Source organism: Phyllostomus discolor, chromosome 13, assembly GCF_004126475.2.
Source record: "Phyllostomus discolor isolate MPI-MPIP mPhyDis1 chromosome 13, mPhyDis1.pri.v3, whole genome shotgun sequence".
NCBI classification, from domain to species: domain Eukaryota; kingdom Metazoa; phylum Chordata; class Mammalia; order Chiroptera; family Phyllostomidae; genus Phyllostomus; species Phyllostomus discolor.
Genome location: NC_040915.2, coordinates 39916289 through 39983182, shown reverse-complemented (window position 1 = coordinate 39983182; position 66894 = coordinate 39916289). Strand labels below are relative to the sequence as shown.

The following is a 66894-nucleotide window of genomic DNA, read 5'->3' as shown; positions in this document are numbered from 1 at the left end:
ACACCTGCTCCGCCGTCCCAACCACGCAGCTTTCACGCTGGTTTTCACCGCACCCATCGCTCAGGACCCGAGATGTGCCCGAGGCTGCGGCCGGTGACTGGCCGAGGGTGCCTCGAGGTGTCCGGGGTGGGGGGTGGGGGCTGGAGATGGAGCTGTGAGAACAAGCCGGGTCCCTCCCGGGTCCCTCTGGTGAGACCCGGGCTCCTCGGTGCCGCAGGCACCCGCACCTCTGGTGTTGCTGGCTCGTCCGACTCGGGGTCAGGCACCAGCGGAGCCTGGGACGGCGTCACCATGCACATGAGGAACGCCACTCCCCGGGGGGCAGAGCGGACTCTCGGGGGTCACTGTCCTCGGGGCATCGCACCCTCTTCTCGGCCTCGGCCGCGCCCGCCGCGCCCCACGTGCTCACTCACCGTTGCTGGCCGAACGCCGGAGGTTCGACCGCTTCGCTCTCAGCGCCTCCGTCAGGGGGTCGGGGGCGCTGCCCGGGGGGTGGGCCCAGGGGCGCTCCAGGGTGAGGCCGGGCTTCGGGGGCTGGGCCGCGCTGCCTGCGGGGGACGCGCACGGGCTCAGGCACACGCGACGATGAGGGTGAGGCTTTGCCTCGATAACCGGCTTCCTGGTGTGACGCGAGCCGCGGAGCAGCGGGCGGCGGGGTCGGCGAGCCTGTACGCGCGTGGCCGCCGGCCCTCAGGCACGGGGACACCCGAGGGGCGGCCTCTGCCACACCCACGGGAAGTGCCCCCCCCCCCCACCCCGAGACCAACTCCAAGCTGCCCGTGCGCTACCGGCCCGAGTGCTCGCGGGGCCCCTGGCCGCCCAGCAGCCCCACACCAGCCGTGCTGACGGCGCAGACCCCAGAGGACGGCGTCGTACCCATGAACCACGCTCACGAGCTACGGAAAAGCTGGGAGGCTCGATGTCACGCAGAAGATTCATAAAACTCACCCAAAGAAGTCGCTTCAAAAGCTCTCTCTGGGATCCCTGCCGCAGGGTCCACAGCCCCCCCCTTCCCCCCCGCCCCAGCCAGAAGGCCCCCGCGGGAGACCCACGCACCTGGCTTTGCACTCCCTGGCCACAGCTGCTGCGGGGTGAAGGTCGTCCTGCGGCTGAAGGGCAAGCTGGCGGCCGTCCTCAGGGGCCTCCAGGACGGCACCGCCCTCGGCTGGCAGGAGTATGGCGACTCTGAAACCCAACGGGTGCTTCAGGGGCGGGAGACCTCTCCCTGGGGCGCGGCCCTCGGCTCCGGGGAGGCAGGGTGGCCCAGGGAGTCCCGAGGAGAGCGGCAGTTACGGCGGGGGCGCACGCCCACACTTGTTCACACTTGGTCTCCAGGAAGCAACGTGACGGGAGACTGATTTTAAAGTGGGAATCCGCAACTCGACCAATGTTACGACGTTTAATTTCCCATCCAGCTTCTTCAGGCGACGTATTTTGCACAGCTGTCGTCGTGGTAACCGTGACTTTGCGTGCTTTATGCTCAGCAATAACGTGAACACTTCTTACGTTTCTACGTAGTTCTAACGTAGTAAGTAACACTTAGAACCTAGCACGTAAACTATCCAGAGGAGATAAAAGTGATTGTATCTTTCTGGGCTCCTGATGAGTTTGTCATCCAAATAAAGGAAATGTTTTAAAAATATTTCTCAGTCTGGGGTTTCATCTCTTTAATTTTGTAAAATATGACAAATCTATGCAAAAGCTACATCATTTATAAAACATGCTTATATTTCTTAACTAGAAATATAAGTCTAATACATTTTTTTAATTCCTACATTTTTTTCCCATGGCTTTAAAATTTGTGGAAAATTTCCTGCTGTGACTCAGCACGAGGGACTAAAGACACATCAGGCCCAGCTGGTGTGGCTCAGTGGGCTAAGTGCCGGCCTGAGAAGCAGAGGGTCGCTGGTTCGATTCCCAGTCAGGGCACGTGCCTGGGTTGCGGGCCAGGTCCCCGGTAGGGGGCGCACAAGAGGCAACCCCACACTAATGTTTCTCTCCCTCTTACTCCTTCCCTACCCTCTCTCTAAAAAATACATAAATAAAATCTAAAAAAAAAAAAAAAAAAAGGACACATCCGATCTTGACCAGACACAGGGCACTTGCACCGGACCACACGCACCTCGGGATGCTCTGAAGGAGCCCCCAGAACCGAACACCCACACGAGCGCTGCCTGCGAGAGTCTGTTGGTCACCCGAAGGAGCCCCGCCACAGTGTGCGACCAGCCGAGGAGGCCTCCGCGGACAGAGCCAGAGTGGGGGGGGGCTGCCGCTGCCTCTCCCCCAGCCTGGGGGCCGCGCCTGCACAGCACTGCGCCCCGATGGGCAGCTCTGGCCTCAGGAAACGAGTCCTGAGGCTGAGCACGGCCTCCAGGGCTGCACTGGAGGAGCTGAGCTCCTGGAGCCCCAGGAGGAACCCGGCACAAAGGCCCGAGCAGCCCTGTGTCCGTGGGAGGCTCTGGGACGGGCTGGCTCCCAGCCGGGCCTCCTCCCGCTGCGACCAGGGCAGGCAGCGGCCGGACTGCACACTCCCCAGACCCAACCTGGAAAACCGAGCGGCTGGAGTGTCTGTGTGTCGAGTCTCAGCGGCCCAAGTCCTCAAAGACCAAACACCCCGGTCTCTCCCCCAGGACGGGGGGCAGGGGCAGCCGCGTACTCACTCGGAGACGTGGGTGGAGGCCTGTAGACGTTTCTTCTCTTTGTTGTCTGGGGGGAAGGAGAGGAAAAGCGCTGGAACCTTCCGGGCCGCCCCCGTTGCCCTGGTCCGCTGCACTGGCCCGCTGAGGGGGTTGGGGGTGCACGGACTGCAAGGGAGGACCCCGGCTCGGTGGGGACAGCGAGGTGCCACAAGCACACGCTGCCCCCGAGTGCCCCAGGCTGGCAGCTCCCCGGCGTCCCCGTGGCCCCAGTCACACCGCGTGTGCACAGGGTGCGGGACCTCAGGTTCAGACTGAGGACCCCGCACTAACGGGAACCTGCCCACCCCCACTGTCCTCAGGCTGCAGCGCCTGGTGTGACTGTACCCGAGGGTGGCCAGGCCACCCTGCTGCCTGGGCTTCCCTGGGCCAGCGCCCGTGCAGGCCGGACTGCCCGGACACCGCTGTGCAGCTGCAGAGTGCGCCCCTTCTCCTGGAGCCCTGCTTCCCCTCCCCCCTTATGTGCCGGGTTTGGGGGGCAGGGCAGGGCCCACACCAGGTGCAGGAAGGACCTCCCACTTGCCTCACATGCACTCCCCTCAGGACGAACTTCTGGATAAAAGCTTTAGAATTATAATCACGGTTACTCAACTCCAGCCAAAGACTCTCACTCTACCAAAGCCGAGTAGCACCTGGGCTTTGTACTCCAGGCCGAAACACAGCCATGGTGGGGGCCCACCCGTGACTGAGTCGTGTCAGGGAGCCGCCAGGCCAGCCCGGGGACACGCGGCGGCCTCCCGAGCACACTCACCGTCTCGCAGTCGGAGTCCAAGGTGATCGCAGACAGACTGTCGTCCCCCTGCAGGAGGAGATGCCCCGCTGAGACTCCCCGGTGCCCGCCGGGCTCCCGACGGCCACAGTCCCCGGGGAACGGACGCCCGAGCCACGGAGGCAGAAGCCCCGGCGGAGCCAGAGTGAACTCAGAGCACCGGGAGCCAGCAGCGGGCTACTCGGTGGCATCGGGAGAGGGGAGGGTGGGGACAAAAAGCAAGGACTCCCCTCCAGGGGCCGCTCCGGCCTGGCAGCCCAGCGGTGCATCTGCAGAGTTTCGGGGGACGGTGTGCCGCAGGGACGCCACCTCTCCCGTCGCTGAGGTGCTCTCCTACCCGTCTTTGCCCCGAGGCACCGGGGACCTGTGGCCCTGGGCTGCTGGGAACAGCCACAGGCACGAAAAAGCCACGCTCGGGGCCGCCTGCGCTGTTCGGGCCAGCAGAGGCCCTGGAGCCCGGTTCCAGCGCCTGCCCCGGCCCGGCGAGTGACGTGGGTCCTCCGAGCCCCTGGGCGAGCGCGTGCAGTGGCAGAGGGTAAAAATTGGACTGGCCCAGGGCCTTAAACACAGCCTCTGACCAACAAGTGCCTTCCAGTGACCCCAGGGTGACCCCTGGGAGGTCAAGCTGAAACGCTCACGTCCTTTTGCAGGCGTTGGCTCTGGGATCACTGCTGACCAGGCCCGGGCTCCACGGCCCCGTGGGGTCCCGCACTGTGGGGCCTGTCGCAGCCTCAGCAGGGTGAGTGCCATGCCCCGCCCCCACTCCCCACAGCCGCATTGTGGTCAGTACTCTGTGAGGTTCACCAGGAAGCCCGGGGGCAGCGCTATGCCAAGGGGCGGGGGCACTGGACGGACTGGACAGCGCCCGCACTGCAGTGGCTCCCGCCGGTGAAACAGACCGGGCCCTGCAGAGACGCCACAGGGAGCCTGGGCCGCGGGCCGAGTCCCCGAAGCACCCGGAGAGCTCGGTGCAGCCTCCCCATGGACTGACTCCTGTCCCCTCGGGGGCGGGGGCAGGGCCTGGCTGTGGGAGGGGCCTGGCAGGCACAGGAGCAAGGACGTTTCCAGCCGCAGAAGACAGGGAAGCGCACTCGCAGGGAAATGGATCAGGAAGGCGGGGGGGTCCTCAGGTTGGAATTTTCAAAACCGCATTCTTGAAAACGTGTGAATATGGGGAAAACGCTCGTGATAAATTAAATGGCAACGGTTACAAAACAATATAAATATCTCACTTTTTAAAACCGTATGAGAAAAAGATGCCTTGGAAAAAACTGGAAGGAAACACCCCAAACATTAACTGATTTTCCGCAGGGAGTGAGGTTACGGTTCCTTAGCTCTCCAGACTTGCTCTAATGGGCGTGGATTATTTTTATCGCCGCACCTAAGAAGCTACCTTTCAGAGGCGAAGGGGCCGTAACCGGTGGCCTGCGGACAGCTGGGCAGGCCTTCCAGATGGGGCAGGACCCTGGCCTGGAGGGACAGGCAGGCAGCTCCAGCTCCCAGGAGCCAGCAGCACTGGGCCCCGCGCTGGGTGCCGCTGCACACTGCCACAGGGACCAAGGTTCCCTTTGCTGGGTCCTGAATGAATTCACACTCCCTGCAGGGTCTGTGAGGCTCTGAGAGGCCAGGCCAGGTGTGCGCCCCCACCCACGCCCTCTCCCCACAACAGGGGGCCCCACAAGCTTTCTTTTGGGCCCTGGAGCACCAGGCTGCCTCCCACCTCAGTGCCTTTGCATTGGCCGGCCCCTCCAGGGCAGACGTCCGAGCACATGGGCGCTCAGAGCAACTGTTGCTGACACCCCCTCCAAAGCAGCCTTCCCAGCCCGCCTGCGGTTTCCTGCGCGCACAGTCTGGTGCAGTTTCCGCTTTCTGACCGTCCCCTCCACCTGCTGGCTGCCTTGCTCTCCCGCTGCTAGAATGCTCGTCCCCAACTCCCACAGGGGGTCTCTGGGCCACAGACACCGGCTAAAGGGAGGCTGAGAGCCTGCTTGCCCTGACCCAAGGGACGGAAGCTGGGCGGAGTCTCCTCTGGGAAGCCTTCCCTGGGCGGTGGTGGGCAGGGCCCTGTTCTCCAGCCGGGGGTCCCTCCTTCACTCCCAGGATGGCTCGGCTGCTCGCCAGGTCCGCTGCCCGGCGCTGGAGGCACAGGGTGGGCGGGCACTCACACAGTGAGCTCCGTCCCCACGCGGGCCCCGATCGATCGCGGGCGCCTAGGCGAGGACGCTGCGTCCAGGAGGGCTTCCTGGACGCGGCGGCCTGTGCAAGGGCAGGCGGGAGCCAGAGGCGCTGGAGGCTGGGCGAGGGGCAGCGAAGCCCGGCGGGCCGCACGCGGGCTGGGCGGGCGGTCCGCTCTCAGGCGGTAGCAATCAGGGCAGCTGTCACCGGCGGCCGCCGCCTCCGGCCTGGACACCGACCGGCCGACCCGGGGAGCTGGAGGGAGCAAGGAGGCCCGCCCGCCGGCCCGCCCGCGCTTACCGTTTCCGAACCAGGATCCCCGGTGCCCAGAGACATGGCGACGGCGCTGCCCGGCCGTCCGGCTCCTGGGCTCCGCGGGCCGCCAGCAGCCTGGACCGGTCCGCGCGCGGGCCGCGACCCCGCTGCCATGGCAACCGCGCGGGCCCGCCGAGCCCCGGATGTGCAGCCCAGCGCCCGCGGCCAACCGTGCGCATGCGCCCCAGCCACCGCGGGCCGGCAGGCGGCGCTCCCGGAGCCTCCCCTGCCGCAGGGCTCCTCGGCCTTCCGCGCGCCGTTTCGCCTGCGGCTCGAGTCGCCGCTCCCGGTCCTGGGGCTGCGCGGACTCCCTGCGCTGCCGGCGTCTGCGGCCTCGCTCACTTTCTCGCATTCCGCACACGTCTACAGTGTTTTATCTGCCGGTCTTCATGCTAAACCCTTTGGAAAACTTGCATGACCCCGCGCTGGCTCAATCAGCCCTGACCTCAACTCATTGGTCCGCACGCATCTGCGCTGAGCCTGTCGAGTGTTTATTCCACGTGAAGTGCGTACTCGCGTGTTTCCTGGCGGAACGAGAAATGCTTCGGGTTGCAGGGGTGTCCGACCTGTGCCCGCTGGCGGCATGCAGCCCTGGATGGCTGTGAATGCGGCCCAATTTATTTCAAACAATACGAGGTTTTTTGTGTGTGTGTGTGTGTGATTACATGTAACAATGCATTTTATGTAGGGTCCTTAGAAGACAACTCTTCTAGTGTGGCGCAGAGAAACCAAAAGGTTGGACACCCCTGGATGGAGTGTGGCATCAGCTCCCCCCACCCCACCCCGGGATTTTAATGTCATCCACAGCCCAAGCGAACCATCCCTAGAATCTGAACAACTCTGACCCATTTGTCCCCAGGTTTCTGGTAAGAAATTGGGGGCCTTGCCCTGGCTGGCATAGCTCAGTGGATTGAGCTCCGGCTGGGAACCAAAGTGTCCCAGGTTCGATTCCCAGTCAGGGCACATGCCTGGGTTGCAGGCCATAACCCCCAGCAACCGCACATTGATGTCTCTCTCTCTCTCTCTCTCCCTTCCCTCCCTAAAAATAAATAAATAAAATCTTTAAAAAAAAAGTGTGTAAGAAATTGGGGGCCTCGTAAGTGCAGAGCCAGACTGCCTGGGTCCAGACCCAAGCTGCGCCAACCCACTCGCTGTGAGATCGTGAGAGTGAGCCTCCCCGTGCCTCAGTTTCCTCGTCTGGAGGGACGGCTGTAGCACCCACCCTTCCGGGCTTGCTGCCGAGTCACCCGAGTGTGTGTGGAGAGAAGCACTTAGCACAGTGCTGGGAGGTTCCCCCACGACCACTGCCTCGGCGAGGACGCGCATCCCCTCTTTCCGTTAGGGGGGGTCTCAGTTCAGGGCAGGCACCCATGCAGGTCAAACCTTTGCACCCACGTCGTTCTAGGGCAGGAGGGCGAGGGTCGGGAAGGACGCTCGTCTGAAGTCGTCCCCCATCAACGTTAATGTGTTTAAAGCTCCCTTTTTCCTTAATGCCCACAGGAACTCTGCTTTTTAGTTCCTTAACCCCGCGTTCCCCCCAAAACGTTGCTGAAACACTCGCAGTGAAGACGAGCCTTGTTTTTATATTTCTATCCACTGGCCTTGACAACCTCTGGCACGTGGCTACGGGCACCAGATGGCCCAGTTTTCAGGCCAAATGACCAAGGACCTTGCCTCAAGGACGACGACGCCCCTTTCTGGCACGTGCAGCCCTCTGGAGCCGGAGGTACCCCCGGGCTGGGCAGGCCACGCCCCTTCCTGTAAATAGCCACACCCCTTCCGAAGAAGCCCCGCCTTCCAGGCGCAAGGCCGGTCGGTCGCTCCGGCACGTACCACTGGGCGTCCCGGGGCGGGGGGAGGTTCCGGGTCGGAGCGGCCGGTGTGGCGCCGGCTGGCCTCCAACGCCTTTCAGACTGAGCTCCTGCCCCCAGCCCGGACCCCTGGGCCCCCAGAGTGGTCTACGGGGAGCTTCTACGGCTTCCCAGGGCCGCGGTCCCCGTCCTCGTCCCCTCCAGATCCGGCGGGTGGCGCGGCCCGGGGCGGGGCCTGCGGGGCGGGGGCGGAGCCGCGGCGGCCGAGGACCGCGGAGCTGGTGAGGCGCGTGCCGGGGGTCGCGGGCTCCGTGGTGGGGTTGGATGGGAATCCCGCGCGAGGGCGGGGGCGCACTCCGGACCGGCGTGCGCGGGGGTCCCAGCGCCACCGCGGCTGGCGGCCCCTGCCCCCGGTGGGCCTTCTGCGCTGCCCGGGCCGGGCGCCCGCGGCGGGGTCCACGGGCCTAAAACTGACGACCCCGAACGGCAGGGAGGGCTCTGTAGCAGGGGTCTGGGCTCGTCCGGGTGGAGAGACGGACACCCCAGCCCAGGCAGACCCCCCGATCCCGGCAGAACCGCTGGCCACCTCCCCAACCCCCCCCCCCCCGACCCCAGGCGGTTTTTAAGTTGCTTGCTGCACTTGGGGTGCACGTTAATGCATGTACCCGGGGAGACCCCCGCCCAGGCCCCACACGCCCGTGCACACCCCGGTCCTGGCCTTCCTGTCGCGCGCTCCGCTGGCGTGTGCACGGTTGCCGAGTGCAGCCGCGCTGACTCCGGACTGACCTCCCAACCCGGGCAGAGACGCGCCGGCCCTGTCTGTACACGTGGCTGCCCCAGAACGTACCCACAGCCCCGGCTGGCCTACCCGCATCCTCGGTGAGCGTCATGCTCTCGTCCTTCCCCCGGAGTCCGAGGTCGGCAGCTTGGAGCGCCCAAGGCCTCGTGATTGACACCAGACGGCGGACTCCCTCCCAGCCCCGAGGCCAGGACGCAGGGCCCTGCCCGCCCTCGACCTCCTCCTTCCAGCCCCACTGAGGCCGAGGCTGGGCGCCCACCTCGTCCGGCAGTCCTGGCGGCACCTGGCCCTGACATTTCCTTCGCAGGAGCCCCGGCCTCGCCATGGACCCAGAGTGCTCCCAGCTCCTCCCGGCCCTCTGTGCTGCCCTGGCAGACCCCAGGCAGCCCGTGGCAGATGATACCTGTTTGGAGAAGCTGCTGGACTGGTTTAAAACCGTAACTGAAGCCGGTAAGGGTGGGGGTGCTGCTGCTGTTTTTGCCCCCGGGCCAGAGGGTGCAGAGGGCTCCCCCATCCTGGGGAAGGGGTGCCCATCTGGGTGGAGTCCTTCCTTCACACTGTAAAGACCCCTCCCCCCCCGCCAGTTACTGGGGGACACCCAAGGGAGCCCTCAGGGGAGCGGGAGCTGGGGCTGACGTCCTAGCCCCGGGGCGGCTGCAGGGGGCAGGGGGCGTGGACAGGCTTACTTTTGTTATCAGTGCTTTTGTTTTTGCTGCTTTATCAGGAAACTGGTTTTGCTTTCTCTTCCTTTACAAAAGTATTACCCATTCTTTACACCACCGTCCGCTCTCTATTTCCCGTCAGGCTTCTTCCCTGACTCGTCGTAAAGCTGTGTTTTTCCTATAAAAGCGACGCCCCGAGGCCCTTCGGCGTCCTCCTTGCCTCCCTCACCCTCACCCTCACGGCGGGTGTTTTCCGCATGGAGCACGCGGGGTGACGGGCTGTCGCTCGTTGCGTCGGTCACGTCGCTGTCGCCAGGTGACGCATGCGTCTCCGGCTTCCTTGCTGCCGGCAGCGCCACGATGACCCCAGTCGCTGGTGTCCCTCCTTCGATGCTGGTTTGGGTCTCCTTTCCCTCTTGCTCTCTCTTGGGGTGGCCGTCTCAGTCTTCTCGTTCCCCGCGGGCCCGAGAGGCCGCACCCCCCTGGGGGGTCGTCCCGCGGTGTCGCCGTGCAGTATGTCTGCTGTGATTGGGTTCCAGGTATTTTGGACTTTGTGTTGTGACTTTTTCCTTTGCCCACAAAATACTTCACAGGGAGTCTTTCAGATGCAAAATGTGGTTTTCTCTCCGTCTTTCTAACGGGTTTTGTCGGAGCGAGGAAACACCGGTGCTGCCGTCTGCGGGGCGTCGGTCGAGCCGTGCCGCACGGGCCGGGTCCGCACGCGCTGTGGGCGTCATGCGTGAGGGTGCTGCTCTTCGGTGTTTGCAGAGTCCTCAGTCGGGTGAAAGGAGAGTATTTTTGAGCGCCTCTGTTGAGCTATGATTTGCATTCCACCCAGCTGACCCGTTGAAAACACACAATTCAGTGGCTGTTCGTAAACGTGCAGGGTTGGGCAGCCGTCGCCACGGTCTGGTTCTGCGACATTTTTACCCGGAAGAGAAGCCTGGTACCGGAGCAGCCCCCCTGCCCCGCCCCGTGTCCCGTGTCCTAGCCCAGAGCTCCACACGGGTCCTCTGGTTCAAGTCCCCGTCGTTCTTGCTGGTCCGTCTGCCTCCATGTTTCTTCGAGGGGTAAAACGTCACTCTGGGCCTGCGGGCCGGGCGGTGTTTCTCTGGGCGTCTTTTCTCCCCTTCACAGACCTGGACGGGCGCTGGGGGCGGGTCGGAGCCGGCGGAGACCGCCGCGCCTTCCAGGGCCTGTCTGTCTCTCTGAGCGCGACCCTGGGCCGCAGCGCGGAGGGGCTTTCTGCCCCGGGGTCCGTTCTGTCCGGCCCGACCCTGGCCGCACCAGCTTCTTCAAATCCCGGAGTCGCCCGCTGCCTCTCTCCACCGCCTGCCCTGGGCGGGTCCCCGAGCGGGAGGCGGAGGCGTCTCACACGGACGGGCCGGAGCTGGGTGGCCCTCGGCTCCCAGTCTAATCCCCGGAGCTCTCACCGGAGTTCAGTCGGTGCCGTCTGGCGTTTGCTGTTCTCGTTGGACCTGTGCTCGCCACGGTCCTGTGTGCTTCTCCCACGTCTCTCTCCCTGCCCTCCGCCAGGCCGTCCACGCTTCTGGTTTTTCCGCTCTTCCTTCTGGCTTTGAAGTTGTGCGTCCCATCCACGCGAGTTCTTTGGTGGCCCCCGGCAGGCACCGGCTGGATAGCAGTCTCGAGGGAAGGAGAATCTGTGTCCCCTGTTCCGAGGGTCCCGGGGTACCCGGGCCCCGGTGCTCCAGGCCGGCACGCTCTTCTGCGTCATCGTCTGCTGCTGTCTGAGTCCGCCTTGTCTCAGAGCCCTTCAGAAGTCAACCCCGACGGGGGGAGCCGGTGCCTTTCAGACTTGCCCGCGTGTCCACTGTGGGCCTCTTGCTCCTTCGTCTCCCTCGCTCCCGAGGGCCGCTCCGCATTGGGAGGCCTCTCCCAGCCTCCCCGTGGGTGCAGCGTGGGTGGGGCAGGCCCTCGGGGGCCGGGTCTGGGCACGAGCAGCCACCTCTGTGCTTCCTTGCAGCGGGTACTCGCGGTTTGAGGAGGAAGTGTCCATCTCAGAGGGGAAATGGTCTCCTGCTTGGACCTGCACTTCTTTTCCGTGGTCAGCAGGGCGGTGCGTCTTTTCAGGGCTTTTGGCCATTGGTGCTTCCCGTCTCTGCCCCCTCCCTACCCCGGCGAGGTGCTGGCTTTCTAGGTTGTTCCCCACGTCGAACTGAGACGTGAGTCCCTTGTTGCAATGGCCGCGGAGGTGTGCTCCCCGCCAGACCCCCCGACTCTGAAGGCCTGAGAGAAGGGGACCCGGGAGCGCCGGGGGAGCGGCCCCCAGCGCCGTGCCCCCGGTGACGCGCTCCCTGGTGGGCCTGTGTCCAGGGTCCAGCCTGCTGCTGTTGGAGGGCAGCCCCTGCCTGGTGGAGCTGCTGTGCCAGGTGCCGAGAGCCCCGGGCCTGAGCCCCGGCGTCCTCGCCTTCTCCCTCCGCCTGGCGGGCCTGCTGGCGGCCCAGGAGGACTGCTTCCAGTACCTGCAGGTGAGCCCGGCCGCGGAGGCTGCGTGGCCTTCTTCCCCGCGGGCTCTCCCAGCAGGGACGGCTGTCACCACCCCCGAGTCTCCGAAATGGGACTCCCCCGACCCCGTGGCTTGTAAAGAGCGTGAACCGGGGTGGGGACGGGCCTGCCACACGGGCTGTGCTGGGGCGTCAGGGTGGGGGTATGAGGAGGGTGGTGTCCTGCAGGGGGGCGTGTCTGCAGTGAACGGTGGTACAACTGAGGGACCTTGGTGTAAAACGTGGCAAGGGGGGTGCTGCCACCAGCCACCTCCCGGGGGCACAGTGGCCCCAGGGCACGCCCTCAGCGTGCAAGAAGCTTCCCCCGCGAGCACCCACAGTGGGAGGGCGTCTCCGGGCTGCCTGTCCCCAGGAGCCCGGCCCGGTCACCGTCCCTTCTCCACTCCAGCAGGGGCAGCTGCTGCCGGGGCTCTTCGGGGAGGCGGGGCCCCTGGGCGGAGCAGCCTGGACGGCGCCCACGGTGCGCAGCGGCTGGATCCAGGGCCTGCGTGCGATGGCACAGCACCCCAGCGCCCTGCGCTTCCTGGACGACTTCGGTGAGTGACTCGGCGGCCCCGGCGGGTGTAAAGCCGTGGTAGAAAACGGTGCCGATCGCCCCACCACACTCCGGCTCTGCTCCCTTTTCCTTTAAACTGTTTGATTTGGTTTTAGAGAGGGGAAGGGAGGGGGAAAAGAGAGAGAGAGAGAAACATCAATTGGTTGCCTCTTGTGCGCCCCCTACTGGGGACTTGGCCTGCAACCCAGGCGTGTGCCCTGACTGGGGATTGAACCGGCGAACTTTTGGTTCCTAGGACGAGGCCCACCCCACTGAGCCCCAGCAGCCGGGGCCCAGCTCCAGGTCCCCGGTATCCAAGCAGAGGACGGCCGGGCCCCTGGCGGCCCCTCTGGCAGCTGGCCATGCTCAGGCGCCTCCCTGAGGGGCTGGGCTCTGCTGTCGGACGCCGCCCCGTGCCGCGGCCTCCAGCACGCCCTGTCCACACTGACCCCACTGTCTTCTCCGCTCCCCAGGCGCCCTGGACACCGTCTTCTCCCTGCAGGGGGACTCCAGCCTGTTCGTGGCCTCGGCGGCTGGGCAGCTCCTGGCCCACGTCCTGGCCCTGTGCATGGGGGGCCCAGCCGGGGCCCAGCCCGGCCTGCAGGCCCGTGACTGGCCGGCGTGCGCCCAGAGGATCGTGGGCCACATCGAAGAGGCCCTGTGCTCCGCAGCCGCCCCGCGGGTCACGCAGGCCCTGCACGTCCTGAGCACCACCTTCGGGCGCTGCCACGGCCCTTGGGGGCAGGTCCTCTGGGAGCGGCTGAGCCCCCCCGTGGCCCGTCTGCTGGAGAAGGACCCCGTCCTGGCCGCACACGCACTGGTGGATCTCTTGCTCAGCGTGGCCCGGTCAGGCCCCTGCCCCCCCCCCAGGGCGTAGTGGGGGGCGGGGAAGGGGGGCGGGTGCTGGCTGTCCTCGGGATGCCTCAGGGCAGCACTGGGCCGCGTCTCACTGGCTCCCCGAGCACGCCGCCTTGAGTGGGGGGTGTGCTGCCTTGAGTGGGGGGAGCGGCGGAGGGTCTGGAAGCCGGCCCCTGGGGAGGACCCTCCGCCTGCTGGGCAGGCCCAGCTGCGGGCGGTGGTCTCCCGGTACCGCGTGGGCAGTGGGGGCAGGGCAGGAGTGACGTCCTCTCTCTGGGCCCTTCCCCGCAGGTCCCCTGCGCTGAGCTCCGACAGCGGCCTGTGGGAGACGCTGGCGCAGACCCTGGGCCACCTGAGCCCCACCCAGGCGGGGCCTCTGGCTCTGGGGGTCCTGAAGCTGCAGGACTGGTGAGTGTGGGGCCCGCGGTGTGGGGGCGGGGGGCTCCAGGGAGCGCTGGAGGCTGAGGACCGGCAGAGGCTGCCCCCAGGGCCTGCTGGGCCATGTGTGGCCAGCGGTGCGAGGGCCATCGCCTCGGCATCAGTGCGAGCCGCAGCTCTGCACCGTCTCTGCAGACAGAGGGACCTTTTCCGACAGCAGCTCCCCGGGCTCCCCGGGCTGAGACAGGCTCGCAGAGCACCTGCACCCGGGGCTGGGCCTGTGTCCACGACCCACTGGCACCACTGCCTCTGCGCCTCCCAGTGACCTCGGGTGGAGACCCTGGGCCAGCACTGTTGCAACCCCGAGTTGGGTGCCAGTGCCCAGAAGCTGGGCCCGCACCCCCCACATCCCACACACCCGGCACCAGCCGAGGCTGTGGGGAGGGGCCGGTTTGCCTTGGGGTCGGGGGGTGGCACTCACCGCGTCCCCTGTCCCCAGTCCCCAGGCTCTGAGGACACAGGCCTTCGACGTGCTCCTGCAGCCCCTGGCCTGCGTCCTGAAGGCCGCTGCTGAGGCCCCCGGACCCCCAGGTGCGCCTCTTGGGAGGGCAGGTGGGCCTGGGGGCGCGGGACTCTGGGGCCAGGGCAGCTGCGGGGCAGCGGGGCGCTCGCCGCCCCGACTTGCAGAGCGGCCGGCCTGCCTTCCGCGACCCCGGACCCGCCCGGGCTCTGACTTGTCGTGTCAGCCGCAGGGCAGCTCGAGGATTAGACGTGGGTGTGTGGTGGGGGGACACCCAGCTGTGCCGTGGGGCCCGTGCCAAGCACGGGGAGGGGCCTCCTGGGCCTCAGGAGCCGGCCCGTGGGGCGGCGGGGACTCGGGTGCCCAGGCCCAGCCCAGGTTGGCTGGCCGTCACCCTGGGCCAGCCGCCTGCTCGGACCCTCCAGGCCCAGTCTCTGCTGGTGGGTGGACGAGGGGTCGACGACCTCTGGCAAGGCCCGTGGCGGCCATGCCCGCTGACTGGGAGCCATTTCTGGTCCGCCCGCAGGCCTGCCGGCCGCGCCCGCAGAGGACTCGGCCGTGGTGGACGTCCTCCTGTCCTCCAGGTCGGCCTGCGTGGGCCTCCTGTGCCAGACCCTGGCCCACCTGGAGCTGCTGCTGCCGACGGTAGGTGTGGCCCTGGCCCACGGTGCCCCCCCACCCCGAGGCAGACCCTCGGCCGCACTGACCCTCCCTCCCCCCCCCCAGCCCCAGCGCCCCTCGCCCTGGCCCCAGGCTGCCCTGCTCGGCGCCGCGGTGACCGTCCTGCAGTTCTGCCGCGGCTCGGCGGTGCCGGCCTCCGGCGTGGGGAGCCGCCTCTGCGTGACCCTGGCCGGCTGCGTCCGGGTGCAGCGAGCGGCCCTGGACTTCCTGGGGGCGCTGTCGCAGGACACAGGTGCGTCTGCGTGCACCTCGCGCTCGACGTGGGTTTGGAGCGAGCCCCCCCTCCCCCTCTCCTTGTTGCTCGGGGGCACCGCCCCCTGCCCGTGGTCTCCGGGGCGGACTGTCCCTGCTCCCCGGGGTGGACGCACTCCCTCCTCCGCTGGGGACCCCCGCTGGAGGCTGCGGCCTCACCCCCTCGTCTCTCTCAGGGCCGCGAGAGCTGCTGCCGCGGGTGTTCGCCGTCCTCCTAGACTACCTCGCGAGCCCCGACTCCAGCCCCACGGTACAGGCCTGCGGGGGCGGGGGCGGGGCCAGCTCGGAGTGAGCTGGCGGGGCCTGGCAGGGCTGAGTGCCGGGTACCAGGGCGCACTGGGCTGTGGGCAGCGGGACAGGTCAGGGCTCCTCTTGGGGTCTCCACAGGAGACGTGACCTGGGGCCACGGGCCCCTGTGCTGGGTGCCCGGTGTTCGCTGCAGTCGGGCCCCGTGGGTGCGGAGCGAGCGGCACACGGGCTGCTGAGCGGCGGTGGGGAGCGCTGGATGCAGGGGCCCCCCCCCCCCAGCAACTCAGGGCTTTCAGGCAAAGGCGCGAGGGCCATCTCCAGGGTCTGGGGGCAGGAACACATGTCCCCAGGAGTGAGGTTCCCCACGGGGCCCCCTCACTCTCCCTCGTCTGGGGGTCAGTTCTGCTGCTTCCTGAAGCCTCGGCCTCATGGAAGGAAGCCCCGTGCTCCCTCCCCCAGGGTGGCCGGTCTCACATCCGGGGCAGGGGCACGGGGTGGGGGTGCGGGTGGGGCCGGCGGGCATCCCCGCTGCCGGCCCTGCAGCCCGCTCTGCCGCCCCAGGTCCTGAGGAAGGCCTTCCAGGCCACGCTCAGGTGGCTGCTGAGCTCCCCCCAGCCCCCTGGCTCCTGCGACCTGGACCCCCACACCCAGCGCTTCCTTGGAGGTAACCGGCCCCTCCCAGGGCACAGTGTGGCCGAGGGGTGGGGCCGGCGGGGGCGGGGCCGGGGGCGGCGGCCGGGCCACTCTGAACCGCCCTCCCGCCCCAGAGCTTCTCCCTGTGCTGCAGAAGCGCCTGTGCAGCCCCTGCTGGGAGGTGAGGGACTCGGGCCTCGAGTTCCTGGCCCAGGTGACCCGGTCCTGGGCAGGTGAGTGCAGGCGGGGGCATCTGGGGGGTGCTGGCGGCCTGGGTGTCGCGACCCCCTTGCTGGCCTGGGTCCCCTCGGCCGCCCTCTCGGCGTGCGGGGGAGCCGTGAGCTCGACCCGCGGTCCCAGCTGGCTGTGGCGACCCCGTCCCCAGGACAGGCCGGCTTCAGAGACGCGCTCCTGGCCTCGGAGGTGCCTGAGCTCGCCGAGCAGCTCCTGCAGGACCCCGAGAGCTACGTCCGCGCGAGTGCGGTGACCGCCGTGGGGCTGCTCTCCGGCCGGGGGCTGCACGCCGCCCGAGGCAGCCCTGAGCGCCCGGGAGGCCCGCAGGTGAGAGTCGGCGGGACCCGGGGCCCTGGAGCCCACCCCGAGACCCGTCCCGATGCCGGCGAGGGCACGCCCCCTCAGTCTCCCTCCCGGTGTCAGCGCCACGTCCCTCAGACACGGTCACCCCAGGCGGCCTGGCCCCAGGCCCGCACAGCCCGTCCACGCGGGGCTCCCCCTGGCCTGCCGCCCGGGTCAGCGGGTGCCCGCCCCCCTCTGTCCCCCAGAAGAGCCTGCTGCTGGACCTGCTGCACGTGCTCTCCACGGACTCGGAGGGCTTCCCCCGGAGGGCCGCCATGCAGGTCTTCACGGAGTGGCTGAGGGACGGCCACGCCGAGGTGGCCGCGGACCCGGAGCGCTTCGTGGCCAGGGTGCTGCAGGCGGCGAGCCAGGACCTGGACTGGGAGGTGCGGGCCCAGGGCCTGGAGCTGGCCCGGGTGTTCCTGGCCCAGATGCTGGGCCAGCCGGGCCCCGACTGTCCCTACGCGGTGGCCCCGCCCGCGGCCCCTGCCCCCGGCCGGCTGGCGCAGGCCCTGCGGGCGCTCTGCCGCGTGCGGCTCTTCGAGTTCGCCTTCCGGGCCCTGTTCGACTGCGACCGGGCCGTGGCCCAGAAGTCCTGCGACCTCCTCCTCTTCCTGCGGGACAGGGCCGCCCCCTGCGACGGCCCGCAGGGCATGGGGGGCGGCCCCGACGCCGCCTCCGCGGAGGCCACGCTGCAGAGGTGGCGGGCCGGCGAGCAGGGCCAGCCGCTGGGGCCCCTGGAGCCCGAGGCCGCGGTGGCCGTGCTGAGGGCCCTGGACCTGGAGGGCCTGCGGGGGGCGCTGGCGGAGAGCAGCGACCACGTGGAGCGGAGCCCCCAGTCGCTGCTGCAGGACATGCTGGCCACCGTGGGCGTCCTGGGGGACCACGAGGCCGACTGCTACTGAGGCCGGCCACCCCGAGGCCTCCCTGTCCCTGCCGCTGGGACTCCCCCCTCCCTCGGCCCGGCCCGGCCACGCACAGGACCCTCAGGGAAGCCGGGGCCGGCGAGGTCGGCGCCGTGCGTTCTGCTGTCTTGGGGAAGCCGCGCTTTTTCTACTGGAAATAAAGGGCGTTTGACAGGGCCCCGGAGTCAGCGTTGTCCCACGGGAGCCTGGAGGCGCGACCGTGGAGGGTCCCTCCTGCGGCCCAGCCACCTGCTGGGGTCTCCTCGAGGAGGCACACAGATGGAGGCGAGCTCGCCCGAGGGCGGGGCGGGGGGGGGGGCCGGACGGCTGCAGGTCCGTGTGGCCCCAGGGTTGGGAGGGCAGTGCAGAGCCCGCCCCGTCTGGCGTCCGCCCGCGTCTCTGCGTCAGGATCCCCTCCGGCCCCTGAAGAGCCTGGCTCTCTGGGGGAGGTGTGCCTTTCAGAGCTGTGCCCCCAGGCGGCCCCCGGGCAGGGGGAGGGGACGTCGGGTGGGGGTGGGGCCCGGGCCAGATGGGGGAGCGGGAGACACCTTGTCTGCGCAGTGGGGTCCCGGGGTGCAGAGCCCCGGGTGGAGGGAAGGACCCGCACTGGGCCCAGCTCCCTGGGGTCCTGCTGCTCCACCCTGGGGCCCGGTGCAGGCACACTGGGGGGGGGGAGGGGGCACGGGCCTGGCTGTCCGTCTGTCAACAAGAGCCGGATTCACCACTGCTGCTCAGGCCGGGCCTGGACCTGGGTCCATGGCCTCACCGGGGCTCTGGCATCATGAAGAGGCCACCCCCGCGCTGCAGCGACGGCCTGGTGTCCCCTGCAGGCTCACTGCCCCCCGGGGTGGGGCGGGGAGGCCGAGCCGGCCCGGGCAGGACCCTCGGGCGGCCCTCCTGTCCTTCCAGCCTGTGTGGCCGTGCTGCCCTCTGCTGGCAGCCCGCGGCACCGCAGGGAGATCGTGCTCCCTGGGAAGGTTTGTTGAAAACCTCGGCAACTTGACTCCGAGTTCAGAGTTCAAAGGTGGACGGTGTTTATTTTTTCTTTAAGCCCACCTCTGGATGGAAACACAGTTTAAAAAGTTTTCATTTGAATAAAGGCAAAGCTCATCAACCAAATGACTTCGGATTCATTTTAAGACCCAATGTTTGAAGCCCAAAGCATCACGTGGCTCTCCCTGTGTCTGAGGTTCCGGAAGGCCCCTCCCCTCTGGGAGGCGGGCGGGTGGCAGGGCCTCAGAGCCTCACCTGCGGGCGACTCAGGGCTGTCGTCGTGCAGGTGGAATGGGGCCGTCCTCGGCGTCCCCCCCCTCCGAGCTGGCGGCGGTCACGTGCAGGGCCGCGGGGACACGGCTCAGGACCTGCTGGGTGTGCATTCGAGGAGGGAGGCCAGCTCCGGGCTGCAAGGAGGCTGGGTTCTCAGTCCTTCCTCGGGCCTCTCCCCACCCCCGCCTGGCTGGGGTGCCTGCCTCCCCTGCCCCCAACCTGGGAAGGTCCCTGGACCCTCCTTCCAATCCTGAGAACCCCCTGCAGTGTTGGGCCCTCTCTCCTCGGGGTGCCACCCCGTGACTGTGGGGGGTCCACGGAGGAGGCGGGGCTCCAGCGCAGAGTGGGGAGAGGGTGGCCACACAGAGAAAGCCGCCTGTGTCGCCCCTGCCCCGAGAGACTCCCTGCCTGGACCCGAGCCGTGGCGAGGATGTGGCTGGCCGGCGGCCGGGAGGCAGGGGTGGGAGGACACCTGCTCTGTGGTGCTCCCTCAGGCTTGTGCTGCGAGAGCACCTGGGAGCTCAGCGCCGGCCTGTCGGAGCCCCCTACCCCCGACGCGTGGACCCTGCCCTCGCGGCACAGCCGAGCCTGGGGACAGGCCGGGCTCTCTGGTGGTGCCGGCGGGCCTGCCACAGCTTGGACCTGCACGGAGCCCAGGCCCTGGGGAGGGGGAGGACACGGGGGGAGCTGGTGCTGGTGGGCGCCGCTGTGGATGCTGCCCTGGTGCCGTGGGAGCCCTGTTTGCGGGGAGGCTCCCGGCCCGTGAGACCCTCGACCTACCTGGGCCTGACCCCCAGTTTCCGGGGGTTACCAGGACATCTGAGTAAGGGTGGTTCCTTTTCTCATTTAAAGCTCGGTTTAGGATTTCCATGTGGCCGCTCTGAGCCAGAGGTGTGTCCCCAGGAGCCAGAGCTGAGGGCCGCAGGGCGCCCCAGCGCGGACAGGGCAAGGGCAGGGAGTGGGCCCTCCTCACGCCGGTCCCCCCCCCCCCCCCCAAAGAGGTCTGGACGCTGTCGGACCGGCTTAACGACAACTATGTTTACAGCCGAAATCCTTCGCTTTCCCATCCAGAATGTCGCCGCACTCTTAAATGACCTGGTTGTGTCTCGGGGAGCTGAGGGAGGGAGCGCGGGTCACGGGCGGGGGCTGGGGGCGGTGAGGGCCACGTTCTCAGCACGCCTGTCCGTGCCGTGGCCTTTGGCTCCCGGCTGTGACGAGCGTCCCAAAGAAGCATTCTCAAGTGGGCAGGGACAAGCCCCCGACCGCAGAGCCTCCTCCTCGGCCGCCCCCCGCCCCATCGTCCCCCCCTGCAGACGCTGGGGGGAGGGACCTTCTGGAAAGGACAGTTCAGGGCCGGAGACTCCGTAAACGGACCAAGACGGCCGCTCCCAGCCCCTTCTCCCTCCCGAGTCCTGGAGTCACAGCGCAGCTCGGAGAGCGGGCCGGCACAGGGGCCTGGGCGGAGCTAGGAATACTCCACGGCCGGCACTCCCATGGCTGCTCCCGTGTCGGGGGGGTGTCCGGGGGCCAGACGCCCAGCGCGCCCCGAGAGCCCACCCCCCGCCCCCCGGAACAACGTCTGGGCCGAGGGGGATGGGCAGCTCAGCTCTGACCCCAGGGGCGACGGACACGCATCCTCCCTGGCAGCCCTGACTTCCCGCTTCCTGGCCCCTGGGTCCGCCCTCTTCCTCCCTGCGGCACCGGCAAACGGCAGACGAGGGATGGAGCCATCCCGTACCCTCCCGCTGGCCCCGGCCCCAGTGGCCTTGTGGGACAGGACGGCCTTTCAGCCTTGTGCTGGCCCCGTGGGGCGGGGAGCAGGGACGGGTCCCACTGACGCCGCCCCAGGGGCCGACCCGGGGCCATCCGGACCTTTCTGGGAGGAGACCAGTGTCCAGAAGGGCTGAGAGGGGGAATCAGCATGCCCTGGCTGAGCCAGGCCACGGAGGGCGCGGCCGCGGTCCGAGTTTAGACCCGCTGAGGTCGGAGGAGAGGCTGCAGCGCCCAGGGACTGGCGCACACAGCAGGTCCATGCGGAGCTGCCGCTCTGCGGGCGGACAGGCCCGGGTGGCCTGGCCCTGCGGGAGGCCAGGCGACTTTTCCGCAAGCGCCCTCCAGCCCGAGCGGGCCCGCTGTGCGTCCCGGGGGGGGCCCCTGACCTCCGCTGGCCTCCGTGTTCAGAGCCACCCTGCCAGGCAGGCGCCCTCCTCTGGTGGCCGAGTGGGCCCGGCTGGGGCTGGGGCTCTGCCTGGGGCGGCGAAGCCGTGGGTCCGACGGCCAGGCCTCGCCGCCTCCGCCTGGCCCTGCGTTCTGGGTCTTTCTTGGGGAAGCACCCGGGCAACCCTTTGGCCCGGCCCGGTCCTGACCTGACCCGCAGGCTGGGCTGCCGCTGCCCCTGCCATCGGGCTCCCCGGAGGTCCCCGTGGCCAGGTAGGTGGCAGCGCTCGGGCCCAGGAGCCAATGTCAACAGCCCCAGCCACCGGGGCTTCTCGGCCTTGTTTGTGCAGAGGGCGAGTCCCGGGGGGGAGTGTCTTCACCCTGGAGGGTGGGGGTGGGGGGGAGCCCGCACGGGCCTGCCCCACCGGCCGCCCCTGAGCCCCCGAGCATTCTCATCCACACACTTGGTCCCGGGGAGGGGGCAGGCCCCTCTGTCCCCAGGGGCTCCACCCCCCTTGCAGGCCCCGCCAGGCACTCGGGCTGCCTCTCCACACAGCTCCCCCCATGGGCCGACCCCCTGCCCAGAGCACGGCCTCCACGGCGCCCCTGCAGGTGGCACGCGGGGCCTGCATGGGGCTGGGGCGCACACCCTCTCCTGGGCAGTCAGCCTTTCCGCAGGCCCCTGCGTCTGCTCTAATCAGAGTCCAGTTTCCAACCAGGGTCTCCGCAGGCTTGGCCTGCCGTCCAGGGGAGTGGGGGGCCAGGGGGCAGCTGGGCCAGCACGCGGCAGGCCTCTCGGCTGAGTTAGACAGGAGCCGCAGGACCCGGGGGATGGCGCTGGGGTCCGAGGGGTCCTGAAAGCGGGGGCGAGGGCTCGGAGCTGCAGACAGGAGCCGGGTGTGGAAGGCAGGAGCGGCCGGGAGCCCCGCCTGCCCGCCCTCCTGAGGGTGCAGCAGGAGCGGGCACGGGGTTGGGGAAGGGGAAGGGGCCTCGGGCCCGGTGCCTCCACCCTCGCCCCTCAGGAACGGCCTACGGCTGCTCCCTCCAGGCCCCCACCCTGGAGAAGCCCCTCTCAGTGGACGGCGGGGCCCCAGCCCTGCTGGGGGCTGGTCTGCGGGGGTCTGTGTGGGCGGTGGAGGACAACACAGCCTGTCACCTCCTCCGTCCCTGGGCCGGCCCTTCCCTTGTCCCCTCTGTCCCCGAAGCAGCCCCCGGTGCGCAGCTCTGGTTGCCGCAACCCAGCCCCTCGTGGCCCCGAGTGGGAGCCTGAGGATGAGGGACGTCCAGGGGCCCTGTGCCCCCCCCCCCCGCCCCCTGTCCCCTGCCATCAGCCCCCAGCGGGCCCCTCGGCAGCCCTGCTCATGTGTGCGAGTGTAGGACCCCGTGGAAATGCGCCCACCTCCGAGCCGGGCCGAGCTCACTGTCGCAGCCCCGTGGACCCTCTGACCCAGTGACGTTCCAAGCCGGTGGGGGGCCGGAGGAGGACCGCGCTCCCGCAGGTCAAGGCCTGACTAAGAGCGATTCCCGCCTGTTCCCAGCCATTCTGTCCCCGACAGCCGGGAGGCCGAGCCCTGCTGCCGCCCGGGGACCGGAGATCGTCCCCTTCCGGGCAGGACCCTTGCTCCCTCCCCTCACCGCCCCCCCAGGCCCCAGGGTTACCGCCCGCCAGGACGTCGGAGCACTCACCGTTTCTGGAAACGCCCCGCTTCCTCCTGCTGCCATCCGTCCGGGGTGAGCACCTTGGAGAAGCTCGGCTCTCCTGGGCCTGGTGTGGGGGGCCCTTGAGGTCCAGCCCGAGGTCCCCAGGCCCCGGGGACGCGGCAGGCCCGCTTCCCGCCCTGAGAGCTGCTCTGGGTGCCAGGCGTCACCCAGGGCGGGGGCTTCTGGAGTCTGTCACCTGCTTGTGGTAGGAAGCTCTCACCTGAAGAGACGCTAGCAGCGTCGTGGAAGTCACAGCTACCTGTGACAACAAGGCCACCCTGGACCCTAAATAACCAGCCCCCACGTTCTGGAGAGTTCTGAGGGAGAGACCTGGTGGGAAGAGTCAGGACCCAGGTGGGCAGGCCCTAGTGACGTGGAGACACCGAGGGGGCGACAGGAGCAGGCAGGAGGGCGTCCCACACCCCACAGCCGCAAGCCCCCGTGTCAGCCTCCCTGAGCCCTGCAGACAGTGTGTCCTGTGTCCCCAGGGCCCTTACCACACCACGGCAGCTTCTGACCCATCTCGCCCACACGAGGACCCGCGCCTGCTCTTCAGGGCCCAGCACGGCACCCCCGCCTGCAGCCGGAGGAGGAGGGCAGGGTGGCGAGCCAGCCCTGGCCCAGCACGGACCTGCGCCCAGGTCGGTGCCCCCGGATTCGCAGAGCAGAGCTTCATACACACCCGGGGGCCACGTCAGAGTGGGGCGTCAGCACATGAGACGCCCCCGCCGGGGAGAGAGGTGGCCCGACCCGTGTGGCGGCAGATGGAGAGCGACGCCCCTCCTTAAGTCGCAGAAGCAGACCCACCGCGGCTCCTCGTGAGGGTGGCTGCTGGGCAACAGGGCTCTTGCCCCTAAACCCAGAATCCCCCCGGCCCAGCAGGCTGGGGGTCCTGGAGGACCCAGGGCTCAGCCCCCAAGGTGCCAAGCCCCCCAGGGACCCAACTGCAGCGCCAGAGCTGACGCTGTTCTGTCCGGCTTGTGTGGGTGGAGGGACTGGAACCCGAAGAGCCCGCCCTGCCGCTGGGAGCCGGGGGCGCAGCGAGCTTGTTGGTGGTCTCTGCCCGTCTCACCGGTGGTCTGGCTAAGCCCCATGGGTGAACGCACACCACGGCACCCCTCTCAGGCGACACCACTGAATGAACCACACACACTCCTGTTTCCAGAGCACCCAGAGCACTTTGTAAACCGTGCCGGCCACTGGGGAGTGTGACACTTCTGCGTCCTGCGGCTGAGACCATCACCCCGGGGGGCGGGTGACAGGACGCCACCCCCCTTCCCCGGCCTTCCTCTGGCCTCCCGACACATCCCCCGGCAGTGGCCGCTGCCACAACCGCCGGTGCGGAAACCGGGCTCGGAGCCCCCCGTTCAGAGCGGTCCCCGTGACGCCGAGTGCGTAAACACGTGGAGGTGCAGACTGTGAAGATCAGACAGGGAGCCCTCCAGCGGAAGGAGGGTTGCTGCTCTGAATTTCTGGGTCTGAAACGTTAACTTCACGTGGGCTTCGAATGCCGAGTGGCATTTTCTATTGAGCAGAGACAGACTATAAGGGTCGGTTTCAATAAACACCCAGAGGCCGAAGGGGGGGAGCCGCACACCATCTCCCGCAGCAGGGCTGTCCAGCGGACACCCCGCCTGCTCGGTGGGGCCTCCACCCCACACCCCACGTTGCGGGGTGTCTGTCCCGGGGCCTCCGTCACAACTACCCACCCCGTTTCCAGATTAGCTTCTGGTCTTGGAGTGACCATAACGCAACTCACTTGTTTTTCACCCGAGGAATGAAACGACACCAGGATAAGGGTGCCAGGGACCTCTGTAAGCCACAAAACCCCACACCATCTTCGCAACGACTGCTCCGCCAACGGGACAGTTCAAACCCGCTCAGCAGAGGGCCCCGCGTGTCCTTCCTGCAGGCAGCACGACTCAGAGACCGGCGTCTTGTTTCGAGGAAGTTTATTGTTACATTTTTGCAATAATAGATGAGGCACAGCTATCTCCTGCTTCTCCAATATCTCAATAAAAAAGACAAAAATCAAGGATAACAGTGGGATTAGGATAAAAAATTACAAAGCCGAGGTTTTAGAGACAAAGATGACTACAGCCTAGGTGTAGCAGAGTTGTGAACGGGTTAGTTTCGCCTTGCAAACAGTTCTCTTCTGTGGTCACGACGAATCCCAGAACTCAGAGCCGACGCCTTCGACTCCTTCCTCCCGGGGCCCAGGGACGCCCAGGCTCGGCGGAAAGGCCACGGGGTCGGGGGCTGAGCCGGTGGGGGTCCCGGCCCCTCGCACGCGCGTGGAAGTGAATGAGCAGACGTGGTGGGCCGGTTCGAGGCAAAGGCACTCAGACGGGGCTGCTGGCAGGTGCGCGGGCAGCCAGGGTGGAGAGGAATAGCGGAACCCTGCGATGAGCACACCGACGCGACCGGGCACAGTGACAGGCGGGGCCGCCCCACTGTCATCGAAAGCGAACCTGATCTCAGAGCCGCCTGAGCTGCCAGGGCTCCCTCCCTCTGAGCCGTGCGGGCGGCCCCGATCCCGGCACAGCCTCTCGGCCTGTGAAGAGCCACGGGAAGGAGCACGGAACAAGCAACGTCTTTCTGGCCAAAAATCAAAAGCAGCTGAAACCCTCCAAACGCCGCCACTCAGCCTCGAGCACCAGAGAGAAAGGATCTCGTGTTGTCTCCTCATCAAGCACACGGGGGAACAAGGCGGCCTCACAGGCAGGCTGCCCCCCTCTTCTTCTGGGCCGGCCCTGCCGCGAGATTCAAGCGTATGTGGCCTGCTGACTCGGAGCCAGGAGGGGTGCCAGGGGACACAGGAGGGGGGCAGTGGCTGCAGGGCAAGGGCCCCAGGAGGTGTGAGTCAACCACAGTGACATCCCGGGGCCAGCCACAGAGGAAGACTTTTCTCTTTTCCTTTAGTGCCGGGGAAGTCCCAGGGCCAAGGCAGGCTCCGCAGCAGAGCAGCAACCAGTGGCGACAGTGGAATGCAGTGTCCTTGTGCACGGTGTGGTGCCTGGCAGGAAAGTGGGCCCGCTCCCGCCCCCAGCTCCCGCTGGCCCAGCTGAGAGCCGAGGCCCGTGCTGTGTAGGCGCTGAAGAGGCGGGGACCCTGGGCCGGAGCCGGGCCGGCAAGGAGGGCCGAGATGGGGACGGGCTGCAGAAACTCGGGTGCTGCGGCCGCCGGCTTCCTGCAGGGCAGTGTCAGCGGTGCCCCCGCAGGGGCATGAAGGCAGGCTGTGCTGGTAACCCTGCAGCTGCCGGCCGAAAGGGCAGCCAACAGCAGGGATCATCAGGAGGGCACTCCTGAGGTGGGACAGTCACCCGCAAGGCCGGTTGGGTGTCTTTGCCAGTGGGCAGGGGAGGGCAGGGCGGATCCAGAGTAGTAAGCACCGCTGTGCGCCTAGAGGGGAGAGGGACGCGGCACGTCCACAGACCCGGGGAAGGTGACAGGCAGGAGGGGCAGCGCACACTGGGACAGTAAGGCAAGACCGCACCCGTGGGGTCCCACCCCACCCTCCGAGGCGGGCCCCGGGCTTCACCCGAGGGCCTGCGCGGGGGCCTCTCAGGAACTGGGCACGGGAGCTTCCAAAGGCAACTCGCTCACTTTGGGAGGTGGCGCCGGGACCCCTGGCGGGCGGGGCGGGACTGCGTTAGCAGCATCAGTGTGCACACGGCCTCCTACGGGCTACGGCGGCAGAGCTTGGGGTTAGACCTGCAGGTTAGGGAGAGCGCCGTGGGCGAGGCCGGCCGGTCAGTGTTTCGTCATTAGAGAGAGCGCGCACGCTCGGTGACGCTGCGTCCGACGGCGCGGCGCTGCTGTGCGGGAGAGCGCGCTGTGCACGCGCGCGCGCGCGGCCGCCACGGGAGCGGGCGGCGCGCGGAGTCTCAGTAGTGTGCACCCCCGGGATCCAGTAGCTCGCGGAGGCCCGCGCCGCGGCCGGGCCGCCTCACTGCAGCATGATGTCCTTCAGGTTCTCCTGCAGGATCGTGTCCTTCACCGCGTGGAACACGAAGCGGATGTTCTCCGTGTCGATGGCCGTGGTGAAGTGGTGGAAGAGCGGCTTGCTGCGGCTGCGGCGCCGGCGGTCGAAGCTCTGCACCAGGAAGCGCTGCACGTCCTCCAGGCGGTGCGGGTCGCCCTGGAAGTCGGGGAAGTGCTTGCGGATGCTGACGCCCTTCACCTTCTCCACCAGCAGGTCCGTCTTGTTGAGGAAGAGGATGATGGACACGTTGAAGAAGAGCTTGTTGTTGGCGATGGTCTCGAAGATGTTCATGGACTCCACCAGCCGGTTGGTGCGCCGGTCCTCCATGAGCACCTGGTCGTACTCGCTGGAGGACACCATGAACAGGATGGAGGTGATGCCGTCGAAGCACTGGAACCACTTCTGGCGCTGCGACCGCTGGCCGCCCACGTCCACCATCTTGAAGGGGATCTTCTTGATGACGAAGTCGTGCTCCACGATGCCCTTGGTGGCCTTCCGCGCCAGCAGGATGTCCTGCTTGCTGGGCATGTAGTTCTGGAAGACACGCGGGAGAGCGTTAGGGCGGAGAGCGCGCGGGGGCGGGGCGGGGGGCGGAGGCTCAGGCTGGTTCTGCGAGGAGCGCGGCCAGACCCCGGCCGCGCTGCTGCGTCGTCACGCTGGAAGTGCGCCCGGGGCGGGGAGCGGAGGGACCCGGGAGCCCCCTTCCAAGCGCGGGCAGGCCCTCCAGCGTGAGTGAGGGCGCTGTCGGCACCGCACCCATGGGTCTCCACGGGAAACCGCGCGCACCGTCTCCTCCACAGGCTGCTAGCCGCCTTTCTCCGCTTCTGCCCACAGCTACCGTCTAGTCCCCCAGCTTCTGGAGCGAATGCGCTCTGAAACCTCGCTGCGGAATAAGTTTGCTCAGGCCTGCAGCACCCATGATGCCACTCGTGGGGAGTGCTGAACGCCTTCAGTGGTGCGCAGGCAGGCAGGCTGGCGCGGGAAACCCAGGACCCGCTGGTCCCGCGCGCCTGACCCCCATGCCCACCGCACGCCACCCGGGCCGCAGTCTCCCCAGACTGCACAGGGCCACAGCGCCCCAGGGCCGGCCCCACTTCGTAGGGCAGATGGGGGCCGGACAGAGGAGACAGCGTGGCTACTCGAACACGCGAAAGGAAAGGAAAGGAAAGGAAAGGAAAGGAAAGGAAAGGAAAGGAAAGGAAAGGAAAGGACAGACGGGAGAGAGAACCCCCGACTGGAGGCCACAGAAAGGGGGCGAGCACCAGCGGCCGCCTGTGGGCTCGAGGAGGGTGTTGGTTCGAGCTGCCGGGGTGAAGCAGTGTCCCCAGGGACGCGTCACTGACTCCCGGGGAGTCCCCAGACTGGCTGGGAGGGGGTGCCGCTGTTAGGGAACCGCTGCCACGTCCTGGGAGCGATGCGGTGTCCTGGGTGGCACTTCTGGAGCCTCACCTCTCAGAAACGGCTCTGAAATACAGGGTCCGGCGGGAGTCACGCCTGCTCGAGTGTGGTTGGTAGGGTAATAATATGGATGTAATAGTTTATGGATTTAAAAAAATTTTTTTTTGATTTACTTAATTTCACAGAGAGGGGGAGAAACATCAACATGTGGTTGCCTCTCATGCGCCCCCGACTGGGGACCCGGCCCGCAACCCAGGGCTGTGGCCTGACTGGGAACTGAACCAGCAACGCTTCAGTCTGCAGACCGGCACTTAGTACACTGGGCCACACCAGTCGGGGCTCATTTACAGTTTTCATTTGAACATTGCACTTAAAATGTCCTATGGTGTGCTTGCGTGTGAAAGTGTTGTTACGGAGCGACATGCTTATGATTTTGTCACAAAAGCTTCTGTCGTAAAACAGGGGGTGTTACCTGTGCTGGGCCCTGTACTGTTGACGAGATCGCACAATGACAGACGTGCCCTGGGCAGCGGGCGTGGGGCCGACGGGACCAGTCGGACCACAGCGGTGACTGTCCTACCTGGGGTTCAGGACACCCTCCGTATCTGTCCACGTCTGAGCCTTCCAAGTGGATGGTCAGAGTGCCCGGCCCCGGGGTGGGCACTGGGTTCGAGGACTCCCCGGGACGCCCCCTCACTGCTGATCTGCAGCGACTGCGGGTCTGCGACCGAGGACGGAGTGTCCCCCCCAGATGCAAGGAGACCCTCGCCCCAGCACGCACTCCCCGCCGCCCAGCCCCAGCGAGAGCGTGACGCGGCCACCCTTCAGGTCACCTGGCGCGCCCACACGCCCGCGTGCAGCGGCGCCGACGCTGCTCTGGCGTGCTCACTGACGCCACGGCCCGGGGGCGGAGCCTGGACGGGCGGCGCTCACTCACCAGCTGGCCGATCCGGTCCAGGTTGTCCAGGAAGTACTTCACCGACTCCCCCTGCCGGGAAGAGAGAACACCCACGACTCAGTCCCTGCGCGGGCCCAGGCCCCCAGACAGGAGCACTCGCGTGTCCTTGGGCCTCCGCGTGAGCAGGGAGGCCAAGGGACGGGTCTAGGACTGCACGGAGACATTAAGAATAACACACTTCTAAGTTAAAGAATGCAGTTTCTCCAGTCGTGACCCAGGATTCACGCTCAGGCCGGTTCCAGAGCACGCTGCTGCACGCCGGTGGTGCTGGGGCGGGCTGGTGTCCCTCTGAGGTTGGGCCCGGCCTGCTCCAGGCGGAGACCACGGGCCACCCTCCGGTGAGGGTCCTGCCTGCTGCAGGCGGCCCGCATGCCGCAGGGGCTCTGGTCTCCCCTCGTGCGTCAGGAGGGCGGACCTGCTGCCTCCGGTGGGGACCTCCGTGGCGGAGTGATGCGTTCTGCTCCATCCCTACACACTCGGGTCGGACACCCGCGGGCCACCCCCTGGCTGGGAGCGCAGGTCAGGTCAGCCGTGGGGCACAGGGGGCACCCACGGGGCATCCCAGTGCCGGCCCCTGCAGAGCTGACCAAACAGGTGGCCGGTGAAAACGCCCAGTGCCCCCGCCCCCGGGGCACCCCTCCCCGGGACGTCGCCGGGGCAGGGAGCTGCTGGGGACCAGGGTCCGAGGTGCTGCAAGCCCCAGCCTCCCAGGCTCCGTGGGTGGCGGCTGCAGAGTACGCACCCCAGCACGCGTCTCAGAAAAACCGAGGCGGTGAGGCCACACGGGGCGCACAGGCTGATAGCCCGGCCCCCGCCGGGGGACAGCGTGGGGAGGCACGAGTGACAGCCCCAGCCTGCGAGTTCGTGGGAGAGGAGGCGGCAGCTGCGGACCCACCGTTCCCCACGTGCCCCAGACGGGGTGCACAGGAAGAGAGCAAGGAGCACGTTCCCTCTGGCGAAGCAGCAGACCCCCCATTTCAGAGCGAGGGCCCTCAGGATGATTTCAGGGGACAGGCGCACTCATGCCCCCCGCCCCCCCCCGCCCCCTCCGGCAGAGCACAGAGGACAACGAGAAAACTCGGTGTCCCTGTGACACCGGGGACGCTGCGCGGCACCCTCGGCTGCGGGGAGAAAGAGGCCGCCTGCCCCGAACCCAGCTCCTACCCCCAGCAGCCCCCCACCCCCTGGATGTGGGGAAGCGCGCACCCCCCGCCGGCCGCTCCACTCCCGGGTTGCTTGTTGGCACATCCAGCCCCCCCGCCCCCCAGGGCGGAGAGGAAACAGGCGGTGAGGGGCAGCTGCGCGGTGACCTGACTCCTGCCCCGCTGTAATGCCCTGCTCTCTCCCCGCCCCCGCTGCTGCTCGTGTACGGGGGCTGTGGGAGGGCCCCTGGGGCGGCCCCCGTGGGTGCCCTCAGGGCTGCCACGCCCACGCCAGCACAGCAGATCCGGCCCTCGGCCTCGCCATGTTAACTGCCCGCCGGAGTGAAGATGCCGACGTCAGCTGGAGGATAAAGGGACACTCGTGAGATCCAGGGCACAATCCACAGCACCCGCCGTGGGAGAGCCGGGAAAAGGGCTCCGCCCCTCGAGGGGAGCAGGGTCGGGCGCCAGCCGGGACAGCCCAGACGGGGAATCACTAGACCAAGACGTTCAGGCGGCCACTATAACGGAGCCCCGTCAGGTGGCAACGCGCTCACAGCGAGGGAAGACGCGGCGCGTCTCAGCAGAGGAGCAGGGAGCGCAGGGAGCGCCGATGGAGAGGGCGGCTTTGGCACTCGAGCATCTGCAGCGAGAGGCCTGGTGGGTGGGCTGGGGGCAGACTCCAGACGACACAGGCAAGAGCCGTGAGCCCCGGACTCGGGTGCCAGAGCCGGCCCGGCCCCAGGAGGGGAAGAAGACCGGTAATAGATGAAGACGGCCCCGGTGGGGCGACCTCGCAGGGTCACCGGACGCCCTCACGGAAACCGACAGCAGAGCACAGGGAGACCCAGACAGGAGGAGTGCTTTTTTAAAAAGGCAGAGAACTTTCCAAATTGGGTTAAAGACATAGATTTACAGATTCCCGGAAGCTCCGCCACCCCAAACAACAAGTGCGGAGGAATCGCACTCGGGACCCTGGGCGGCAGGCTTCCAGATGACCCGCAGGCCGGAGAGGGAACGCCCTGGTCTGGCCCGACAGGGGCTCTCGTGCTCACGTCGCCGGGCCCCGGGCCTGCCCCTCACGCCGCCCCCACTGGCGGGCCAGGCGCATGCGGGGAACCACAGCTTGTCAGGAGCGAAAGCGGTGGCTGGAGCCCGCAGCTGACACACCGTGCCCAGCCTTGGGCAGAAAACCACGAGACGTGCTGCAGGGCGACGGCCACGGTGTGAAGAGACCACGCGAGCACCAGGACCGGGCTCAGATACAGCAGAGGTGTGGGGACTGACAGGTCGGACACGTGAAAGGGCTGCGACGGCTCTGCTAAGGGCAGGGCCACCCCAGAGGACTCCGGTAGCACGGTGGTCACAGCCGAGGCCGGAGACCACCGCTGCCCCGGGGGCCGGGCCCGCGGATGGCAGTGCAGCGGGACAGCAGAACGCGGGCGGGGGGTGTGTGTGTGTGTGCAGGGGGCGCACGGGGGCGGGGCGCACCCCAGGAACCAGCGCCGTGCGGCCCTCTCCGGGTCGGAGCGCTGTCCCTGCAGCCTCCTCCTCAACACGGAGTCCCTGCTCTGAGGGCCGGTCCCGGGTTGGCTCGGTCGGCCTCTAAAGGGAAAGTGTCCTCTCTCCGCCTCTCCACCCTCCTGCCACCAGGCCGCTCCGGCGCGAAGCAACCTGGGGCTTTGTCGTGTGACCACAGACACGAGCAGTGGCAGAGACGCTGCATCTTGAAAGTATGAAACACAGAAAACCTCCTGGTGCCTTGAGGCCGAGGACCCAGAGCCCACGGGGAGAGCCCCGAGTGCCAGGCGGGACCCCGGTGCGGCCAGGTCTGCGCGTGCTCGCCCGGGGCTGCTCCTCCCCGTGACCCGAGTCTCGGCCCGGGGAGGGAGGGAGGTGCTGCAGGGTGACAGGAAAGCCGTCCACTGTGGCTTTCCCAGGCCAACGTCCGAGCACTGCCGCCCTTGGTGGGCCACACGGCCACCCTGTTCTGCGCACACCCCGCCTCGGCCCGAGCGCCGGCCGGCCAACTGGGGACTTGCCTGCCCCACGGCCTTCCCAGACACCACACACACGGAGATCCAAGCCCACACGGAGCTCGCCTGTGCTTTATCCCAAAGACGTGCCTGGGACACGATGGGGAGCCCCGAGGACGCCAGGCCACAGGCTCTGAGGGTCCAGGCAGTGCTCACACGCCCCACGAGGACCAGCAGGCCGGTCTCGTAAAGCCTGTCGCTGCCCCTTTAAGTCTTCCCAACCCCCAGCTCCCGCCCGGCTCACTTCCTTGCACAGGCAGCTTATCCGGGAGCTAAGTTTAGCCGCCACCATTCCCGATCCTCCCTCCAGGGACGTCCCCAGGCCTCGGCCCTGGGGCTGCCCCCGCGACCCACCAGGCCCTTGCTTGCAGGACAGGAGGGACACAGCGAGAGGCCGTCAGCCCCCCGGGGGACAGGGTCCCTCCTCACTAGTTGTGGGGGTCACTCTCCTGCGGGACCCCTTCCTCCCCGCAGCTCCTCCCGTCCTTCCTGGTTCTGACGAGGCCGGCCGGCCAGTGTGCTCGGTCAGTGCGCGCGGCCCATGACTCATCCCGGGACGGGCTGTTGTTGTGCGCCCAGGGCAGCGCGACTCAAACGGAGTCGCAGACACAGACAGACAGGCCTTCCGGAAGCCAAGCCTTCTCCCGCCACCGAGAGAGACGCGGCCGGGGAGTCTGCGCAGAGGCTCGGTGCGGTTCGAGCCCCGCTCGACAGGCTCCCGTGGCCCGACGGACCGCTCCCCGTGCCCGCTCCCTCCCACGAGGCCCGTGGTGACCTGCCCGGAGCCTCCTCTGGCTGAGACGCGGGGATGGCTCGGGCTCTGCGAGGGGTGCACCTCCCGTCCACTCGGCACGGGGACGCCGACACGAGGGCCTAGCGCCCCGCTGCCAGTGGGACCGCCACCCCGGTGCCAGTGCCATCGCCGGCCCGCCTCCGCCCCCGTAACTGCTGAGGACAGAAACAGACCCCGCGGCACGGGCCCTCGCTCCCCAGCCAGCTTCCCGGCCCTGCACGCGCACACTCTGGCAGCCAGGTCCTCCTCCGAGGGCCCGAACCCGCAGAGACCGCCCCGCGGTGCGGTCGCCGGGGTGGCGGCTGTCAGTGGGCAGATGGCCCCTCGAAAGACTGTCCTTGTCCTCCTGTGGGGGATGGTCACCGGAATCCGGCGCTTAGTCACTGCCTGGAGGCCCGTCCGTCACGCCGAGTGCCAGAGCGCAGGACAGCGGCAGGCCTGGCTGTCCAGCAGGGGCCACTGCAGGGCCTGACCCTCCCTCAGCCACCTCACCAACACCACAGGCCACAGCGCTGCCCCGCCCTCCACCTCCCGCCACCAGTGGGTCCTTGCAAGCCAGGCAGAACCCCGTGCAAAGGGGACCTGCCATGGACGCTGTTTCCGACCCCAGGCCACTCCGCCTCAGAGGCCGGGGACCCGCCACGGCTTCGTGTCCAGGGGGCGCTGGGCAGGCCCCGCACAGCACCAGCTGACGAGCCCAGCAGGACCGAGGACGGCCCGTGGCCGGCTCAGCCGGGTAACAACGCCACTCCCAGCTTCGCGGCCACTGCTGCACCAGGCAGCGTGTCACTCGACGCATGTCCCTGCATTTACCCCAGTCACGGCCCGCAGTCCCCGCTGCCCCAGGTGGAGACACCAAAGCCCAGGAGCCCGGGTGCCCAAGGTCACACACGCTGATCAAGTCCACAGGCCATGCTTCCACCCGCCCACCCCGAGTGCAGGGCTGCGCCCACTAGTGGGGCTGACCGCCAAGGCCCACAGGCAGAACGGGCAGAACGGGCACCGTTATCCCAGCCGGACAGGCCAGGCTGCCAAGCAGAGCACACACCCGTGGCCGGGCAGAGCTCTGAGGCCGGCGGAGGCGGGCTGGAGCCATGGGTCGGGGCGCTGCTCGCTGGACACTCACCCGGCCGGTCCTCCCCCGCCTCCCCGAACCAAAGGGACAGAGGAGGGCTCGGGGCCGCCGTGGTGCTGCTGGGGTCTGAGTCACCCGCAGCGTGGCTCTCTGAAGCGAGAGGAGGCAAGCTGCCCCAGGAGCCGGCAGTGCTGCGGCCGGCCGGGGGAGAGGGAGGCGGGGGCCCGCGGCAGGGGTGCCCAGCCGCTGCCCATAAAGGGCTCTTGTGCTTCCAGCCCCAGCCCCGCCCTCTGCAAACACCCTGACCTCGTCCTCTGGGGGCCAGCACACCAGGGGCCTCGGGAGGCCCCTTCCCGTCTCCATCCACAGTCGGCTGTGAAGCGTCCTGCCAACAAGGAGACACCCGCCGCCGCCCGGGTGGGCCCGTGCCCAGGGTGACTCGCAGGAGAGACTCGGGCCCCCACGGCCCAGGAGCGAGGGGCCGGGAGCCGGGGCCGCCTGAGGGCGGCGTGGGAGCCAGCGCACGCAGCACGGTCCCTTTGATGCCTCCGGCAGAGCAGAGCCCCGCGCCAGGAGGGCGGCCGCGCCAGCCGTCTGAGCGAGCGCCTCGGCCGAGGGAGCGCCCCAGCCCCTGGGCCCCCTGGGCAGCTGCCCTCCTGGGTGGGAGGAAGCTCCCTCGGACTGGCCCCCAACTCGATTCTCAGCTCTCCACGGCCCGTGAGCTACAGCTCGTGCAAGACGAAGAGGGTGATCCCGCCCGACCTGCAGAGCGCAGGGAAGGCGGCTCCGAGCGCGGCACCCGCCGGCACCCGTGTTGCTGCGGCCTCTGCGGCAGGGTGTGCCCGGCCCCGCGACCCCGGGACTTCCACTGCGTGCTCTTCTCAGCCCGAGCAACACACACGACCGGCCCTCCGCCTTCGGGAAGGTTCCCTGGCCAAGCCAGTCGGGCTGAGTAAAGTGACCTCTCTTTAGAGTCAGTGAGAGGTGGAGGGGGGCGTCTTGGGAAACCACTTTCATTCGCCACACAGCCTGGAGACCGGGCCTCCGTCAGCAACTGGGGCCCCCGGGGCCCCGTCTCTTTTCTCTGCGGCGGAAACGGGCTGTGAAATACAGGTCCCGTCAGCTTTCATCCCTCCAGCCCTGTGCCGGCCCCATGGAACCCAGAGCTTGGGCCCTGGGAGCAAGTACCACCGCGTGAGAGGCTCCCGGCGGGACGCCCTCGAGGGCCAGGCGGGCTGCTTTGGGGGCCCTTCCTTGGAACAACACGGGGTTTGTCCAGGAGCGGAGCCAAAGGAAATGCAAGCCACCCACAGCCGGGGCAGCGGGAACCTCCCGGACAGAGGGGACGTTTGAAAGGTGTCAATAATTGGCTTCTCAAAGCAACGAGTTTTCCACCCTCTCACACGGAGAATTTTGCTTCGTATTTCCAAACACGCGTTCTGAGCTCAGCAAACAGAGGAGCGAATTGTAGGGTTATTTCATGACATCTTGCTTCTTAATGCTCAGGGAAGACATGATATTTTGTGCACATTCTGGACTAAGACTAGTAGACGAAGCTCATTTTTAAAAGACAGAATTCAATGAGAAGAGTAGATTTATTAAAAAAAAAAAAAAGGAAAAAAGCCCCAAACCAGTGTGCTGGTTCCTGGGGACCGGCCAAGGCTGAAATGAGCACGAATGGGAAGCCGGGTCCTCTGCCGCTGGCCTCGCCACGCCCCCGCCCCGAGCTCACCTGGGGAGACTGGCTCACACCTCACTCGCACTAACACGGCCCCCCCCTACCCGCTGCCACACAGAGACCCCGAGTCTGCCGTGAGGCCGAGTGGGAAAGAAGGGGAAAGACATGAAATGGGCTGGTGCGCGCAGTCACCCCAGAAGTGTGGGGCCGCGGCCCAGGGGCAGCAGGGTCCCTGGGGCCACAGGCTGGGAGCCGACCCCAGGTGCAGACCCCTATCTGCGGGTGTGGGGACGGTGGGGTCTGCTTTCTTTCTGACGCACACACGGATCTCCTCCCCGGGGTTCGGGGACCCGCATCGTACTTTCATTTGACGTGACGCTAAAGAATTTCCTCTCGCTCAGCTATTTTGCTAAAATCCTAACTTAAAACGAAAAAACAAAACTGATCGCTTTAACTCTCATATTCTTACTCGAGGGAGGGGGAACCAAGACGTTCAAACCGAGAGACCGCCGGCCGGCCAGCGTGACGGAGCAAGGCCTGCCCTCCGGGCCGGGGTCACTTCTGCGTGCGTCTGCGTCCCTGGCCCTCTGAGGATCAGAGGGGCTGAGCCCCCGGTCCCAGCAGCTGGGCCACTGTGGGACTGGTGCGGCAGGTGACAGTCCTCCCTGCTTCCCACAGCAGAGGCCCCCGAGCCTGGGGGCCACACTCTGGCCCGGTCCTCCTAGGGAATCGAACCCTTGACGTCCGTCATCACTTTGTTACAAGGTAAGGGGCAGGTCGCACCGACTTTGCTGGTGGGGGAAGCTGATCCGAGGAGACTCCGTCCCCCGCCGTGGGAACGGAAGCACACGGCGTGCCCCTCGCTGTCTGGGCCCCCTCCCGTCCCCTCCACCGCGGTGCTCGGGGTACGAGCAGCTTCTCTCCCGGCTTACTGCCGGATTGTTGCTTGTGGGCCAGTCCCGCCGGTGAGCGGTGAGCATGCTGCTGAGAACGTTTACACGCGGGCCCGTGTGCAGAGCGAGGGGTGCACGGCTGGGCCCCGGGGCACACACCGGGTAAACCTCAGTGGATGACACCGACCTGGTTTTCGGCGGTGCTGTGCCGAGTCACATCCCCGCCACGCCAGGGTGGCTGGGGCTTCCTGTCACTCTGCGCCCTTGCCAGCTCTTGGAACTGCTGAGTGTTTTGGCTCCAGCGAATCTGGTGAGCACGGGGTAAAACCACCTCCTCCTCTTGGGGACGGCTGCTCAGGCCTATAGCCCGTTTTTCTGCCGGACCTCGAGCTTCTCGTGTGCGTGTGGAAGGTCTTCAGACACGCTTCTTGTGTGGTTACAGGTGCTGAGCGCACTCTCGGCTCGCACCGCGGCTGCGTCTCTGTACAGAAAGTTCCCAACTTGACGGTCGTCAGGTACCAACCTTCCCCTTTTGCGCTTGCACCTGTGATGACTTCAGACGTTCTTCTCCACACCGGGGTTACGAAGGTTCTTCCACGTGCCCTTTATTTCAGCCTGGAATCCACCTGGAGTTGGACGTGTGCGTGTGGGAGTCCAGTTCAACGTTCCCTGCGTGGCTCTCCCGACTGACGTACCCAGTTCCGCACCAACGCCTCCACCGTACGGAAGTTTCAGAGAACAGTAAGCCCCAGGACCCGATTTATCAGACGAGGGGTTATCAGACACAGTCGTCTTTACCTCACGTTCCTCTTTTTTCTAAGCCTTTAAAAACTAGAAAACCGGCCTCAGTGAGGGGTCCAGGCCAGCCCGGCCACGTGGGCGTCAGCCTGCAGGCCAGTGTGCTGACCCGGCGGAGAGACGCCCCTCCTGCTCTGCCCCTCCTGCTCTGTCCCTCCTCAGAAGCAGCCTGACGTCCCGTGTCCTCGGGGGAGTGCAGATCAAAGCCACGCGGCGGACCACGGACACGCAGTGTGCGCAGCGGGGCCACACTTCCCCCTTCCCAAACCCACCGCAGAGCTACGGTAATCAGAACAGTGTGTCCCAGGCACAGGGTGGCCACAGAGCAACCAAGTAGAACGCAGAGCCCAGGAACCAACCCAAACACGCACAACCAACTGATTTTCGTCAGGAGTGCCGAGACCTCTCAGTGGGGAAGCACACACGGCCCACAAGTGGGGCCGGGACGGCCGCGTGTCCACACGCAGAAGGAGGCCGGGTCCCAGCCTCGCTCCACACCCCAAATTAACTCCGGGTGGACCCACCCGACTGCAGGAGAACCGCCCGAACTTGAGGAGAAAGCCCGGTGCTCCCGACCGTGAACGTGGCGAGGAGTCCTCCGACTTGGCACCACGCGCCCGAGTGACGAACCGGCCTTCGCTCTTCTCGTTCTGGACCCTCCACCTGGAAGCACCCCCCCCCCCCGCTGAACGAGGCGCTGCTGCTGCCCAGCTCTCTCCCTGCCCGGAGACGTCCCGCATGGCCCTCAGCGTCCCGGGGTTCCAGAGCCTCTCGCTCGGGCGCCACCGCCAGCGCCCGCTCCTCTGGCAGACGCCCGCTCCTCTGGCATCTGCTGCCGCTCCGGGAGGAAGGCTGCCGAAGTGTTACTCCTTCGAAGTCCGTCTCTGCCTCTTTCTGCAGCTGCTTTCAAGACCCGTCTGTCTTCGGTCTTCTGTGGTTCCAGCACACGTCTCAGTTAGGGGTTCTTTCTTATTAACGCAGAAGCCGGTTACGTGTTGTCAGCCGTCATCTCTGCAGATCCGGCCTCCGCCCCGTCGTCCTCCTGCACCTGCTGCCTGCGCGTGGGTGACGTTTCTCTCTGCCCGCCGCGCCCCCCGCCTCTCCTCTCTTCCCCTCCGCCTCTCCCCCCACCCCCTCCCCCACCCCGGCCTCTGCGGGCCTTAACACTTCCTTCCGGTGGTATTTTCTAATTTCAGGAGTTCTAGTTTGCTCCTCTGAAATCTATCCCTGTTGTTCTAGGTAGTGCCCGGTTTTCCCCGAGGATGCTGTCTGACGTTCACCTCTCCGAACCGGTGAGAACGACCTGATGACCTGTGCCTGGCAAGTCCAGGGTCTGGAGACTGCGGCCCTGGCTCTGCCGTCTGTGGTTCCTTCTGACCCCGGGCACGGGCCTGGTCTCCTCATGACTCGGGCCACCTCTGTGACGCCCGCCCTCAGAAACGCCGTTTGTGGGGGTCTCTGAGGGTTGGGGTCCACAGGCCTTCTCCAGAGGCTCTCCGCAGCTTCGACCAGGCACCGAGGCACGCTGCCTGGCGGGGTCACCCTGAACTGGGCTCTCAGCACTGGGTCCTGGGCCCACGTCCCCAGGGGTGCCAGCCCGCAGGTGGCACTGCTTTCTGCCCCCTGCCAGGGGTTTGCTTTTGCCACCTGAAATTGCCACCTCCTCTCCAGACCCTGAAGAGCCTGCCAAAAAACCGCAGCTGAGGTTCGTGGTTCAGCTACCTGACCGTGACCGTCCCAGAACAGCAGAGTTCCCAGGGCCCCGCCTGCCTGTCCCCGGGTCAGGCCTGGGGCTGGCTCTTCGTCACCCATCAGGCCTTAGAGGCTCTCACGACGGAGCCGGCGGCGTTTTATCTGGCCCTTAACCCTGTTTTCTGCACAAGTCTCTGGGCAGTCGGTGGGCTGTCACCCAAAGCTGGAACCCTTACAATCACGACCCGCACTGGGAAACTCTGTTGCTTCACCTTCCTGCCACCACGCACGAGGGTTCCTGTCCCTGAGGCTGCAGCCAGTGCAGGACAGTCATCCCCACAGTTGCCGCCACCCTAAGTGGCCCGGGGCTGCCTCGTCACTGCTCCACCGTGCTTTGTGCTTTCCCGCGGTCGGCAGGCGGCGGCGATCCTGGCTCCTCTCCGAGCAGCTTTCAGCCGGGACCAGCCCTCCCCCGCCGACCCGGAAGCACTCTCCGGCAGCTGGGACTGCGTCCCCTGGACACGTGAAAAACGGCTTTGTAGAGGTTCCGGATTTTTTTCCTAATTTGTCATTTGCCTTTTTCATTTTTTTTAATGCCGACTTTCGCCAGACAAAAGCTAGAAGTGTTTACTCAGTAAAACCCATTATTCTTTTCCTTTAGCTTTTCTGGCCTTGGTACCACGTAAAATGTTCCACGATTAACTCCACTACAACACGCATCCCGTTTCCCCCGGGCCATCACGTCGCCGGCGTGCAGAGCCCCAGACGCAGGGCTCCGCGGCCGCGTTTTCCTCGCGGACCCGTGTTGCGAGCGCGCGCTCGCGCCCCCTCAAGGAGCAGGTTTCCGAGGTCGGCAGCGGTGTGATGTGCTCGCGAGTGATGGGGCCCGGGGGAAGGCCGAGACCGTGAGCCAGAGCACGTAGGCCGCCCTGCGGTGCGTGACCGAGAACAGCAGACACCTCTGCTTCCTGCTCCCGTGCCCTTGGGCGCGAGCCGCCCCGAGGGGGACTGAGCAGGCCAGCCCCGGGACAGCCCAGCGAGTTTCCCCGTCTAATCTCCCGTCTAATCTCGGCCGGGCGCCCTAGGGCAGACGGTCTGGTTGTCCAACCGGGGCTGGTCGGAGGGTTGCTCGGGCCCCTCCCACTTCCACGCGGGCCCGAGGAAGGCTGGCTTTCCGCTGGGCGTCACGCGGTGAGGCCAGTTCAGTTTGAAAGTTGGAAACCCGCCCCCACACCGTCCACACCCAAACTAGGAGGCACCGTGTGACCTTCCAGTGTCCGAAACAGAGCCTCGCTTTACCCAGGAATCACTCGCCGACTCCTGACGCTTCCGACCCGTCCTCCAAGTAGACACGACGCGTCCTGCGTGTATGTATGCACGCATGCACGCACACACGCGTATGTACTTAACCGCAGACGTGTGTGGGCGAGAAACCGGGCCACCTCCGCACCCCGAAACGTCACTCGGGGACACACGGACGCCAGCGGTGCCCGCACGCGTGTGGGCGGATCTCGCGGGACTGCGGGGAGCGACGAACGTCCCCCTCAATGCATCACAGACCCCACGACCCTGTTCAGACAACCCTCCCCAAGGGAGAAAATTCTAGAGACGGGGAAAACACCAGTGGCTGGTGGGGGTGCGGGCTGGTGGGGGGAGGTCTCTGAGGCGGGGACCCCCCCCCCCCCCCGCGTCGGGACGCACGCAGACGCACAGGCGGCGACGAGACAGGCCCGCGCATGCGCACGGCACCGACGCCAACGCCGCGGCCTGCGGTGCCCCTGCGGTCCCGGGAGACGTCACCACTGGGGGCGGGGGGGCGGGGCACCGGGCTAAGGGCACGAGGGACCTCCCTGCCCTGCCGTGTCAATTCCCTGTGAATCTGCACCTGTTTCTAAAGGAAAGGTTTCTTGTTTCTAAAAGGTGTCACGCATTAGGAGAAACGTGTTCCCGACAGGAAAGCAGAAGCAGAGATGCCCAGAGCAACGCGCAAAAGCATCGACCCAAACGGCTGTACGTCGCTTCGGTCGCCTGGCTCTGGGGCCGAACTCGCACCGCAGCTGCCGCGCGAGAAGGGGAGGAAATGTGGGGGGGGGCCAAGAGTCCGCTGCAGAACCCTCCGCCACCGCCCCACCCCCGCCCAGGCTCCCCTCCGTCCACAGGCCCTCTCCCGGCCCCCTGCTTTGTTTTCCTCTCGCACGCACAGGCAAACACGCACACGTGTGGGCACACAGGCATGTACACGTGTGCACACACACACCCTCCCCTGCTCACTTATTCACTGTCTGTCTCCCGCTCCATATGGACGCAGATCTGTCTTCCGTTTGTTTGCGGTTTTTCCCGGGATTTGAAGTGCCGACACGTGGTGTCTGCCCCACGAGCGTCTGCCGGAAGGGCAGGGCCGTAAATGAAAGACGCACAGTGGCGCGGGGTCTCCGGGGGCCACAGGTGCTAAAAGGTCACTGAACACCGATCACGTGCCACTGCGTCTCCCCACTCAACACAGGAGAGTCACGAGCCCCTAGAAAACCCACCTTGCTCTCCCAGGGGCTCCACCCCAGGGACCCCCACGGCCCCCCCAGAGCAGCAGAAGGTCCCAGAGGGACTGGAGCAGCAGCGGCTGCTGGCGGCTTCTCCGAGACTCCGCGCCAGCCGAGCCTCCCAGGGGTGGAGGGAGGAGGCCCTGGGACCCTGTTCCCGCCCGTGAGCTTCCCCGGGACTCTGGGCGGTGCCCGCAGGAAGTCGCCCTAACAGGAAGGGGGGGCTCTTCTCCGCCCGTCCCCACCCCCCTACCCAGGGCTGCGCTGTGAGCGCCGGCCGAGGGAGCAGCCGGGCAGCGGGACCCCGGGACGGACGGGCCTGCACAGAGACCCGCCCTGTCACCCCCAGACCAGGGTGGGCTCCCAAGGTGCCCACCCGGAACCAGCCGAGCCCTGCCGAGCGGGGCCCAGCCTGCCAGCCGGGACGCTGCCCTGAGGGGCACTGGTGTCCTGCCACGGACGAGACCGAAACCACCTGGGCTCGCAGCCTCACACGGAGCTCCAGCACGCGGAGCCCTCCGGGCCGTGAGCAACGGCTGACCGAGCCTGAGCGACCCCCCCCCCCATCTAGACAGCTTGGTCTGCTTCATGCTGTGCTTCTGTTGTTGAATTTTAGCACACACAGTAACTCCCGGCTTGCCTGTGCCTTCACAGACTCTCCAAGGACACCCACCCACGGCCCAAACCGGCCCGCGGAGCAGCCCGCGGCCAGGAGGGCCCACTCACCAGCTGGAACTCGCTCCGGCGGCTGTAGGCCTCCCTGATGCCGGAGTCGCCCCAGAGCGCGCTCAGCGCGGGCACGTACAGCTGGAAGGTGGCGGGCTCCACGGGCAGCCCGGCCTTGTTCTCGAAGGCCATGAGGAACATGCCGTGCTTCTCGTTCTCGGGGTGCTGCCACCGGATCCCCAGCTTGTCCCGCGCATCCACCAGGACCTTCGAGCCCTAGGAGACGACAGGAAGGAAAGGGCTGACTCGTGCTCGGGAGGCCAGGCTGCAGCGGGGAGCCCCGACATGGGGGCCCGGCGGCAGAAGGCAGGGCTCTCGGGCTGTCCGTCCGTCTGCCCAGCGTGCCACCGAGGCCTGTCTCGGTGTGTCTGGCCGGGGCACACGTGCCTCACCCCCAGGGACAGGGACGGGCCGAGGCACGCACGCGTGCACGCCTGCGGCAGGCATGCCCTTCACCGCTACGCGTCTGCAGAGCTCCTGGGAGGGACAGGCTGAATGGGGAGGGGGCGGCAACCAAAGCCAGCCCCAGGGAACAGACCTCGGCCACGGGTGACGGCGACCTGAACAACCGCCACCGGCCCCACCGCTGTCACCAGCCCTGAGATCTGCCAGCCTCGCCCCCCGCCCCCCCAAGGACACAGCTGCGGGCTCCAGCCCAGAGCGAGTGCAAGGACACGGGCAGGGGGTGCCAGTCGGAGTCAGGACACGGCTCGGTCACAACACGGGGCGAGTGGCTGCCCACCGACACGGGCCGGGACCCCGGTCCGGACTCCACGCCCCCGCCGCCTGTGACGTAGAGACACGACTCTTCCCTATTTTGCTTGTTCCCTCACCGTTGGGGGCACAGCGTGTGTTTTCTGACCCTGGGGACGGGGCAACAAATCAAACCTGAGCTCTCCTCCCTCGCCGCCCCACCCCACTCCGCCCCTGGGTCCCTCCAGCTCCCCACTTTTCCTGACGGCATCGCCACGAACCCCCGCCTGCCCAGAGGGACCGTGTCAAACAGGCTTAGGAACCCAGAAAGATGCTCCACAGGACCCGCACCCCGCACAACAAAGGGTGGGTGAGCACAGAGAAGGGAGCTGGGTCAGGACACCAGCCCCCCCCCCGCCGCAGCGGCCAGGTGACCACCCGCCCACACCGCACGCCTGCCTGTCTCACGGCCCAGTTTCACGAGGGGCTCAGCCCCGCGAGCCCGTCAGATTGAGCCCCTGCCCCACCGGGACGCTCACTTGTGTGTGTCGGAGAGGAAGGCCGGGACCGGAACCGACCCAGAGGCCTGAGCAGCCGTGGCCCAGGCTGCCTTGGCCCCCGTGCAGACCAGGCCTCCCCTAATTACGGGGTGAGCGCCGGTCTGGCTGGAAAAAAAAAAAAAAAAAGCACGGGCCATCCGAGGAAGGCGGTCTGCCTCCCTACCGCACGCTGCCACCCAGGCCGGCTGGAACCGGTCCAGACGAACTTCACCCAGACACGAAGTAATCCTCTTTTTAAAAGGCAAGGAAACTGGGAAAGCTGTCCGCGAACACTGAATCACACCAGTTCGCTCCAGTTTGTTTTCTGTACCGTAGCCACCTTATTTGGAGGAAAAAAAGGCAACAGGAAAAAAGATGTCTCTCTCTTGTCCTTTTAAATTGTCCTTGTCGAAACCACCAGCAGCAACTTTGCTCTGAATCCCCAAACCGACTAGGAGTGTTTTCTGCTTTGGGACATCTGCTGGAAATGTGAGTCTGCGTCGTCCCTCGGAGATAGCTGGGGGTCTGTCTGCGGGAGCGCTACACGGGAGTGCTACACTTCCCTACGTGTGTGTGTGCTACACTAGAGTGCTACACTGGAACGCTATGCTGGAGTGCTACATTTCCCTACGTGTGTGTGTGTGTGTGTGCTACACAGGAGTGTTACATTTCTCTACTTGTGTGTGTGTGTGCTACACGGGAGCGCTACGCTGGAACGCTATGCTGGAGTGCTACATTTCCCTACGTGTGCGTGCGCGGCTGATGGTCACACCGTCTCCACCTCCAGCCAGCGCCACGCCCACAGGCAGCACGGTGATAAAAGACACCCTGCCCCTATCGTTTCCCTACAAAGACACACAATTTCCTAAAACACACAAAAACAAAAAATCCTAAAATCCATATACACTCAAAAGGAAAAAAAAATATATAAGGCAGAAGACAATTGGCTCTTAGGTCTTGTTAATAGCTATCAGGCAAACTGTCTTTCTTGGTGCTAAGTGTTACTATTTTCTCTGTAACGATACGTTTTATCCAGTCACCCAAATATACACAGTTAAAGGCGTAAGCAGTTTGATGACTTCATCTTAATACTATGTAACACTTTAAACTGTTCAAAGAACACATCTTAAGACAATTTACAAATCCAGCAATTCAGACTTCTAGTCAAAGAATAGGTTCCCTGTCTGCTGCGGGCGTGGATTTGGGGGTTTTCGGTTTTGCTGGATGAAGACCAAAAATCGCAAATCCTGTTATCACATTTCAAAACACGTTCTGTTAGTTGAGCCCCCAGTCAAACCAAACCTCCTTAGACGGGCGGGCCTTGGTGAGCGCGTCCCACACGGAGTCCGACACCGAGACAGACGTGCGGAGCTGGCCCACGGGCCTCTCCCTCTGCAGACCGAGGGAGCCACGCGAGGGTAGCTGATGGCCTGCACGTCCCGCACGAGACGGCGGCCTGTGTGCTCAGAGAGACCCGTTTCGGTTTCCAACCCACGAGGCACGTTGTTTGTCTCTGGCCACCATCCAAATCAAAGAAACGAGCAGGAATGTAAACAGGACACACTTCTTTAAGTCGGGGAGTCCAGCAGCAAAGGCAGATGGCCCCTCTCAGCGTCTGACCCTGGAGGGAGGCGCCCGCTCACTCAGAGGACCAATGGAAAGCAAGAACGGAGGGCGGCCCGCAGACAGATGGTCATCCGAACTAGCCGATGGCCTCCGGGTGCAGCCCCTGCCCCCCCCACCCGGCCCCCTTGTGCCATTTTCAGGGACAGATGCCTGCTCCAGGGGCACTAGCTCACCGCCCGGCCCCTCCCTGGGAGGGCCTGCCTCAAGCAGGAGAAGGGCCGGCTGGCGGGGAAACCAGAGCAGCGGTGACCCAACACGGGGCGACTCCGCAGGCCGCCACCTCGGTCACAGGAGCAGACACAGACTGACAGCTGGCCCGGGGGTCCCCACCAAGTCAGGGGCTGGAGAAGCATTCCTACCCGTGAGGGGAGCGGGCCTCGCCAGGCCGCGGCCAGGCGGGCGGGCAGTGGCAGGGGCCACGCTGTCGCGCCAGGAGGCAGGTGAGCTCTACGAGCAGGAGAAGGGGGCTCACCGGACGCGGGGTGGCGGTGAGAGGGGACCACCAGCCCACTCCCCGGGACACGCTGGCCCTGGAAACAGGTCCGAGCTGACCCCTGAGGACCCGCCGTTTCTGGTACTCTCTGGGATGCTTCTTCAGAAAACAGTAATTAAACCTAGAGGCAGGGACGCGCCTGCTGCGTGCCTGCTAAATTAGAGGGAGCCGAACGCGCTCAGCCCCGCTCACACACAGTGGAGGCCTCCGCTCACAGGCCCGTCCCCGCCGCGCTGCCCCGTCGGAGCCGCCCCGCGCCGCCCGCCCGCCCGCGCCGGCGCGCAGTGGGGACGTGGCCGGTCCGAACCGAGGTGCCTCAGAAACACAGGCAGGACTGCAAAGGCTCAGCATGAACAGCAAATGGAAGTATCTTTCAATTTTCAACCTTGACTCCATGTTGAAATGGTTACATTTTGGGTGTTGTGCATGATTAAAATACACAATTTTATCTATTTCTTTCACCTTCCCTAAGGTGGGAAAAGCGCCTGTGTGGTTCGCACTGCATTTCTGCAGGACCCCACAGCTGTCCGGGGACATCTGCAAGGATTTACCTCATGTGTTGATTTTAGAGAGGGGGGTGGGGGCGGGGGGGGTGTAGCATGGAGCAGCCGCCCCGCCCAGCCGTGCGCCCGCTCCCCGGCTGGTTCCTGCCTGGGCCCCGGCTGGGAGGGAACCCTCGACCTCAGCGATCAGGGCGGCGCTCCACCTGAGCTACCAGGCCCGGTGGGACGTTTCCTAAGGTGAAGTTCCTTTCTTTCCGATCACAAAAATATGATTTTTCGTGTAGGGAATAGAGGAAATGTTGAAACACACAAAGAAGCAAATTAAGCCCTCAAAAATATCACTATCTGGAAATAACTCCTGTTAACATCTTAGAAGTTGTCTGTCTGATTCTTGAGGGAAATTCTGTCTCTGTGTGTATGTCAATATTTTATAAGTCTTTTTCTAAAAACATGTTTCAGGTTTTATTTTTATTTTATTTTCTTAAAAGATTTTACTTATTTGTTTTTAGAGAGGGAAGGGAGGGGGGAAAGAGAGAGAGAGAGAAACATCAGTGTGCAGTTGCTGAGGTTCATGGCCTGCAACCCAGGCATGTGCCCTGACTGGGAATCGAACCTGTGACACTTTGGTTCGAAGCCCGAGCTCAATCCACTGAGCTACGCCAGCCAGGGCTAATATTTTGTAAGTCTTCAAAGACATTGCTACCCATAGACTGCGGTCCCATGCCGCTGACCACTTCAGGACTTCACGGCCGGGAACCGCCGCGTGGTGACCCCGCCTGTGACCTTCCCGGAAGCCGAACGACGGGGCCGCTGGGCCAAACGTACGCACAGGTTTTCGAGGCTTTGGATAAGTAACAGCAAACTGCTCTCGGAAAGGCTGTACTAACGTACACATTTACGTCTGGTAACTCTTTATTTGACCAGAATTGTCTCTTTTTTAGACTGGTCTGTCTGCTTCCCTAAGGAGCCCCTCAAACACCCGGGCAGCTTCCCCGCCCCAGAGGAGCTGCGGGGTGGCGGGCAACAGCAGCCTCGCCTCTGCTGCCCGGCCTTGGTCCCTGCGGGGGGACCGGGCTGGGGGGCTCAGACAGACGGCTGATGTCTAACTGCTGCTCAGGCAGCACTTGGGGGGGGGGGCGGGGGTGAGAGAAGGCCTCTGTACAGACTTCAGGGGCCGGTCCCCGCTCCCCGTGGCCTCGGTCCTCCGTATCTCCCCGCCTGCTCTGCCTGGGGCGCGCAGCCCTCTGACCCCGGAACCCACGTGACTCACCCCCTCAGCCCCTCCGAGGGCTGACTCACAGGTCGGCTTCCCGGCAAGGTCTCCCCTGGGCCGCCTTATCCCAAATCGCACCTTCTCCCCCTGCGGCCCTGCCCCCGCCCCTGCGGAGCGCCCTGCCCTTTACCCAGTTATCTGTTTCCTGCCCCCCCGCTGCCCCGCCCTACGGCGATGGGAGGCCGTGAGGGCAGCATCCGGGCCTGCTCTGTCCTCTCCCATGTTCCCAGAACCCGCACGGCACGCGGCCGACCGGGCGATGAGGGCGCCTGGGCTTCAGATCCCCCCTCGCCCACCTCTCAGGCCGAACAGAGCGGGCGTGCCCGTGCCCGAGGGCGCAGAGCGGGGCTGTACCGGTCAGACCCGCCCGGTGCCGGACCCACCTGCCACACACGAACCCCACAGCGGCAGTCCTTCCAGCGGTTTCCCCCGGAAACCTGACCTCGGGGGGCATCAGTGAGGCTAACACAGTAATAGTGGGGCCCTGGTCGGGTAGCTCAGGGGGTCTGAGCGCCATCCCAGACACCAAGGTTGCAGGTCCGATCCCCAGTCAGGGCACAAAGAATCAGTCGATGGATGGATACATGAACGGAACAACAGATCAATGTTTCTCTTTCTCTCTGTAGGATCCATAAGTAAACTAATACCTGCCCATGCTTCATTTGAAAACAACTCAGTCGTGTCACGGGTGTGGAAACTCCTTTGGAAACCATCTCCTTTTCGCCCACCGGAGGAGAAAGGAAAGCCTGTTTCCAGGGACGCTCAGCCAAGGACACAGCCCAGCTCACTGCAGCGAGCAGGTTCAGAGGGCCCGGCGGCGACGCGGCTCCGACAGAAGCAAGGGGCACGCGCGAGTCTCCCTCTCACGGGGAACGAGGGAGACACCGAGTCCCTTCGAGCACGCCGACCCGGGAGCAGCCCCGCGGCCCGCCGTGGCCTGGGCACCCACAGGTGCTGGGGGTGGGGGGGGGGCAGCCGCGCCCTCGCAGGGAGCGGCTCTGACATCAGGGGGGGACCCCCCAGGAGGGGAGATCTCTGCGAGGGAGCAGCGTGACTGTCCAGGGCAGCGGGCAAAGTGCCGACAGGGGCATCTGGGTCGGCAACCGCCAGCACGCCCTTTCCTCGGGAGGGGCTCCGCGCGGGATGCTGCTGGTGGCGAAACAACGGTGGTAATGAAGTGCTGGGCCCGAACCACGGGCGGCGGCAGCAGGCGCTGGCAAGCTGGTGGGGCCCCTGGGGAGCGGGGTGCAGGGAGGGCCCCACGGTCCAGAGGCGAGGCAGCGGCTCAGCCTTCCGGACACAAGAGAAGTCAGAGGTCACGGGTTTTGTGCAAGGTCACGGGAGGGGCCGTGGTCTCCCCACAGGAAACAGAGATGGGAATTGGAAAAGGGGCAGACTTGCAGGAGCTCGAGCTCCTGGGCGGGGCGGGACAGGGGCGGGGATGAGGGTCCCAGGGGTCGGGCGGCACGTTCGCTCGGACTCAGAAAGGAAGGCTCAGGTCCTGCCCGGGAAGGGTTCACCTGGCTCGCCCTTCGCACCGGGGCCACGGCAGCACACCCCCAGAGAGGGGCCCCAGAGCGGCCCACGGGACTCGCAGAGGTGTGGCCGGGTTCCGAGGGCAACGGAGCACGTGAGTACTCGGGTGGAGTGACGGGAGACCACGAACGTGACCTCCGCCCAAGGTCTGTCTGCGGGGGGCGCCTCTGGAGTCTGTGGGTGGGGAGAGAGTGCCGCCCGGCCTCGCAGGCGCCGAGGAGGCGACAGGCCCGGCAAAGCGACAGTGTGTCCCGCCAGGGCGCCATTGGCCCCATAGTTCGTGGTGGGTGGGTGCTCCACTCAAAGTCGGGGCTCTGTGGCCCCACTGCCCGCGACAGCCCGGCAGGCCACTTGCAGCACCGCCCGGCACCTGTGTGTGCCGCAGGAAGCACTAGCGACGCCGAGTGGGGGACCCTCCTGGAAGCTTCCAGAGCGCTGCCAGCCACCCGCCCACGTGGGACGGCCGGACAGTCGCGGAGGTGACTGGGTGAGCACGTCGGAGCGCGCCTCAGAACCTCTGCCGCTGGTTCTAGGGACGCTCCTCTCCGTGTCCGAGTCCATCGGTGCGCCTCCTCGGGGACCCACGCCGGCGGCTCCTCAGAGCTGAGGGAGGGCAGGCGGGCACTGCTCCCCAAGCTCACTGTCTCCTTCTCTGAGAGCTACAAGCGCACTCACACAGCCCCAGGCCCAGGTGACCAGCGGCTTCCCGCCGCTCCGGGGGCACCACGCCCAGTGTACGCGGCCGCTCTCTGCCCAGGGCGCATGCGGGTGCAGGAACGTCGGTCGTGAACTCCAAAGTCCATCAGGTGGCGTGGGCGGGGGCGGGGGGCACAGACACTGACAGCGAACCTGCCCGGGAACTTCCGCCTGTCACCGCCGGGCAGGCTGGCCACCGGGCTGCTCGGCCTGCTCCTGCAGGCCGAGGACAGACACAGGGACGGGTCCGGAGAACTCGGTGGCCTTCACAGCGCACCTGCTCCGTCCCCGACAACAGCCTCATCCAGTTTCTGTTCTGTGCTCTCCAGCTCCGAGAGGAAACAAGGTTTGACAATGATAAATGCCAGCTTTGAAAAACCAGAATGCTGTGGGATGATCTAAAAAGTTTTTTTAGTCATTTAAAAAGTAGGTGCGGACACGCCCACGGGCACGACAGGACATCTGGGACAGTCTCTGGCCTCCCCTGGGCCCCCACTGCGGCCCCGCAAGGACAGCGGTCACCGGTCGGAGAGGCTGGGATGAAGGGGTCACTGAGGCAACACCCCTGTCGATGGCAGGGAAGTGCACCCATGCTGAGAGGCCTACTGTGTGCGCTGCACCTTGAGAGGAAGACGTGGAGAGGAAAGGGCGGCCAGTGGAGGTGAGCGAGGCGAGTGCCGACCGCTGGGTGGGGGAGACCGGGCAGAGGGGGGCGGCGGCCGGCGGGAAGAGTGCACCTGGGGCTGCTCAGGAGGTTTGGGAGTCGGGTCGCGTCACAAGGTGGGGCAGAGGTCAGGGCACGCCAGCCAGCCCGCCCAGAGCGCCCAGAACAGGACTCCTCCGAGGTTCCGCTGGCCTCCCGTCCGGGCAAGCGGACGGCTGCAGCCGGAACCCCAACAACCTCCATGGAGACAACGGAAGGCGCCGGGGGAGGCCCCCCAACTGTGTCCCAGCCCACGGCCAGCCAGCCGCACACCACAGTGCCCTGGGACTTCTTCCACAAGGTCAAGTTCGCAGTCCCCTGCTCCGCGAGCCCTCGCCAACCGCTCCTCTCCAAACCTCAGCAAACGGACCGCAGAGTCCCGTCCTTCCCTTCCCTGCGTTCCTCGGGGCCCAGAGCCTTGCGGGCCTGCAGGGCCGGCGGAGCTCAGAGAGGAGCTGTGTGTCCAGTCTGCCTCGGCCGCGAGTGCCCTCTAAAACACAGCCTTCTGTGAGTGTGCATCGGCCCCCGTGGGAGCCCCTCAGGCAGGAGGTCCCCGTCGAAGCCCGAGAATCGCAGAAGCGCCTTCCGGTGTCTCCCAGGGTGCCCGTGGTCACTGGGCCCGCCTCACAGCAGACACTGCAGACCCCGGGTGGGTGACCAGGATGGCACTCCTGCCCACGCAGCCCCCCGCCAGGCCCCAGCGCCGTGGCAGGCCCAGAGGACCCCGAGGAGACCAGACGGGCAGGCCCTCCCCTCCCCTCGGGAAGCTCCTGTGCTGGGAGCCCGTCCCAGAGAGGCAGTGAAGGGGCTGCAGCCGGGCCCCGGGGCCCGTCCCCCAACGGACCTGAACAGTGTGTGTGTGGGGGGGGGGGGAGGCGGCTGCGAGGCTGTGAGGACAGGGCAGGGAGGACCAGCCACGTGGCCAGCGGCAGGACGAGCTCTCCCTGGGGAGGGGGCAAAGGCCCGTGCCCAGCATCCCCAGACACCGAACCAGAGGGCCTCGGGTGCGGCTGGGCAGGCAGGGCTCACCTGACTCCTGCCTGGAATGCCATGCAGGTCAGCGCAAGAGCGGCAGGCGGTCAACGTCAGAGCATCTCGTGTCCAGCGATCCTCCAGGGCGCGGCACATGGCTCTGATGTGTGGGCATGCGGGGACGGCTAACACCACGGGGCTCGAGCTGCGCCGAGGCCGGGAGAGCGCCCCTCACCCGCCCCCCTCACAGGCAGACGCCGCGCTCTGGGAGCTGACCGAGGGCTGTCAGCCGACGCCCTGAACGGCTCACTCCCCAGCAGGGGCCCACGCGAGACTGAAACCAACACACGGGTTCTCCGGGAGCTGACACGGATGGGACGCACACGTGCCGCGGGGCAGACCTACGGCACAGAGCAGGGGTGTCAGACTCACTGTCCCCAGGGCCACATCGGCCTCAAGGCCGCCCAAGAAGGGCCGAATGCCACTCGAGGACTGTGCAGATGTGACTACTCCTTAACAGTTCAGCGAGAGCTTGGCACTGCCGCCGCCGGGTGGAAACCAGGTGGAGGGCCGGATTCGGCCCGTGGGCCTTGTGTCTGCCCCCTGTGACTTATGTGATGTATTCAAAGTGAAACCATCTACGCAGATTCTTAAAGACACGTGACCTGCATGTGGCGCTCACAGGCTCGCACTCGGGGAGGGACAGTGTGCGGACACTGGGGGACCGCAAGGAGGGCGCGGCCGCGGCAGCGCTCCAGGCGGAGCCGACGGGGCTGGACCCGGTCTGGGTTGCAGTCCTGACGAAAGGAACCATCACCCGAGTACAAACTCTAAAAAGAACATTAAAAAACCTGACTGTCCGTGCATATTTCTTATGATATATTGCTTATTAATTATAAAAATTCGACAAAGATTTAAATCTTGATATAAATCAAAGCTATAAATCTTGCACCTTAATTCAAGATTTGAGTCTTTTCATTTACTTCCCAAACACCTGTACTTAAAACGTTCTCCGTTTCCCGACCCCTTTGTTTTTACGAATGTCACTTTGGAAACCGACGGAAGGCTGGTGCAGGGCGTCCCCGCGGGTGGAGGGGTGGCCTGCTGCGGGCACAGGAGGGGGGCTGGGCGCTCGAGGCTCTTCCCTGAAGTTACCCAGAATTAAGAAACAAGACAAGTTTCCAATTAAAAAATACACTGAAGATGCTGTGGTCTCCTCAGCAAATATTTACACATTCTGAAAATACTCAAGATCACAAAAATTCTGGAGCAGATTTAAACCACAAATTAAGCCAAAGCGCCGGCAATTCTGAACGAAAACATCCTGGCGGCCGCCCCGCTGAGGAGCCCCCGGGGGAGGGCCCTCCGAGACCGCCCGCCGCCGACGGTACCGGTGCGAACTCCCAAGGACGCGAACTGCGCCGCACCGGCAGCGAGGCGGCCCCGCGGACCTAAGGAGCCACGAGCCCGTGGCTGGGCCACAGAACCAGGTGCGGGTAGGTCGCCACGCTGCGGCTCATCCTAACGGGACCGCGGTACACGGGCTAGTCTGCACGCGTGAGCGGGAGTGCGCTTCCGCCCGGGTCCCCGCTGTGCCCCTCGGGACGTTCCGTGGGGTCCGGCTCACCGGGCACGACCAGCACTCTGGGCCGAAGTCCCCAAACCCACCGCGACGCCCCAGCACAGGGGACACTGTCAACGACTGTGGGACACGGACGGCCCCGCAAACAACGCTCCCGGTTTCGGGGACGAGCCGATGGAAGCCCACCAAGTCCAGCGTCACCCACGCCTGTCAGACGACGTCGCAGGCGGTGACCCTGTGAAAGGGGTTCAGCCCCGGGTCCCCTGTGTGGACGCCACCCTGCCAGCCACGTGGCGCCCAGGGGCGGCAGAGGAGACCCCAGCGCACCTCCAGAACTCCGCGGGTGCCGCGCCGGCGCTCTCCCAGCACCACCTGCAGCACGGGGCTGCACACCCGGGAGCGCACCAGAGACAGCGCCTCCTGCTCCTGGGTGGGCAGGCCCGGGGGCGGGGGGGTCAGCTCTGCAGCAGGCCCAAGAAACGAACCCCCTCCTGCCTCGACAGACCCTCCTCCGGTGAGCAGACCGCGGCCAGACGGCCCACCCCGCCGGGAGCCCTTTGTGCTCCCGGTGCCAGCGCAGGCCCGAGCCCAGGAGTCCGTGTGAGACCCCTGTCCGGACGGTCCACAACCACAGGCGTGAGTGAGAGCCACGTGGCCCCGCAACCGGCACGCACGCCCCTTTCCCGCTGCGGGCGCAGCACAGAGAGGGGCGCTGAAGTTCAGGGGCACGTTCACAACAAAGGCTGGAAGCAGCCCAGTTGTCCCCCAACTCCGAGCCCCACCACCACGGGGGTCAATGCCGAGTCAGGTAGGACACCCCCCCCCCCCCCCCCAACTACAACAGTGGTCCCAGTGCTCCCCCACAGCCTTTCTGTGTACCGGGTGATGCTCCAACCACCTGAGCCACCCGCCACGGCAGGTGCGACCACGTTTATTCCCAAAAGAATGGTCAGTCTGCTGTGTGCTCGCCACAGAAAGGAGGCTGGAACAGAGTCGGGGTGTCAACAGGGGGTCGCTGGCGTTGAGGGCGACCCCTGGCAAGGCTGTGCGCATGTGCCCCAGTTTCCCTCTTCCTGCTCCCCAGTCTGGAGCAGGTTTGGGAGCCAGAACGGGAGCCAGAAAGGCGGAGGGAAAATCCTGGCTGCTGGGGGGCCGGGGGTGGGGAGGGGGAGTTCAGCGTCTGAGGGCGAGGTCCACAGCTGGACCAACACGGGCAGGGCCTGCTATCGGGGAGCCTCGAGGCAAGAAGGCCCGCTCTGGGCAGGGCGCCCCGGGACACAGGACTAGGGGGCTGAGCCCCCCAGGCGCACCAGGGGGGATGGCAGGAGAAGGCCAGGACACGCCTGTGGCTGGAGCGGAAGGGTGAGGCCGGAAGAATGAAAGTCCCACCAGCCACAGCCCCACCTGAGCCCGGGGGCTCTGGAGGGGACCCAGGCAGGCAGCAGCAGGAGGGCCCCTGATACGAGGAGAAGGGACCCTCCTCCCCGCAGGGGGGCGCGCACAGGACACGCTCAGTGCGTGCTGACCCGGCTCCCGGGCTGGCCACTTCTCCTGGACCTCTGTGCTGGCCGGCAGGGTCCGGTGACTCTGGTGCGTGCGTGTGTGTATGAAAACGGCTTCACGGCTTTGCAGTCGGACCGGCGCGCGCCGATGAGAAGGCACATGCCGGCTCCTCCGGTCCCGGCTCCACCCGCCAGCCGGCCAGGCGGCCTCCTTCCCTCCCCAGCACTGGGCGCTGCCGCAGAGCCTTCAGCCTCTGTCCACCTAATCTCGCCGTCGGGGTCCCAGGGGAAAACGGCCCCCTTCCTGCACCCTGCCACTGAACCCGTGGGGCTTCACCTCTGTGGAAGAACACCCACACGCTCACAACAGTGGAGCCGGCTCTGGGTCACCGCCGGTGGGCCGACAGTCGCCGAGTGTCGGTGGCGAGCTCGGGGGAACAGCGCTCTCAGGGCCTTGGAAACGCGGCCCGGCCTCGAGGGCCGCTAGCTAGCTCCTGCCATCTACGGCGGGCCCGGGCAGTGGGGGCTCTACTCGACTCCCCTTCCTGCCTCGGGATGTCGAGTCCCCTGCTCAGAACAGAGCGTCTCGTCTACAGAGATGGACACAGCTTCGCCGTGGACACGAGCACCTGCACCCCATGGAGTTCAGGCCACGGCCACCCCTCCCCTCGGCCAGCGCCGAGCATCGCACGGCTTGCTCACAGGCTCCCCGGAGACCCGGGTCGCCCACCGGTGGCCCTGGGACTTGTGTTGCTGCTGCACTCGTCCATGTGACCCTCCTCTGGGTTCCCGGTCCCTCCAGCGACATCCCCAGGGAGGCCTGTCCTCCCCCACCCCCATCTTTCCCATCCCCAGGGAGGCCCAGGGCCCGCCCTGAACAACGGGGCAGGTCTCCCCACGTCCTGGACACCCGCCTGGGGAGCCTCCATTCGACTGTCCCGGACAGGCAGGTGGGGGCTTGGGGGGTCCCACCGTGCACTGGGACACCCCCCCCCCCACACACACACACCAAGGCCACGACGGCACCATCACTGACCGGGACCCAGTCCTCTGAGTCTCCGTGTCCCCACAGCCCGCCTGTCTGCTCAGCTCAGGCCGAGCGGCTAGGGGACAACGCAGGCCGGGGGGCGCCGCTCACAGAGGCGGGCACTCACGGGGGCCACTCCGCTGTGGAGCCGGAGGGCATGGGGACCGCCTCCTTGGGTCCCCCTCCCTGGCGTGGGAGGAGGGCAGCGCTGCTCTCCACCCCCCTGTGAGCACCCCCCGAGTCCCTGCGGCCCCTCTGTGTCCCGTGTGTCCTGAGCCCCCGAACGGCTGGGGCGGGGGTCTCTGGACTTTTCACCTGGTGCAGAACGACGGCTTTGGTTTTCTGGCATTCCCGGAGGGCAGCCCGCGGGTCCAGGTGCGAAGCGAACTGGCCTCCTGCAAGTGGTTTGCCCGCAGGCAGCAGACCCCCCCTTCCCCGCTCTCCCGCAGCCCGGAGGCGCACTGCCGCCTCTGCCTCACACACCCACACGGCACCCACAGTGGCACCCGAGCCGGGGCCTCGCAGGCTGCGGGCCAGGGACTCGGGGCTTAACACAGAGGGCCATGGGGCCTCTCCAAGTCCCAGTCACCGTAGCAACAGGTAAACATGGTCGGGCAAACCTTTCTCAGAAAAAAAAAGAGGTTTCGACTTGCAAAGCTCAGCACCACCCTGGCTAGTCTGGACGGGAGCCTCACACCGCCGGGACCACCGCTCTCTAGCCAGCACGTATCTCGACCCCTCCCGGGTCGCGGAAAGTTCCGCCGAGCTCCCGCACTCACTCTCACCTCCTGCCTCCGCTGCCTGGAGTGCTCAGCCGCACCCGGCACGCACCTGGCACACACCTGCACGGCACAGGCGCGGCCGGTGCGTGCATCCCCTCCACCTGCCGACGCCCCAGGGCGTCAGGGGCCAGCGAATGGCGCACTCCCCGCAGGCCCTGCCAGGTGCCTGGGCCGGACTCCTCTTCCCTGGTCTCCAGTGGCCGCCTTCTTTCACTTTAGTGTCGACAAGAGGCCTCTACTGCTGGTAGATGCGGTTCTTCACGCGGTGTCCAAGCCTTCGGCACGCAGGCGCCCGTGCAGGTGCGGGTGTGACGCGGCGGTTCCCAGGCCGTGGGAGCGGGGCCCTGGGGGGCGAGTGTTCCGTGTGCTTCCAGCAGGCCATGCGGCTCGGTCACCGGACGTGGCTCCCTCCTGAGCGCGCGGCCGGGGGAGGGGAGCGGCGGCAAGGCCAAGCCAGGTGGCACGGAGCCGCCCGCCTGCAGCTAGGGGTGTGTGCTGTTGTGCCATCACACAACTTCCGAAACACCGAGCACCCAGCCTCCAGGACAGGCCGCTCGGAGGCAGAGACCGTGGGCGTTAAGACTATGCAGACGGACAGAAGGAACAGGGGTATTTACAGGGAGCCCAAGCCACTCGCAGATTCAAGCAGCACGCTCGCTGCAGGCAGGGGCAGTGTGAGGTGGGGAGGGCCCGGCTGTGGTCAGAAAGGAGGGGCCCTGGCGCTGGGGGCCCAGGACCCGGACGACGGAGACTCCAGACTCCGGTCTGCCGCACCCCACCCGCTCTCCCCGGGAACCGCCCTCCAGGCCACAGCCCGGGAGCACGAGCAGAAGGCGGGCAGAGGCGAGGGGGTCATCGCTTCGGGGAGGAAAGAACACTGTCGGGACGGGGCGGGGGGGGGGGGGCGGGAAACGAGGGTAAACAGAACACACTGTCCTACTTTCTGTGACATCTTTAACTCCCAGCTGGTGGCTGGAGTGTGACCGACGGCACGGTGCGCCACGTGTAAGAAACACTTGGGCCGTTCGGACTCGGGCTGCGTGGGAGTGAAGTTTCCAGACTCCACTCATGCTTGTGAAGCAGGCTCAGCACGGTGGGGCTAGCTGTACACGTTGTGCACTGTGAAACCACAGCAACCGCCAAGAGAGTGACCCGGGGCTTTGATGGGCACACTAAAAAACCAATCATCGATCAATCAAAGATAGAATCTTGCCCTGGCCGGGCGGTTCAGTGGTCAGAGCGTTGTCCTGTACGCCAAAAGGCTGCAGGTTTGGTCCCCGGCTGGGGTGCGTGTAAGAGGCGGCCAATGGGTGTTTGTCCCTCGCATAGATGTTTCTCTCTCTCTCCCTCCCTCCCTCCCTCTCTAAAACAGATCCTTGGGCAAGGATTAAAAATATATATATAATCCAAGCCCTGACTGGCGTAGCTCAGTGGATTGAGCTCAGGCTGTGAACCAAAGTGTCGCAGGTTCGATTCCCAGTCAGGGTACATGCCTGGGTTGCAGGCCATGGCCCCCAGCAACCGCACATTGATGTTTCTCTCTCTCTCTCCCCCTCTCTTCCCTTTCTAAAAATAAATAAATAAAATCTTAATATATATATATATATATATATATATAGTCCTAAAACACATTTAAATAACCCACAGGAACATAAGAAACAAAAAACAAACAAACAAAAAACAAACCCCAAAATAATGAGACTTATGCCCTAACGTGTTAATAATTACTTTATGTTAAATGTAACTGGTCTAAATACACAAATTAATCGACAGAGATGAGCAGAGTAGATAAAGAAAATACAATGTAACAATATACCATCTGTAAGAAACTCAGTTCTGCCCTGGCTGGTGCGGCTCAGTGGATTCATTGAACACAGGCCTGTGAACCAAAGGGTCGCCTGTTCGATTCCCAGATCAGGGCACATGCCTGGGTTGTGGGCCAGGTCTCCAGTGGGGGGCATGTGAGAGGCAACCACACACGAATATTAAAAAAGAATGGAGCCCTGGCAGGCGTAGCTCAGTGGATTGAGCGCAGGCTGCGAACCAAAGCATCGCAGGTTCGATTCCCAGTCAGGGCACATGCCTGGGTTCCAGGCCACGGCCCCCAGCAACCGCACATTGATGTTTCTCTCTTTCTCCCTCCCTTCCCTCTCTAAAAATAAATAAATAAAATCTTTAGAAAAAGAAAAGAAACTCAGTTCACACCACAACACGGGTCGTGGGCTGAAAGTAAAAGGGTGGCAGACGTGCACCATGGAAGCATTTGGAACAAGCCGAAGTGGCCACATTGGGGTGGACAAACTCCGGAGCAGAGACAATGACCAGAGACACAGGGGGACGGGATGACGAAAGGGTCACTCGCCCAGGAAAACAGTCCTAAGTGTTCACACACCACGCGGCAGAGTCTCAGACTGCTGGAGACGAACACTGACTGAGCGCAGCCCAGCCGGACGGACAGACGCGCGGTCACCCAGCTGACCCCGGAACAAACAGGGCGGGCCGCGAGGCCCCACTCACAGGCGGGTTTGTCCAACAGGCACTGCAAGCGTGTCTTCTCTCCTCTGTGAGTTTCTTCAGGCTTACGTCTCCCTAGCCCCCTTTAGGGTAAGAAGACACTATGTAGCACACAGGACCCTCAGAACAGGTGCCAGCTGACTGTCTGGCACCGGCAAGGCTCCTTTCCGGTCAGCAGGAGGCCACGGGTGGCTACGCTCCGGAGGACTTGCACGTTTCACGCACCCTTCTGACTGGGAGGGTCAGCGCCCCAAACCCTTGCGTTATTCGAGGCTCAGCGGGGACTTCAGCAGCTCCCGCTAGGAGCGGACAGAGCCACTGAACCAGCAAGGGGACAGAGGAGCGCAGTACCGCCGCCCACCAGCAGGGCCTGAACCCACAGAGCGCTTCCCAGGTAACAGGCTTCTCTCCAGGTTTCCACGGAACGTTCAGCGACACAGGCCCACGAAACACACACCAAGACGTACCATGTCCCGCTCACAGAAGGTCTGTCCAGACCAGGCAGGTCGGGGAGAGAGCCCTCTGCCCCCGCCGGGTCACTGCCACACGTGCCCCGTGGGAGGTCCACACCGGGGATGCTCCTCGGCAGGCGAGACGCACGGACCACTGATCCCCGGTCCCCGACACAACCCGGGCGCCTCCCCGGGGGGGTCCCTCGGGGCGACTGAACAGCCAATTCCAAAAGGCTGTTCACACGATTCACATGAATTCACATGATTTCACTCGTATAATATTCCTGAAGTGACAAGATGGTACAGTTGGATAAGACAGCGGTCACTGTCAGGGCCGGGAGTGGCTATGGAAGGCAACCCCAGGCATCCTATGGGGACGGAATGTCCTGTATCCTTCCCAGCGTCAATATGTGGGCTGTCACACTGCACTACCATTTTGCAAGACACTACCATGGAGGGTGACCGGGCAGAAGGGACGTGGGGTTTCTACACGGTTGCTCACAACTGCCCGGGGCAATGGTTATCTCAAAAATAAAAGTTTAATAATAAAAAAAAAGACTAGGTCTGGTTCCCAGCTCTGCCACCTGCTAATTAGGTAGCTGGTCTTGGGTCGATTTTAAACTGTCCAGCTTCAGTCTCCTTATCGGCTAAACGGGACAAAGCCACCCAACGTGTGATGAAAATTACACGTCACGTGTGGGAAGGGCCGACAGTGAGCGTGGCTCAGAGCCAGTGCTCTGCAAACAGCCCGTTAACACCAAGTGTGTTTCAGACACAAATGCTCTTCTGAAGAGCAGCACCCCAACGCGCCCTGTTGGAGCCGAGACAAAGCACACACACTCACTAACAGGGCTCTCCCCAAAGTGACCCGTCCAAACAGGGGTGGGGGAGGGCGACTTCTGGTTCCAGGGAAAGCCGGACTTCTCACGAGGAACTGGAGTGGCCACAGCAGACGGCGTGAGTTTAATACGGAACTACAATTAGTGAAAAGGTTGGGGAAAAAAGGCTATTGGTTGAGACATCTTGCTCTGTTGATAAGGAAGTCTGTAAAAGTGAATGTTTATACGCACCAGGAGAAGCTTAAGACTGAGGTTTCTAAAACGCACTTAGACGCTGATTTTGATTTAAGATTCTGTTTCAAAATATTTCCTCTGCCTCTTGAGTTGCAAGGAACTAGGAGACGGCCGGCCAAACCACTATGCGCTTCTACCTGCCTGGTCTGCAGGCCACAGAAGCTGCAAAAGTAGAATCTGGCCTGGTGGCTCGGAAAGACAATCACGTGCACTTTACCCCAGAAGACGAGGGGAATTTCAAACACACACAGCCGATCCCCTGAATCACCCGGGTACCTCGCCTTTGGAGCTGAAGGACTGGGCCGGAGCTCTGACTCACAGGCTTTTGAAAGAGGTGAAAAGGATGGGGGGGGGGGTGGTTATCACTCAAATCATCTGCTTCCCGTCCTGATCCTAGCAGGGCCATTTCTACCCCGATGAAATCATTCAATAACAGGCGGGCAGGGCGGGAAGGCCGGGGTGGGAGTCCCCATGCCGGCCTGCGAGTGTGGGCCCCGGGGTCCCAGCACCCCGGGTCCCAGCACCCAGGGCCTGGCGAGGAGCCACTTTGTCTCCGGGGCCGGAAGCTTCCTCGTGGGTGAAGGAAGGAAAATGTTCCAGATGGCTTCTCCGCCCTCTGCTAAATTTAAAGTCCCTCGGGCACTGCAAAATCTAGTCTCCAGGCAGCTTTCCGGCGGGGCCAGCCTCCCTCCACCTCTGCCTGGAGACAACAGCCCTCCTACCTGGAACGTGGCTCCCACAGCAGCGCCCTGGGGGGGGGGGGGCGCCAGGGGCGGGGGAGACACCGGGGTCCTAACAGGGAAATGACGGTATGCGGGTGCAGGAGCCCACCTGGCGTCCTCATCGGTCTCCAGGCTCCGCTTCCCCGGGGCACAGGCTGCCCGAGAGAAACTGGCGCCCAGACTCGGTGGACTCCACAGGTCCCCCCCAAACCCCCCCAATAAATGGTGAAGAATGAAAACGGGGCAACATGCAGGGGGAGCGCCCGGAGCCCGCACAGCGCTGGAGACACGTGACTGTGCAACAGGCGAAATCCGGACGCCGCCGGGACGCTGGGTGACACCGAAGGGTCACGCATCTCTGGGTTCGACCCGGACGCCGGGCCGCGTCCCGTGCAAGAGGCCTCGCGCTTCCTCCTGTCCCCGAGCCGCACGCGAGGACACCGTCTAGGGGGCTGCGCGGGGGCCTGGCTGCCACGCCGCGGGCCCGGGCCCAGGCGGAGGGACGGGCGATGGCGGTCACGGTCACGGTCACGATCACGCAGGGAGGGTGGACGCCGACGGGGGCCGCGGGCACGTCCCGCTCGCCCCGCCGCTCCCTGCTCGGACTCTCCGGATAAACAGTTCGGAAGGAGGGCCCGCCGCCGGCTTCCTGCCCGGTGCACGGCGCGCTTCTGAGCTCGCTGGGCCGGGCCGGCCGGCTCCCCGGCTGCCCACGGGACCGCGCGGACGCCAGCGCGCAGGGGCGCGTCCCGGGCCGGAGTCCGGGGCCCGGCCCGCCCCGAGGCCCCCGCCCCCCCCCCCGGGCGCCGGCCGGCTTCCCCACTCCCACGGCCCCGAGCCCCCGAGCAGGGCGCGCACCCTCGGCCGCCCCCCCCCCAGGCCCGGGGTGCGGGGCCGCGGGGGGCCGCCCCCAGAGCCGGGCGCGCCGGGCGCAGGTGAGCCGGCGGGGGCGCACGCACCTTGAGGATGTTGTCGAAGATGGTGTCGCGGAACTCGAGCAGCGCCTTCTGGTCGAACTCGCGGCCGTGGATGATGCGCATCTGCTTGAGGAAGGTGGACTTGCCGCTCTCGCCCGCGCCCAGCAGCAGGATCTTGACGAGCCGCCGCACGGCGCGCCGCTCGCGGGCCAGCCCCGCGTCGATGTCCCGGCTGCGCCGCCGCGCCTCGCGCTCCGCGTCGCGGGCCCCGCCGCCGCCCGCTCTGCGCTCGCGGGCCCCGCCGGCCTCCGCCGGCAGCAGGCAGCGGCTGAGGGTCCGCACCACGCCGGACATGGCCGCTCAGGCCATGGACCCCGCCGCGGGCGAGGCGAGCCCCGCGCGGCAGCCGGCCGCTCCCTCAGGCCGCGTCCGCCGCCGCCGCCCGGAGGCCCGCTCTCGCCCGCCGCCTGGCCCGGGCGGAGGGGCGGTGCGACGCGGGCCCGGGCCCGGGGATTGGTCCGTCTGCCGCCCCTACGGCCAAACGCGCCCTCTGATTTGTCCGTACCACGCCGAAAGGCGGGCGTCCCTCTGGCTTTTGGGGCGGGGTCGAAGCCGAAAGAGGACGGATCTTTAGGGTGGAGGCGCTTCTCATTGGACGGCTGGGACGGGGTTCTTTCTTTCAGAATGAAAGGGAGGCGGGGCCATTGGGAGGCGGAACAGCCGTCTGCCATGGGCAACCATAATTGGTCTGTCCTCACGTCAATCTCAGCGAACGGGCCTCGGATTGGAGCTTTTGCGAAACGGGGCGGGACCCAAAGTGCCAGGTGTACAGAACTTCACCCTGAGTTCTCAGATTGGATCAACCTGTGAGACCTGGAAGTTTGCTGACTGCGCTCCGCGCTTCCCGAAAGCTGGGCAATGCCGATGGGAAGTCCGCTTGTTTTGTGTTTAGCAGCTGTTCCTAAACCGTTTTCTTTCCAGAAGCACCGAAGGGGGATGGGCCATTCATCTCGGACAAATGCACCCTTTGAGAGCGTCATGCGCCCCTGGGCTGCCGTCCTCAAAGCTGGCTAATCCTCCGAATCACCAAAGTGCCCCCAAAGCCCTCTGCAGCGCAGTTATCTAGAGTGTGGTCTGGAGCCGCTGGTTCCGAGAGCTGGGACCTGCGCTCGACCCCTCCTTACCCATTGACTAAATAACCTCCTGAGCCGCTCCTCCCCTCCTCCCCCACTCGGCTTTACCTTGTTTTGCTCGTCTGCAAAATGGAGACGATGACAGCAACTACCTCCCATGGCCGTGAGGCTATAAACTGGATGACCCTGTAAAACCCTTGGTTGGGTGCCTGGACCCAAGGAAGTTCCTGCTACGTGTTGGCTGATTTTTATCACAGTTTTAGTGTGAGTCAGAAGCTCCTGCAAGCAGCTCGGGTATCTCTTCATCTCCAGGTGGCTGACCAGAGGTGGGAACCAGGGTCTGTTAAAAACAAAGTGAGGCATATTAAGAATTTTAAGAGTTTGAGCAAAAATCGATTCCAGTCACGCAGTAGGAGCACCCTCCTCCCCCGCCCCTCCCCCGCCCCCAGCCAGGGCACAGACTTCATGGAGAAAGCACAGAAGCAAAGAAAGGAAATTATTGGATTGGCTATAGCTTGACAAACAACTCTTTGGTTGTTTGTGACTAGTTGTCCTCAGTGTTTTGATTTTGCGGCCTTGAGCCTTTACAGCAGGGGAGTCAAACTCATTTTCACGGGGGGCCACATCGGCCTCGTGGTTGCCCTCAAAGGGCCGAATGAAGAGCTCCTTGCCCCTAGTTAAGGAACAGTTACATTTACACGGCCCTAAAATTACCTCTGGCCCTTGGAAGGCAACGGCAAGGCTGATGTGGGCTCCGGTGACAATGAGTTTGACACCCCTGCCTTACAGGGTTCAATTCTGTTTTTTTTGCGCAGGCCACTTCAGTCGAGGGGTCGCCTGGCTGAGTTAATTTATCAGGTCTCAAAGACCACCCTGTGCAGGCCCTCCTTCTCACCACGGGCAGGCGGATAAAGCAAAGACCAGCCACACAGGACTTCCCCGCGGCCGGGCAGCCCCCTGCCCTCTCCCCCTTCGCCTCTCACTGCGGGGCGGGAACTGTACTGGAACACGTTAGCAAACGGATCCCATTCAGTTCTGCAGGTCGTTTTCTTGCGCAGTCACGGAACTGCCGGGCACTGAGGGCTTCCGGAGAGGACTTTGAAGGTGGAAAACGGCAGCCTCTGGGTCAGGACACGTACACGCTAGCCAGGGAGCCGAGGGCTCAGGAGGCCGGGTGAGGGCAGGTGAACGCCTCCTTCGTCCACCCGCCTGCGGTCTTCAGGGAGTTTGCTCAGAGACCGGGACTCCCTGAGGCCCCACATGCCCACGACGTGGCATTTGTCAATTTGCTGAGGCACCAACTAGTGTCACTTACTATTCAGCACATTATCTAGTTCGTCCTCCTTCAAAATGGTGTAAAGAGGTTGCATCTGCGAAAATAGTCTCCCCGCGCCAAAAGCCAGACACTGGTTTTATGGTGAAAGTGAAGAAAGAGTGCAGAGGCCTCAGGAAGCAATGTGTCTTAGAACAAAAGTAGGGATTTTGAACAAATAAGAAAGGGATGGTGGACAGCAATGGATCAGAGTTGGCCCCTCGTGCAGGTAAGAGAAGTAAAGGTGACTCAGAAAACACTTTGAGCAGAGGTGAAAAGGAGCCAGGCGATACATCTGAAAGTGAAAACTGTAAAACTTGAAACAGAACCATAATAGACACCTTAAACTGCAGATTCAGACACAGAGGAAGGGAATAAACTGAAACAGATCTAAAAAGTGACCTAGAATCCTACAAAGACGGGGAGGACCAGAGACAAGAAAGGCAGGGGAAGAACCTCTACTACGTGTTTAACCAGAGCTCTGGAAGGGGACACAGCGAATGGAGAAGAGGCAACATTGGAAGGGATAATGGCTGAGAATTTTAAACCGACAAACGACACAAAATGCGGAGCTGGATGAATACAAAGAAATGCAGGCCGAGGTACACCGCAGTGAGCCTGAAGGGCACCCAAGACAAATGGAAGATTTTCAAAGCAGCCAGAGGGGAAATAATAACAGTTACTGTGTGCACCGTAGCTCCCAGGTGCAGGGCCCAGTGCGCAGCACGCCGCACACGCCAACTCACGCGAAACCCTCGCAGGAGCCCCACAGACCCAGAGCCGGAGTCTCGGTGACGAAAGCGGAGGCCGGACAGGAAGTCATATCTTAGGAGCACGGAGAGAAGAGAACCATTAACAAAGAATTATAAACCCTGCAAACATAGCTTTCAAAAAGGTGGGGAAAATAAGAACATTTCAGACAGCTAAAAACAGATTATTTTATATATTTTGTGTTATGGGCTGAATTCATATGTTGAGGCCCTAACCCCCAGGACACCAGAATGTCCCTGTGTTTGGAGATCAGACTTCAAAGTTGTGATTAAGTTAGAGTGAGGTCTCTAGGGCAGGCCTGGGGGACTGATATCCTCATGAGGAAAGGAAATCTGGACACAGACAGGGACAGAAGGTAGACCACGGGAAGACACAGGGAGAGGACAGCCATCTGCAAGCCTAAGGGAGAGGCCACAGGAGATGCTGACCCTGCCAACACTGTGACCTTGGACTTCTAGCCCCCGGAACCGTGAGAAAGCAAATTCCTGTTGTTGCATCACCCTGTCTGCGGTCCTTGGTGAGGTCAGCCCTAGCGATGGAGCACAGCGGGCTGGAGGGAGGAGGACGAGAATCTCAGAAGGAAGGACTGTCACACAGAAAAGGGATGGTGGACACTTTGTGGACATAGAGTAGCTCTTATCGTTGACTGTATCAGACAATGATAACGTGAACTTGTGGAGTTAGGAAAAAAATAGAACTAAAAGCAGTGGACACAAAAGGCATATGTCAGGAAGTGTTTTGATCAAAGTGTTCTAAGATCTTTGAACTGAGAGGAGGATAATTTTTTTTTAATATTTGTGTCTTTTTTTAGGTTTTATTTATTTATTTTTTAGAGAGGGAAGGGGGGGACAGAGAGAGAGAGAGAGAGAGAGAGAGAGAAACATCAATGTGCGGTTGCTGGGGGTCATGGCCTGCAACCCAGGCATGTACCCTGACTGGGATTCGAACCTGCGACACTGAGGATAAATGTTTTGATTAATGTTAAATGTCGTTGAGTTACATAGTCATGTTAAAGTGTTTAGGGAAAACACAAAATGAAGAGGAACAGAGTGTGTGATTTCCACACAGGCGGAGAGGAAGGATGGAATGAGGGAACAGAAACCAATCAATACAAAAGAAGGCAAAAAATAAAGAACACAGAAACATAAGATTAAAAACAGAACTTGAACAAAATGAAAAGGTGGGAATAAACCCAAATGTAAGATCCACCAGGTTAAATACACGTGGCCTGAAATGGTTAAGAGATAAAGACGGTCCGACTGGATGGAACAAAAATGAGTTCCCCCCCATGCTCCTAAAGGACACACCTGATGAACCCCAGAAGATCAAAGTGAAAGAAAGAATGGAGGCAGATGCCCCGGGCAAACAGCCACCGAGGGGAGTCTGGCAAAGCTGCGGGACGAGGGGACAGAGCAGATTTGGAGTCTGAAGGCCGGGTGGCGGCGGAGCGGCTGGTGCAGGGGAAGGCCCGGCTCGCTGGTGAGCAGCGACAGGCCTGAGCTTGCACGCGGCTAATGGCAGAGAGGCCTCAAACATTCAAGGCAAAGAGGGCGACGGACCCCAGGCAGCAGCTGGGGAGCCCCCCACTGCCGCCGCCGGGGTGAGGGTGTGGGCGGAACACACTCCTTCTTGGGCAGCGATGAACAAGTGGGACCCACGTGGCGTCCGTGGTGCGGGGAGCACCGCGACGGGAGGAGACACGTTCCGCTTGAACCCGAGGAACGTTTGAAAACTTGACCCCATCGTAGGCCCCGAAGCGAGTTTCAGCACATGGGAAAGGATGGAAGTCATGCAGGCCACATTCTCTGACCACACTGCAATCATATCTGATATCCTGGCCACAAGTATATCTTCCGAAAAGTCCGAAGCTATAGAAATTAAAAATATGCCTTCTGAGCA

General features: G+C 64.8%; 3 protein-coding genes across 5 annotated transcripts in view; 1 reads left to right on the top strand and 2 right to left on the bottom strand.

Annotated features, from left to right (window-relative positions):
• The window catches only part of IQCE (IQ motif containing E), a 20756-nt gene extending 14708 nt beyond the window's left edge, over positions 1 to 6048 (bottom strand). The window contains exons 1-5 of the mRNA XM_036013821.1: positions 5941 to 6048; positions 3448 to 3495; positions 2661 to 2706; positions 1057 to 1185; positions 414 to 548 (exon numbers count right to left, since the gene is read on the bottom strand). Of these exons, the coding sequence (XP_035869714.1) occupies positions 414 to 548; positions 1057 to 1185; positions 2661 to 2706; positions 3448 to 3495; positions 5941 to 5976 (394 nt within the window). The 5' untranslated portion in view covers positions 5977 to 6048. The remainder of the gene's footprint in view (positions 1 to 413; positions 549 to 1056; positions 1186 to 2660; positions 2707 to 3447; positions 3496 to 5940) is intronic.
• A 1963-nt stretch (positions 6049 to 8011) lies between these two features.
• BRAT1 (BRCA1 associated ATM activator 1) lies at positions 8012 to 17564 on the top strand. Of its 3 annotated transcripts, none has more exons than XM_028527272.2 (14): positions 8012 to 8047; positions 8873 to 9015; positions 11562 to 11716; positions 12141 to 12288; positions 12761 to 13133; positions 13437 to 13553; positions 14023 to 14114; positions 14570 to 14688; positions 14770 to 14956; positions 15153 to 15226; positions 15787 to 15889; positions 15993 to 16091; positions 16244 to 16419; positions 16641 to 17561. In XM_028527272.2, the coding sequence occupies exons 2-14, from the start codon at positions 8889 to 8891 to the stop codon at positions 17337 to 17339; spliced, it is 2469 nt and encodes an 822-aa protein (XP_028383073.1). In that variant the 5' UTR covers positions 8012 to 8047; positions 8873 to 8888; the 3' UTR covers positions 17340 to 17561. The 3 variants fall into 3 exon arrangements, with proteins under 3 accessions (XP_028383073.1, XP_028383074.2, XP_035869715.1); XM_028527273.2 differs by lacking the exon at positions 8012 to 8047 and adding an exon at positions 8069 to 8645 and having other exon boundaries at positions 16644 to 17564; XM_036013822.1 differs by lacking the exon at positions 8012 to 8047 and adding an exon at positions 8070 to 8645.
• A 7947-nt stretch (positions 17565 to 25511) lies between these two features.
• Positions 25512 to 62236, bottom strand: GNA12 (G protein subunit alpha 12). The gene is made up of 4 exons (XM_028527285.2): positions 61822 to 62236; positions 42175 to 42390; positions 28784 to 28834; positions 25512 to 26982 (listed from the first exon to the last, which is right to left on the bottom strand). The coding sequence occupies exons 1-4, from the start codon at positions 62131 to 62133 to the stop codon at positions 26413 to 26415; spliced, it is 1149 nt and encodes a 382-aa protein (XP_028383086.1). The 5' UTR covers positions 62134 to 62236; the 3' UTR covers positions 25512 to 26412.
• Between the last annotated feature and the right edge of the window lie 4658 nt (positions 62237 to 66894).

Coding starts and splice junctions, on each gene's coding strand:
- BRAT1 (XM_036013822.1), top strand. CDS start 8,422: ATGCATGTACCCGGGGAGACCCCCGCCCAGGCCCCACACGCCCGTGCA. Junction 14,115..14,569: donor TGAGGCCCCCGGACCCCCAG/GTGCGCCTCTTG, acceptor GTCCGCCCGCAG/GCCTGCCGGCCGCGCCCGCA. Junction 15,227..15,786: donor GCCCCGACTCCAGCCCCACG/GTACAGGCCTGC, acceptor CTGCCGCCCCAG/GTCCTGAGGAAGGCCTTCCA.
- GNA12 (XM_028527285.2), bottom strand. CDS start 62,133: ATGTCCGGCGTGGTGCGGACCCTCAGCCGCTGCCTGCTGCCGGCGGAG. Junction 28,835..42,174: donor GCCGGAGCGAGTTCCAGCTG/GTGAGTGGGCCC, acceptor TCTTCCCGGCAG/GGGGAGTCGGTGAAGTACTT. Junction 26,983..28,783: donor TGGACCGGATCGGCCAGCTG/GTGAGTGAGCGC, acceptor CGTGTCTTCCAG/AACTACATGCCCAGCAAGCA.